Source organism: Chlorocebus sabaeus, chromosome 14 (genome assembly GCF_047675955.1).
Source record: "Chlorocebus sabaeus isolate Y175 chromosome 14, mChlSab1.0.hap1, whole genome shotgun sequence".
Classification (NCBI taxonomy): domain Eukaryota; kingdom Metazoa; phylum Chordata; class Mammalia; order Primates; family Cercopithecidae; genus Chlorocebus; species Chlorocebus sabaeus.
In genome coordinates this window covers 92,882,387-92,948,439 of record NC_132917.1, presented here as the reverse complement: position 1 = coordinate 92,948,439, position 66,053 = coordinate 92,882,387, and the positions used below count along the sequence as shown (strand labels likewise).

The window sequence follows — 66,053 nt, the reverse complement described above, 5'->3', positions numbered from 1 at the left end:
TCAGAACATGACTACATTGAGAATGTCAACATGAGAGGGTAATCAAGCATGGGCTATCACCAGAGCCTGAGCAGGGTGAGGATAATGGAGTCAGACAAAAATTGAAGTCACAAAAGGAAGATGGCAATCTGACCCAGAATGCAGGAACCCCACATAGGGAAGACAGGTGTCTTCACAGGATGACCACCTGACAGAGTGTGAGAGCCCAAGCGGAGTGAGGAGGCCATCTGCTGAGAAGAGTGGCCTAAAAAAGGGTGTCAGAGCCAAAAGAAGGTGAAGAGGACATCTGCACAGGTCAGCGTGGCCTGGGGTGTTGGAGGATGAGGGTGAAGTAGGATTAAAGGTGGAATCTATACCAAGTGGAGCCGGAGCACCAAGTGGAATGAGAGATGTTTGTGTGGGGAGTGGTGATGCTGGCAGCCCAGCACAGGGTGTCTGAGCCTGGGGAGGACACAGGGTGTCTGAGCCTGGGCAGGGTGAGGAGGGAATTTGTGCAAGATATAGGGCACTGAATTCTGAAAGGGATGGGGAGGAATCCGGACTGGTGATGGCAATCTGACATAAGGTGTTGGAGCCCAAGCAGAGTGAGGGTAGTGTCTTTATGTGAGGTGGAGAATGTGGTGGCAGGGACATGGCTCGGTATGCCTAAAGCCCAGAAGAGTATCAGAGTCTGATCCTTCACTCAGAGATGGGGTAGCAGTGGGTAGCTGCAGTGGCGATGGAGCTCGTAATCAATTAAATGAATATGTATATTAAAGCTATTGGGATCCAGAATTCTCACTGTTGAAGAAAGTTGTTAAAAATAAGGAAAGGTAGGGCCGGGTGCAGTAGCTCATGCCTGTAATCCCAGTACTTTGGGAGGCTGAGGCAAGATCACGAGGTCAGGAGATCGAGACCATCCTGGTTAACACAGTGAAACCCCATCTCTACTAAAAATACAAAAAATTAGCCGGGTGTGGTGGCAGGCACCTGTAGTCCTAGCTACTTTGGGAGGCTGAGGCAGAGAATGGCATGAACCCGGGAGGCGGAGCTTGCAGTGAGCCGAGATCGTGCCACTGCACTGCAGCCTGGGCAACAGAGTGAGACTCTGTCTTAAAAAAAAAAAAAAAAAAAAAGGAAAGGTAATAGGCTGGGCACGATGTCTCACGCCTGTAACCCCAGCACTTTGGGAGGCCAAGACAGGTGGATCACCTGAGCTCAGGAGTTCAAGACCAGCTTGGCCAAGATGGCGAAACCCCGTCTCTACTAAAAATAAAAAAATTAGCCGGGCATGGTGACACGTGCCTGTAATCCCAGCTACTTGGGACACTGAGGCAGAAGAATTGCTTGAACCCAGGAGGAAGAGGTTGCAGTGAGCTGAGAGCACGCCACTGCACGCCACTGCACTCCAGCCTGCATGACAGTGAGACTCTGTCTCAAAAAAAAAAAAAAAGTATGGAGAGGTAGAAAATTGGACTGGAATTCGAGATGCTGGTGTGAAATCATGGTTTCCAATATACGTTGAAATATAGATGTAAATGTGTGTACATTTATACACACAATACACATATTCCCTAGTTGTGTCTTAAGAAGGCACTAGATGCAGCGACATTCAGTAGTAATGAGCACATCTAGCGACCAGATACTGGTTTGCAAATACTATTCTCAACTAAAAGGAATCTGGGCTGCTTGGAGAAATGGCTGATCTGAGGGCTACGGTGGGAAGACACAAAATAAGCCTGGAGCACCTCTTCCAAACTCATTCAGGTTGCTGGTAGATTAAGTGGCTGATAAGATTGAAATCTCCACTTCTTGTCACCTGGGGGTTGCTCTCTGCCACTAGTGGCTGTCCACAAGTCCTAGATACATGGCAGTTTACTTCTTCAAGGCTAATAGCAAAATCTCTCTGATGTTTCCTATCTTTGACTTCAGAAAGGGCCCAGTCTCTTTAAAAGGCTCACCTGATTCATCGAGGTCTACCCATGATAATCTCCCCCACTTTTTTTCAGACTCCGAATCAACTGATTTGAGACCTTAATTGCATCAAATGTCAAATCTTCATATTTGCCATATAATAAAAATTAATCATGGGAGTGAAATCCATCATATTCATAATAATGCCCACATTCAGGGGAGGGATTATGTAGGTCATGTACACCAGAAAAGAGGAATCTTGGGAGCCATCTTAGAACTCTGCCTACAGAAAGGAGGAGGGGGCAGAGAACCACTCTTTTTTACTGAAAAAACCTTCATTATGCTTTTATAATTCATTAATCCATAATAAACTCCACAACAAACTTTATTGCACAGTAAACTTTTATTTAACTATGTATAACTTCAGTTAAAAATTATATTTAATAGAATCTAAATGTCACTGAATCAATAAGATTCACTATTTCTTATGTACCACCAAGAAAACAATAACCTGCTAATTAAAATGTGAGTCTATCAATTGTAAAATATATTCCAGTTTCAGAGATGTTAAATAATGTATAGTTCAGAATAACATATAGTAACTAAAAACAGGTCTTTGTTTTTTCATGCCTCTGAGACAAGTTTGAATTTCTTAGTTTATTTTTAAATAATGTAAATGAGTGTTACAAATTTCTCAGGAATCAACAGCACTTTTAAGATGAGTTGGGCATCTTGTCCCTCCCTACCCAAACATATACATTCTCCCCTTTCCTCTTAACCCCTCTAAATATATCTATTCTTTCTAGTTTCTACTCCTTGTTATGAAAATAGCCCTTCCCATCTTAATTTCTCTTCATTTCTTAGTCCATTTGGGCTATTGTAACAAAAATACCATAGACTAGGTGGCTTCAACAACACTTATTCCTCACAGTTCTGGAGACTGGGGGAGGTCAAGGTGCTGGTAGATTCAGTGTCTGGTGAGGGCCTGCGTCATGCTTTGTAGACAGCCATTTTCTTGCTGTGTCCTCACATGGTGGAAAAGGGAGACAGCTCCCCAGGGCCTCTTTTATAAGGGCACTAATCCCATTCATGAGGGGCTCCACCCTCAAAACCCAATCACCTCCCAAAGGCCCTACCTCCTAATAGTTAGTCCTAGGAGTTAGGATTTCACCACATGAATTTCGGGGGATGCATACATTCAGTGTGTAACACTTCCTTAAACCTGTTTCTTAATGTGTGCTCTTTGCAGGAGCTGAATACAATGAATGTAGTTTTTGGTGAACAGGTTGGTAAGGGGAAGAAACATGGACTTTGGGAAGAAGAATGTAGGTTTGCTTCTTGGTTCACATTTATTAGTTTCCCTTTGGATGCAGGTAGCATAGTAGACAACCCAAATCAAAATGGCTTGAACAATAATGAAAATACATTATTTCAGGTGGTATGACATGAAATCTGAAGGTGGGGTCTAAGACTGGTTAAGTCCATGGTTCAGCTGTTATCAAGGATCCAGCTTCTTCCCAACTTTCCTCTCTGTTATCGTCAGCTAGCACCCCTTGAAATCTTAAGACAGCTGCCTCCGTTCTGGTGTCATAATCGCTATTATAAGATTGTAATAGAGATGAAAAATAGACTTAAAATGCATAGACACAATCCTAGCATTCGGCAGGTGCTCAACCTGAGATATTCTGATCTCACCAAACTCCAAATGTGGTATCTGTGCTTCTAATTGGCAGGAAGAGCCCCATGCTCATTAGGCACATCACCAAATCACCTAGTATTTTGACTTCAGCAAGCACAACTCAGAAGAAATCCCCCCCTCCCTTTTTTTTTTTTTTTTTTTTAAAGAGACAAGGCTCTGTCGCCCAGGCTGGAGTGCAGTGGCACAATCAGAACTCACTGCAACCTTGAATTCATGGGCTCCAGTGATCCTCCTGCCTCAGACTCCTAAGTAGCTGAGACTCAAGATGTGCACCTCCATGCCTGGTTAATTTTAAAATTTTCTGTAAAGATGATGAGATCTTGCTATGTTGCCAAGGCTGGTCTCAAACTCCTGGACTCAAGTGATCCTCCTGCCTTGGCTTCCCAGAGTGCCGAGATTAAAGGTATGAGCCACTGCACCTAGCCTGAAGAAATCCTTGCATGTAACACCCCCAATGGTTATGCTTATAAGAAACTAGTCAGTGAACTGAGACAATTATGCTGAAAGTCAGGAAAACTATTAAAACAGGAGACAGTCATTTAACATCTCTGGGTCTGAATTCCTGAAGTTCTAAGATTGGATCAAGTCAAAACACCAAAAGGCTACATACCTGACCTATATTATCTCACCAACAGATAAACACTGAATTCTGCCTGGGCATGGTGGCTCATGCCTGTAATCCCAGCACTTTGGGAGGCCAAGGTGGGCAGCTCATAAAGTCAGGAGATCGAGACCATCCTGGCTAACATGGTGAAACCCCGTCCCTACTAAAAATACAAAAAATTAGCTGGGCGTGGTGGCACACGCCTGTAGTCCCAGCTACTTGGGAGGCTGAGGCAGGAGAATCGCTTGAACCCAGGAGGCGGAGGTTGCAGTGAGCTGAGAGATCGCACCACTGCACTCCAGCCTAGGCAACAAAGTGAGACTGTCAAAAAAAAAAAAAAAAAAAATTGAGTTCTACTATTATGTGGCTTTTAGTAACTGATCATAAAAAGACCCATATGAAACGTGTCACACAGAACTTTAGAAATCAGAATTCTGTCCATTCTATTCTGTGATTTCCATAATGAAGACCCACATAAGAATTGTTTTTACGAAATTAAGAGAGGTTTTGCCTCCTGCCTCTTTTCTGATATTGAGATGTAAGTAGTTGATCACTTTATCCTGTTTGCTTTGGCTTTAAAGACGGTCAGGGATAAATTTAATCGAGCCATGATAACCATGCTGGCCAAATAAATCTGCGCAGATTTTTCCCATATAATTTTCTTGCTTTATTTCTCCTGGTTTGAATTTTTTAGACTATGGTTTTATTACATATCTATATTATATATATATATACACACACACACACACATATATATTATATATGCTTGGAGCGGCATCAAGGGTCAGTGAGATTTACTTCACAGGAGGAAACCAAGGGGAGCAGAGGGAAGTAGGAAGCCCGACTTGGTATGGCTACAATGGCTAGGTGATAGAGTACTTTGGACGAATGGTTCTTGGGACGAATGGCTCTTGGTTCAGGGAACGACACAGTGAGGGCATGGCTGAAGCAGTATACTTGGAAATCTGCTCTGAGGAACCAGAGCAAACTGTACAGAGAAAAGGGGAGAATGGAGGCCAGTAATTGGCTGTGAGGTGCTGCCATAACCCAAGTAGGAGAGACCCACAGGCTAGCAGCTGCTTTGACAACACAGGACACATTCATGAGAATCTCTCTCTCCTAACTTGATTCAACACAAGTTAAGATATTTCACTGACACAGGTATGCTTGTTTCTTAAAACAATTATTTGAAAAATAAGAGGTTTTTAACTTACTCGATTTGACTTCTGAGTCCCTGAAATCTCTGCTGCGTCTTTTAAGTCTACAAGTGAGATGTGTGCTGCCTCAGAAATATAAGAATTGTTTATTTCCTTATATATAAACTTTATATATAAAATCTATACTTCATAAGTATCAAACTATACATGAGGTAATATTAGGAAATAAACTGCTAGACTGTAGTAGAAGATTAATTACAAGTATTGACAAGGCTCATGAAAATTAAAAAATTATTCCTATTTACTCCCTTTCTATGCAATGAATTGCATTATCCACCTTATAAGGTTGTTATGAGACTTAAATAAGAAGTGCCTTGCCCTCCTCCCGAGCCACAGCTGGGAAGTGAACCAATCAACCTGGGCAGACAGCAAAAGGGCATTGAGATATGACTTGCTCTTCATTCTTCAGTTTCCTGCTTCTAAGGGTCTAGGATTTACCCTTGTTTCCTGCTTTCTTTGGTCTTGTCTGATAAACCTTTGCTTGGAGTATATGCAATTCCCTTTCTTGCTTTAGCGGGATTAGATAACAACGAAAATAACTTTGATTCCCGTTTTCAAATAGGACTTGGCTAAGAAGTATCACTAGCTTTGGTGTACTCTGTATGTCCAGCAAGTTGGTAATAGTATTACTTTTCCCAGCAATAAAACAATATAATGACGAGTTTCCATTTCATGGTATTTGTCCAATAATAATATTACTATATAAAACTGCATATTTAGAATCTCATTATCATTTGTACTTGGAACATTTTGTATTCGAATCTTGTGTTAATGATACCATCACACTCCTAAAGTTTGTAATTTACACAAGTGTATAATCTGACTACAGTTTATAAACCAATGAGAAAGATAAATATTCTTATATTTTAACACCAGAAAAGTTAGGAACTCCAAATTTAGAAATGGTTTAGTAAGAGATGTTGTTTCACTTTATTTATAATAGTAAGAAACTGGAAATAAATGTCTAACAATAGGAAACTGGTTTAAAAAAATCATAGAACCGTAATTTAAGCCCTAAAACGAAATTGTGAGCAACCATTAAAAATATGTTGTGAAACTATTTAATGTCATAAAGAGAACCAACTCTGTTTTTATGGTCTGTCTACCAATGTCTTCCGAGCAGTTCTCTCTCCTCAAACCTCCTCTACCTCTTCACCCACCCTCACTCAGCCTAACCTTGCTTCCTATTTTATTAAGGAAATCCAATCAATCAGAAGAGTTTTCTACAATTTACTATCATATTTACCCATCAGCCAGCATCTCTGCCATATATGCTTCTCTCCTATTCCAATGGCTGGAATGTCTCAGTGAAGACCAAGCCCTTCACTTGTACATTAGATCCCAGCTCTCTGTCCCATCCATTATGGAAGCTGCACATCACCCCAGTCACACAAGAAGGCACTCTGAATGAGGAATCTTGTAAACTACTCCAAATCACCAGTCTTGAACAGTCTTGAACAGGCATGGGTGTTAAGTACTCTTCATCTGTACAATGCTACCTACAGAAGAAAACAGAGGACAAAAACACATCAGCTCATGAAAATTACCAGCTTAGCCGCCCTTACTCCCAGCTCTCACCTCCCAAAACAACAACAAAAAACATACAGCTGAAGAAAACAATTAAGCAAAAATCCAAACTGAATTAAATACCCCTCTTTGGGAAAATTAAAGAATATTCTGAATTGAAATTCAAAAACTAAGATTAGAACTGAAGCAAAAAATATATATATAAATAATGAGACAAGAATTGACTAACCTCAGAAATTACAAACAAGAAAAAAATAACATTACAAATTAAGACTATATTACAAGAAAGAATAAATTTGAATGGAAACATGATAAACATTATCAGACAAAAGCAGAAAGGGAACAAAAAATGAGATGAAAAAAGAAAAATTTAATAGAAAACAAAGAAAACACGTTATAGAGAAAGAAACAGTAACAATAAAATGACAGAAACTAAACCAAACATTTGGTCATTTTAATAAATGTGAATGATCTTAATCCACTTATCAAAAGAAAAAGATTTTTGGTTCAGTCTGCAGAGCAAAACCCAACTACATATGTTCCATACAAGAAACAAACCTAAAAATTATTCAGAAAAACTAAAAATAGACCGGGCGCGGTGGCTCACACCTGTAATCCCAGCACTCTGGGAGACCAAGGCGGGTGGACCACTTGAGGTCAGGAGTCTGAGACCAGCCTGGCCAACATGGTGAAACCCTGTCTCTACTAAAAATACAAAAAAATTAGCCAGACGTGGTGGCACATGCCTGTAATCCCAGCTATTCAGGAGGCTGAGACATGAGAATCGCTTGAACCCGGGAGGCAGAGGTTGCAGTGAGAGAAGATCGTGCCACTTCACTCAAGCCTGGGTGACAGAGCGAGACTCCATCTCAAACAAAAAAAAAAAAAAAAAGAAAAACTAAAAATAAAGTGATAGGTGAATGAATATTAAAAGCAAATGGAAACAAATTTTCAAGTTGCAGTATGAAATCTGAAACCACATCAATGAACTTTTTATACTGTTATATTAAAATCCATTGGTCTTCATAGGGTGGATGGGTGCTTTATGCACGTATAATTTTGTCATATTGTGCAGTGTTTATGTGGAAAATATCGGTTTACTAATCTATGCAGATCTTCTATGTTTCATTATATAGTACAGTGTTTTTTAAAAGTCACATTCATTAATATCACCAATGAACCTTGCCAAAACAGTCTTTAGGTACAGGAAAGCTTTCAAGCTCACAGGGACAGAGCAAATGTTCTAAAACTGTAATTTGTGCTTAAAAGCTTGAATTTTATCATTGAAGACAAATATTTTCATTTGTCCTCCTCAAAGTGACAGTCACTCTGTTCATTTCTGAAAAAGTTCCTGTCAAACACCTATATCTGAAAAAAAAATTTGCCCCTCAGTTTTGTTTGTTTGTGTTTGTGTTTGTGTGTCTGGTTTGTTGTGTGTTTTTTTTTGTTTTTGTTTTTGTAGAAATAGGGTCTTATTGTGTTACCCAGGCTGCACCTGAATTCAAACTCCTGCCTCCACCTCCGGAGCAGCTGGGATTACAGGCTCATACCAGCACACCCAGCTCTCAGTTGTTCTTTCATGTAAAAACAGCAGTCATGAAAAACAACTCATTCAGCTTGCAACTCAGATAGCACAGCACATGTACTTTTCTTAGGAATACAGTTGCAGAAGTACTTTGTATATCTTCCCATTCTGTTAGGCATAATATTGAAAAGACTGTATGTGAGGTTTAATAACAATAATTGTTACTGCTTCATCAAGGACATTCTTAAATGAACCTGACCCCAAAGGCAGATGGTTTTAGAAGGGAACTAAAGGTTTAGAAACCAGGCAATCTCAATGGAACATAGACTCTTCTAGTGGAAATGCCTCCACTGTTTGTCCTATTGAGTATGGTGCATTCCTATTAAGGTATAGCATATTTTATCATGTTAAAAAAGTATCCCCCCAATGATCTTCTATGTAGAAAACCTCAACACACAATAATCAGAACAATGAACAGTCTAAAAAGGAAATTAAAACAATTCCATTTACAATACCCAAAAAGAATAGGATACAGTTGACTCTTGAACAACACAAGTTTGAACTGTATGAATCCACTTATATGCAGATGTTTTTCAATAAATACTTTGGAAAAGTTTTTGGAGATTCACTACAATTTGGAAAAAAAATATATATATACAGATATGAGTCTACTTATGTGTTACTTATGTGTTAATCGACTGTTTATGTTCTTGGTAAGGCTTCCTGTCAACAGTATGCTATTATTAGTTATGATTTTGAGGAGTGAAAAGTTATATGCAGATTTTTGACTGCAGAAGAGTTCAGTAATCATAATTCCTTTGTTGTTCAAGGGCCAAATGTAATTAGGAATTAATTTAATCAAGGAGGTGAGACTTGTGTAATAAAAACTACAAAACACTGCTGACAGAAATCAAAGGCACATAAATAAATGGAAAGACATCCCATGTTAATGGCCTGTAAGACAATATTGTTAAGATGTTATTACTACCCAAAGCAATCTATGTATTCAATGCAATCTCTATCAGATTCAAATTGATGGTTTTTTCCAGATATAGAAAAATCTGTCTTAAAATTCACATGGGATCTGAAGGAACAAATAGCCAAAAAAACAAACAAACAAACAAACAAACAAACAAAATATATATATATATATAAAACAAATTTGGGGGACTTATACTTCCCGACTTCAATACAAAGTGATAGTAATCAAAACGGTGTGCTAACAGCATAAAAGACAGACATATAGAGTAATGGAACAGAGTAGAGAGGCTAGAAATAAACCCTCACATCTGTGGTAAATAATTGTTGACAAAAGTACCAAGGACTTTTGTCCTTAAGGAAGGACAGTCTTTCAACCAGTGGTGCTAGGAAAACTGGATCTCCTCATGCAAAATGATGAAGCTGGACCATTGTCTTAGACAACATACACAAATTAACATAAAATGGATCAAAGACATAAATGTTAAGAGCTAAACCTATAAAGCTCCTAGAGGAAAACATAAGGGAAAGTCTTCACAACACTACTTACAACATTATTTACCCAGAAGCCATTCAGGACCAGGTTAACTTCCATGTAACTGTATAGTTTTGTGCAATTTTCTTTCTTTCTTTATTATTTTTTTGAGACGGAGTCTCACTCTGTCGCCCAGGCTGAAGTGCAGTGGCGCAATCTCAGCTCATCTGCAAGCTCCGCCTCCTGGGTTCATGCCATTCTCCTGCCTTAGCCTCCTAAGTAGCTGGGACTACAGGTGCCCGCCACCATGCCTGGCTAATTTTTTTGTAGTTTTTAGTGGAAACGGGGTTTAACTGTGTTAGCCAGGATAGTCTCGATCTCCTGACCTGGTGATCCACCTGCCTCGGCCTCCCAAAGTGCTGGGATTACAGGCACGAGCCACCATGCCCGGCCTTGTGCGATTTTCTTAGCATTGATTTCTACTTTTGTTGCACAGTGGTCTGAGAGTATGAGTGAGGTGATTTTTTTTTAAATTTGCTGTGGATTATTTTATGCCTGGTTGTATGGTCAATTTTAGAGTATGTGTCATATGCAGTTGAGCACATACATGAGTATGTGTCATGTGCGCATGAGCACAGAATGAGCACCTTCTGATGTTTTTGGGTGCAGAGTTCTGTAGATGTCCTCTAGGTCCATTTTGGTCAAGTATAGAGTTCAGGTCCCAAACATCTTTGTTACTTTTCTACCTCAATGATCTAATACTGTGAGTGGAATGTTTAATGTCTCCCACTATTACTGTGTGGTTATTTAAGTCACTTCATAGGTCTTTAAAAATCTTTGTTGGTTTAAAGTCTGTTTTGCCTGAAATTAGAATAGCCAACTCCTGTCTTTTTATGTTTTCCATCTGCTTAGTAGATTTTTTCCATTCCTTTACTTTGAGTCTATGGGTGTCACTGCATGTGAGATGATCCTCCTGAAGACAGCATACCATTGGGTTTTGTTTCTATATTCAACTTTCCAGTCTGTGCCTTTTAACTGGAGTGTGTAGCCTATTTACATTCAAGGTTAGTATTGATACATGTAGATTTGATCCTGTCATAACACTGTCAGCTGGTTATCATGCAGATATGTTTGTATGGCTGCATTATAGTGTCACTGGCCTATGTACTTTTAAGCGTATTTTTGTAGTGGCCAGTAATGGTCTTTACTTCCCATATTTAGCATCCCTTCAGGACCTCTTATAAGGCAGGTCTGGTGGTAACAAATTCCCTTAGCCTTTGCTTATCTGAAAAGGATTTAATATTCCTTTGCTTATGAAGCTTAGTTTGGCTGGATATAAAATTCTTGGTTGAAAATTCTTTAAGAATGCTGAATATAGGCCTTTAATCTCTTCTGGCTTGTATGGTTGCTGCTGATAGGTCTGCTGTTAGCCTAAAGACCCCTTTGTAGGGCCAGGAGCGGTGGCTCACACCTGTGATCCCAGCACTTTGGGAAGCCAAGGCAGGTGGATCACCTGAAGTCGGGAGTTCAAAGACCAGCCTGACCAACATGGAGAAACCCTGTCTCCACTAAAAATACAAAAATTAGCCAGGCATGGTGACACATGCCTGTTATCCCAGCTACTCAGAAAGCTGAGGCAGGAGAATCACTTGAACCTGGGAGGTAGAGGCTGTGGTGAGCTGAGATCGTGCCATTGCACTCCAGCCTGAGCAAAAAGAGCAAAACTCTGTCTCAAAAAAAAAAAAAAAAAAAAAAAAAAATCCCTTTGTAGGTGACCTGCCCCTTCTCTCCAGCTGCCCTTCACTATTTTTTCTTTCATTTTGACCTTGGAGAATCTGATGACTACGTGTCATGAGGATGATCTTCTTGTGTAGAATTTTGCAGAGGTTCCCTGTATTTCCTGAACTTGAATGTTGGCCTCTCTAGCAAGGTTGGGAAAATTTTCTTGGATGATATCCTGAAATATGCTTTCCAAGTTGCTTGTTTTCTCTTCCTGTCTTTCAGAGACAGAAATTTGTCATAGATTTGGTCTCTTTACATAATTTCTTCTCAGAGGTTTTGTTCAGTCTTTGATATGGTTTGAATCTGTGTCCCTGCTCGAATCTCATGTTGAATTGTAATACCTAATGCTGAAGGTGGGGAGGTGACTAGATCATGGGGGCAGGTTTCTCATGAATGGTTTAGCACCATCCCCCTTGGTACTGTCCTAGCAATAGTGAGTGCTCGCAAGATATGGTTGTTTAAAAGTGTGTAGCTCCTCCCCACTCTCTCTCTCTTGCTGGTCATGCAACATGCTGGCTCGTCATTCACCTTCTGCCATGTCTGTAAGTTTCCTGAGGCCTCCTCAGAAGTAGAAGTCTCCGTGCTTCCTGTACAGCCTGCAGAACCATGAGCTAATTAAACTCCTTTTCTTTATAAATTACCCAGTCTAAGGTATTTCTTTATAGCAATGCATGAAGGAACAAAATGCAGTCTTCTTTATTGTTTTTACTTTATTTTTCTCTGATTGAGTTATTTTGGAGAGCCAGTCTTCCAGCTCTGAGCTCCTTCTTCAGCTTGGTTGATTCTGCTGATAAAACTTGAGATTGCACTCTGAAATTCTTCTCGTCTGTTTTCCAGCTCTATCAGGTCAACTGAGATCTGTCTTATAATGGTCATTTGGTCTATCACCTCCTGTATTGTTTTATTGTAATCCTTAGATTTCTTGGATTCGGTTGACTATCTCCTGTATGTCATTGATCTTTGTTCCTATCCATATTCTGAATTCTATTTGTGACATTTCAGCCATTTCAACATGGTTAATAACCGCTACTAGGGAACTGGTGCAGTCATTTGGAGGTAAGAAGGCACTCTGGCTTTTTGAGTTGCCAGAGTTCTTATGCTGGTTGTTTCTCATTTGTATGGGCTGATGTTCTTCAATCTTTGAAGCTGCTGTCCTTTGGATGGATTTTTTGCTTTTTTCTTCTTGATAACCTTAGGGGTTTGATTACAGTATAAGGTGGGTTTAGTTGACTGGCTTAGATTCTAGTCTGCTCCTGGGTCTTGGAGGAGCCCTCTCTGATTACCGTCTCTCTGTGCGCGTGTTTCTTTTGTTGAGTGTTCTTGTCCATGGGGCTCTCCCTCAGACAGGAACCTCAGTTGACAGACAAGTTGTATCCTTGCTAGGTCAGCCCTAATCTGTTGTCCGTGTACTTCCTGGGTAAACATGGGGTTTGCACCTGCCTGCAGAGTTCAAGTAGAAGTAGGATCACTGGGTTGGAAGCTCTAGCAGGTGTGGCCTGGCCTGTCTGGCTACAAGAGGTGGGGGTGGGTGCAGTTGCCTACCCTTCTGTCTGGGTGTTTCCAGGGCAACAGGAGGCTGTGCCCTAAAAAGAGAAGAAATTCTGACATGCTACAGTATGGATGAATCTTGAGGACATTATGCTAAATGAAGTAAGTCTGTCAAGAAGGACAAATACCATATGATTTCACTTATATGAGATACCTAAATTTGTCAAAATCACAAGGGACAGAAAATAGGATGGTGGTGACAGAAATGTCTGTCAAAAAGGATAAATGCTATATGATTTCACTTATATGAGATATCTAAAGTAGTCAAAATCACAAGAGACAGAAAACAGGATGGTAGTTATCAAGGCCTTGAAGACAAGAGGAAATGAGGAGTTTTTGTTTAATGGATACAGGGTTTTAGTTTTGAGATTAAAAACATGAGCTCTGGTGATATACGTGGTGGTAATGGTTTCAAAACTATATGAATGAACTGAACATTACTTAACTATACATTTACAAATGGTTAAGATGGTAAATATTATGTGTATTTTATCACAACAAAAAACTTTTAAAGTATCCATCTATTTCTATTTTCGTTAGTGTTTTTTTAAAATAAGAAATGAGTGTTGAATTTAGCAGAAAGCTTTTCCAGCATCTACAAAAATAATCATGATATGAAGGACTGCTGTTTTTACATGATAATTCTTGTATAACCTCTTGACTTTTTAAACTATCTGCATATATTACTTTTATAAGAATATTTTAAAAACTTTGGGGATATAAGTAAAAGAGTACATTAAGAGAAATTTATAGGTTTAGATGTGCTAAGAAAGAAGAAATGCTAACAATCAATCTTTGGGCAAAGTAAGCCCAAACAATGTAAAAGGACTGACATAATCTAGAAGATAAATTGATGAAATAGAAAATTAGTATAAAATAGAATTAAGGAAAGCAAAATTGGTTCTTTCTAGAGAATAATGTAACTATGAAACTCCAGGCTAATTAATCAAGAAAAACAGAAGGCACAAATAATCAACATAAGGAATAAAGGCCAGGCGTGGTGGCTTAGGCCTGTAATCCCAGCACTTTGGGAGGACAAGGCCGGTGGATCATTTGAGGTCAGGAGTTTGAGTCCAGGCTGGCCAACATGGTAAAACCCTGTCTATACTAAAAATACAAAAATTACGTGCCTGTAATCCCAGCTACTCGGGAGGCTGAGGCAGGAGAGTTGCTTGAGCCTGGGAGGCAGAGGTTGTGGTGAGATGAGATTACACCACTGCACTCCAGCTTGGGTGACAGTGAGACCCTGTCTCAAAGGGGGAAAAAAAAAAAAGGAATAAAAAGGTAACATAACTACATATTTTATAGCTATTAAGAAGATGCCATTAATATTATGCCAAATGTCTTCACATAATGATATTTGAAAACTTCGCATTTACATTTAAAAATTTAGTTTATATCAGGAATGTAAGGGTGGATTAGTTTTTTAAATACACAGATATAATCTGTCACTTTAGCAGGATAAAAAGAAAAACTCTGGTCACGTCAAAAAGCATTCCAAAAAAGTCAACATCTTTTCATGATTATAAAACAAAGAAACAAAAAGCCCAACAACTCTTATCAAACTACAATTTGAAGAGAATTTCAGTAACTTGATAGAGTTTCTACCAGAAAATTGCAGGACACATTGTATTCAGTGGGGAAAATATTAATAGCAGTCTCTTTAAAACCCAGGACAAAAATACACTATCATTGCTTTTATTTCAAATTACATTGCCTCAAAGACTTGAACACAAATGTTCACTGAAGCTTTATTTATAACACTCAAATGTCGATCAACAGATGAATAAACCAGTATATCCATACAAAAGAACACAATTCAGTAATAAAGAGAAGTGTGCTGCTAATATACACATAAAAACGGGAAGCATCAAAACACCATACTGGGCAAAAGACACAAGACTGTAGACTATAGAATTCTGCTTATATGAAATTCTACAACAGGCAAAACTAATAGATACTTACTGAAAGAATACCAGTGAATGCCTGAGGTCTGAGAGAAGGAGAATGAGTTGTAGTAAAGTGTCACAGGGAACATTCTGGGGTGATGGAATGTCCTATTTATTGATTGTGGGGGTAGATATATGGTTATACACTCATGTCAAAACTGGTGTCAAAACTCATTGAACTGCATACTCTCCATTCATTTAGATCTTCAGTTTCTCTCAGTTTTGTAATTTTCAGTGTACAAGTATACACCTTTTTAATTTATTCCTATTTTATTCTGTTTGATGCTACTGAATGAAATTGTTGTTTAAACCTCATGTTTGGATTGTTCATTGGTAGTATGTAGAAACAGAATTTATTTTTGTGTATTGATCTTGTTTCCTGAGACTTTGCTGAATTTGTTTATTAACTCTAGTAGGTTTTATTTTGCATGTGTGCATTTAAAATGGGTGCAATTTATTGACTGTTCTGTATACCTCAAAATAGTTAATTGTTAAAAAAAATGCAACCCACTGGGGAAAATAATAAAATGTTATCAAAAGACATTTTGAAAGACTACAGACAACAATTAGCCAGGTGTAGTAGCACACCTGCAGTCCCAGCTACTTGGGAGGCTTAGGTAGGAGGACTGCTTGAGCCCAGGAGTTCGAGGCTAAAGTGAGCTATGATCGTGCCACTGCACTCCAGCCTAGGCAACAGAGCAAGACCCTATGTCTAAAAAAAGACTACAGTCAACATATTCATAGATTAAAAGCCTCAATATCACAAAGCTGACCAGGCAAAGTGGCTCATGCCTGTAATCCCAACACTTTGGGAGGCTGAAGTGAGCAGATCACTTGAGGTCAGGAGTTCGAGGCCAGCCGGGCCAACATGGTGAAACTCGGTCTCTACTAAAAATACAAAAATTAGCTGGGCACGGGGGTAGGTGCTTGTAGTCCTAGCTACTCAGGAGGCTGAGGCAGGAGAATCACTTGAACCCAGGAGACAGAAGTTGCAGTGAGCCAAGATCATGCTACTGCACTCCAGCCTGGACAACAGGGTGAGCGTGGTGGCTCATGCCTGTAATCCCAACAATTCGAGAGGCCAAGGCAAGTGGATCACCTGAGGTCAGGAGTTCGAGACCAGCCTGGCCAACACGGTGAAACCCCATCTCTACTAAAAATACAAAAATTAGCCAGGTGTGGTGGCACACACCTGTAATCCCAGCTACTTGGGAAGCTAAGGCAGGAGAATCACTTGAACCCAGGAGGTAGAGGTTGCAGTAAATTGAGATTGTGCCACTGTACTCCAGCCTAGGCAACAGAGTGAGACTCCATCTCAAAAAAAAAAAAAAAAAGAAAAAAAAGAAAATATTTTTATAATACAGAATTCAAAAGGTTTATAAGATAATACTATAAACAAATTTACACCAACAAAGTAGACAACTTAGATGAAATAGCGAAATTAATAGAAAGATACAAATTACCAAAGCTGTTTTTTTCTAAAAAAGAAAAATCTGAATAAACTTATAACAAGGACAGAAATTGAATCTGTTATGTAAAATCTTCTAATTAAAAAAAAAAAAAAAGCAGCCAGGCGTGATGGCTCACGCCTGTAATCCCAGCACTTTGGGAGGCTGAGGCAGGCAGATCACGAGGTCAGGAGATCGAGACCATCCTGGCTACCACGGTGAAACCCTGTCTCTACTAAAAATATAAAAACATTAGCTGGGCATGGTGGTGGGCACCTGTAGTCCCAGCTACTCGGGAGGCTGAGGCAGGAGAATGGCGTGAACCCAGAAGGCGGAGTTTGCAGTGAGCTGAGATTGCACCACTAGACTTCAGCCTGCGCGACAGAGCAAGACTCCATCTCAAAAATAGATAAATAAATAAATAAAACAAAGAAGCTCAGGCCCAGTTATCTTACTGGTGAATTAAAGGAGAAATAATAACAATTTTTCATGAATTCTTACAGAAAATAGAGAAAGCTGGAACACCTTTCAACTCATTCTAGGAGGCCAGTATTACCTTGATATGAAAGCCAGAAAAAGACATCACACAAAAAGAAAGCTATGCATGAATACCCCTCATAAACATGAAAAAGATGCAAAAATCCTTAATAAAATATTAGCAAATGAAATCCAATAATAAATTATATACAACATGACCAAGTGGGGTTTATCTCAAGAATGTAAGATTTGTTTTACAACTAATATATCATGTGAATAAAGTAAGGGGAAAATTATATGGCCATCTCAACAGATGCAGAGAAATCATTTGATAAAACCCAAGATTCATCCATGATAAAAGTACTCAAAAAACTAGAAACAGGAGAGAACTTCCTTGAACTACAGTATCTATAAAAACCTACAGCTAAAATCATATGTAATGGTGAAAGACTGAATGCTTCTGCCAAGTATCAGGACAAAGGCAACATTATCTGCTCTCACTTCTATTTAACCTTGTATAGAAGGTTTCAGCCAGTAAAATCAGGCACAAAAAGAAATGAAAAGCATCTAGTTTAGAAAGGAAAAGGTAGCCGGGCATGGTGGCTCACACCTGTACTCCTAGCACTTTGGGAGGCCAAGGCGGGTGGATCGCCTGAGGTCAGGAGTTTGAGACCAGCCTGGCCAACATGATGAAACCCCATCTCCATTAAAAATATAAAAATTAGCCGGGCGTGGTGGCAGGTGCCTGTAATCCCAGCTACTCGGGAGACTGAGGTAGGAGAATCGCTTGAACCTGGGAGGCGGAGGTTGCAGTGAGCCAAGATCGCGCCATTTGCACTCCAGCCTGGGGGACAAGAGCAAGAATTCATCTCAAAAAAAAAAAAAAAAAAAAAAAAAAAAAAAAAAAAAAAAGGAAGAGGTAAAACTAAAAAAAAAAAAAAGGAAGAGGTAAAACTATCTTTATTCTCGGATAACATAATCCTACATGCAAATTCCTAAGGAATTCCTAAGGAATACATGCACATACAAAATAAAACCTACTAGAGCTAATAAATGAATACAAAGTCTTGGGAAACAAGATCAACAACAAAAATAAATTGTGTTTCTACATACTACCAGTGAACAATCTAAAAACAAAGTTTAAATGGCAATTCCATTCAATAGCATCAAACAGAATATGTAGGAATAAATTAACAAAAAAGTGTACACTGTACACTTGTACAATGAAAATTACAAAACTGAGAGAAACTGAAGATCTAAATAAATGGAGAGACATTCCACGCTCATAGATCAGAATTCTATGTGCAATTTTCCACAGATTCAATGCAATCCCTATCAAAATCTCGGCATGGGTTTTTTGCAGAAGTTTACAAGCTGATCTTAAAACTTACATGGAAAAGCCAAAGATCCAGAGTAGCCAAAACAATCTTTGAAAGGTAGAACAAAGCTAGACAGCTTACACTTCCTTATTTCAAAACTTAGGACAAAGTTACAGTAATCAAGACACTGTGATAGTGTATAAGGACACACATATAGAGGTCAATGGAACACAACTGAGTACAGAAATAAATCCATACATTTATAGTCAGCTGATTTTTGACAAAGGCATGAAGGCAAGTCAGAGGGAAGGGGCAGTCTTTTTTTAAAAATGGTGCTGGTGGCCAGGCACAGTGGCTCACCTTTGTAATCCCAGAACTCTGGACGTTCAAGGTGGGCAGATCACCTGAGGTCAGGAGTTCAAGACCAGCCTGGCCAACGTGGTGAAAGCCCATCTCTACTAAAAATACAAAAAGTAGCCAGACGTGGTGGTGCATGCCTATAATTTCAGCTACTCGGGAGGCTGAGGCATGAGAATCACTTGAACCTGGGAGGCAGAGGCTGCAGTGAGCCAAGACTGTGCCACTGCACTCCAGTCTGACAACAGAGTGAGACTCTGCCTCAAAAAAAAAAAAAAAAAAAAAAAGTTCTGGGACAACTGGATATCTACATGTAAAAAAATTTTGCCCTTAACTCACACAATTCCTAAAAATTAACTCAAAATGAATCATAGACATAAACACAAGAGCTAAAACTAGAATATTTTTAGAAGAAAACATAAGAGCAAATCTTGTGACTTTGCCTTAGGCAATGAATTCTGAGATACAACACGGAAAGCATGATCCATAAAAGAAAAAACTGATAAACTGTACAATATCAAAATGAAAACTTTCATGCTTCAAAAGACAACATTAATAAAATAAGACAAGCCACAGATTGGGATATTTGCAAATAAAGTATCTAATGAAGGATCTGTATGCAATATATGTAAAGAACCCTAAAACTCAGTACGAAAACAATCTAATTTTAAAATGGGCAGAGATCTAAACTGGCTAATGGCCAATAAGCACATGCAAAGATGTTTATAGTCATTAGAGAAATGAAAATTACAACTACAGTGAGATACAGCGTCACTCCTACTGCAAAAGCTATAATCAAAATGACTGATAGAAACAAGTGTTGCTACAGTAGTTAAGATAGTATATGCTGGAGAAAAAAAAGACAAATGGAGAACTGACATCCCAGAAACAGACCTTCAGATCTTCACTTGATGGAAACTTGACATATACCAAAAGGGGCATTACAGGTTAGTGGCGGAAAGCAGGCTTTTTAATTAAATAATACTTGGGAGATTGGTTATCCATATGGGAAAAAGGGAACAACAAAAAAAAGAAAGGTATGAGGCCTCTGATACCATTTTTAAAAAGTCAATTACTATTATTTTTTCTTTTCTCCCTAGAGTTATAGTTATACTCTTTTTTCATTCATTCTAACAGTTCCTCCCACATGTAAAGTACAAAAGGTGGAGTACAGTTTCCTTCTCCTTGACTTTGGGCTTGGCCACATGACTTACTTTAGCCAAGTTAATGTGCTGTAAACAGGGCTTTGCCCTCTTGAGTTTCTGCCAACACCATGAGAAGAACATGCCCTAGCTAGCCCACAGGTCCCAGGAAAATTAGATAAGAACTGTCCCAGCAGATCTGCCATATGAAACAGGGCCAACCCAACCAAGGCCAGATGAGATCAGCCAACTCCCAGCCAATCTATATATGCATAAAAAATAAGCACTTTGTGTTATTCACTACTGAGAACCTGGTAGTTGTTTTTGCTAAACACCATTACTGTACCAACTGTTAATACAATTCCCAATGGATTAAAATATAAATGTATAAGGCAAAGCTCCAAAAGTTAAAAAAAGAAAGTTAAATTACTTTACAGACTCACGATAGGGAATAATTTCTTAAACGAGACACAAAACATAAAACTAGCCATAAACAAAAAGATTCCCAAAATAAGTAATTCTACTCCCTGAGATGCCTAAAAAAAAAAAAAAAAAGAAAGAAAAGAAAAGACCGTCCACCAAATGGGAGAAGGCCTGCCACACATAACTCACAAAGAATTATATAAGGAATATATAAAAATCAATGTATAAAGGACAATCAGACCAATAAAAAACATGGGCAAAAGACCTTAACAGGCATTTCACCAAAGATGAAACTCAAAAGCCAGTAAGCATAAGAAAAGATGCAAATTAAGTTATGAGATTCTATTTTTACATCCACTAAATTGGTTAAAGTACTGACAATATAAAATATTGGCAAGTATAGAATGACAGGAGTTCTACACAGTTTGTAGGAGTATAAACTGGTATAACTACTTGAGAAAAAACTGATATTATATTAAATTTTATGATGATATGATTCTACTCCTTGGCACATACTGTGGATAACTTGTGCACATTCATACCAAGAGGTATGTATATGGATACTTACAAAAAGAGTTTGTATTTTCAAAAATTGAAAATAACCTAAACATTCATTAATAGAATGACTAAATAACATAGAATGAAATGTTATATAGGAGTAAAAATGAATGACAGCTGCATGCATCTACATGAATGAATAATGTTGAGTGAAAATAGCCATGTCATCAATTAATACAGAGAGTATGATACAGTCTGAATAAAATCCAAACATAAGCAGAACTAAATATATTGTTTTGTGAATTATATGTATTTGGTAAATCTACAAAGAAATACAAGAGAAGAATAAAAATATACCTGATAGACAAGCCCACACAAGGAAGCAGGCTGATGTCGATCCATATAGGTATGTAAATACATCAAATATTTTATAATTCTTTTTTACTGGGGGAGGAAGAAGAAAAATACTTCTATTTGAGAACCCTATTGAGGTTGACATGCCAACTTCTGGAGATGTTTAGACAAGAAAAAAAGAAATGTGGTAAATTCTAATTTTACCTTTTTATGTCTATTTTATTTACATGGCTTCTTTTCAGTATCCAAAACCTAATATGAAAAAAAAAAAAAAAATCACAGTCATTTTTATGCATTCATGTCTAATTCAGGTATACTGTCATACTCATAACTTTCAAATGATTCCAATCAAATTCATCCTAATAATCACCTAACATTATTTACTACTACTACAGGAACTGAAACACTTATTTTATATATATCACTTTTCCATATCTATTTCATATAAATAACGGAATATTTGGTACAACTTCTAATTCCACATTAACTATTCATATTTTACAACCTAAAAATATCTATAAACAAGCACTTTTGACTTTGTAATATTTGCATATGCTCAAGGGAACGTTTTGCCACAAGATCGTATGGTTGGCTTCAAAACAATCTTTTTAATTTTTATGTATACTTAGATTGAATTTTTAAGAGACTAGCTCCAACTAACATGAGAAATGAAAGAATACAAATGACTGTAACTTTTCCATGACCTTTTCTCACAGACTGCAAGAATATCTGAAGAAAACATTTTGAAATTACTCCTTAACTATTGTCTGATGTAATTCTAAAATGTTTATAAACCTGTAACTTGTAACTTTCCTTCCAAGAGTCTTTATAACAGGCGTACTATTTTTCTTATTTGATTTGCTTTGTTTAGCTTAGCTTAGCTATTAAAATGGCTTACACTGAAGATTTTACATCATTCAACTTAAATCAGCAATGAATATACATCTTCCTTTCAGCTACAAGGAAACATATACAAATGAAAAATATTTAAGCTGAATTCTTAAGTTATCAGTCCTAATATATCCCATATGCTAACCTAAGAGGCACTCTCCTTAATTATCTTCAAATTCTCATCCTTAGTTCAAACATATTCCTTAAAAAAGAAAAACCAAAAGATTATTAAAAAGTATACTTACTTTAGCCAACAATTCTTGTGTTTCAGGAGTCAGTGGAGCATGAGAAAACTTGCAATATTCTCCCTGATAACATTTTGTTCCCGTATGGTAAAACTTACAAGGATATTCATGTAACCCAAGTGTTAAGGAAAAGAATAATTTTAATCCAACTGAAATAATATTATTAACTTAATGACTTTATTTTTCCTAAATAAAGACCTTTGCGGCCACAGGCGGTGGCTCATGCCTGTAATCCCAGCACTTTAGGAGGCTGAGGTGTGCAGATCACTTGAGGCCAGGAATTCAAGACCAACCTAGCCAACATGGCGAAACCTTGCCTCTACTAAAAATACAAAAATTAGCTGGGCATGATGGCACAGGCATGTCTGTAATTCCAGTTACTCAGGAGGCTGAGGCACCAGAATCATTTGAACCTGGGAGGCAGAGGTTGCAGTGAACCAAGACTGTGCCACCACACTCCAGCCTAGGCAACAGAGCAAAGAAAAAAAAAAAAAAAGAAAAGAAAGAAAAGAAAAAGACCTTTCCTACTAGTAGAAACTGGATTTCTCTATTTAAAGTATGAGATAATAAATTAACTGGAATACATTAAAAAATCTAATTTTAGAAAGACTACATACATAAATCAAGTTTAATGGCTATCACAGGACATTTTCTTCCTTCATATCCATTCTTATAATAGAGTACAGGTATGTTTCATATATGAAAGGGGTATATATTTTAAATACCTTGATAAATGTGATCATTTTTAAAGCATTCCTTTGGGGGTGGAGGAATCAAAGTCAAAAACAACATATCTTACAAATCTGGATCCTTTGTACATTAGACTTGTTTACAACAGAATAAATCTATATAACTTCAATATTGTTTTCTAGGAAAACAATCCTCAAATTACATTTTGATACTCCTTATACTGAATGCCTGAAGAAAAAAAAATTTCGTGATGACTAAAGGTGCTGTTAACCTAAAATGTTTATATTCCATGTTTTTATAACTTGTCTGTGCCATTTGCACTGAAGAGCTAAGGCTATTCTACAAATTAAGGGACAATTAATTTCTACACAGTACAGAATACACAGAAAACAGGTACTCCCAAATTACGTAATCCCTGCCTTTTTATGAAGTAGCTTATTTGAATATAGATTCAATTAGTCAGTGCCACAGTAGAAATTGTGATATTCTTTCTGGGACTTGAAGAGGTCTCATGGACCCTCTATATCACCCATGTTGAACAGAAAGAATCATCATTTGAGAGATTTTCTAAGGAATTCCTCTTTTCTTGCTTATGAAAAAATCCATGTACAATTTAATCACTTTGATACTAAGTTGGACTTGAATACTATCATTTTGGTATAGCTAAAACACTGGTTTCATTAAAAATTTTGCACATTTAAAATGTTCATGTAAATATTTATAAAGAATAAAGTCACTATATCTTGTGATAAAGGATATTATGCAAATACAGACAGTTTTCACCTCTGGTACAATATCCTTGTACGTAAAACTTACACATTTCCTTTTTCTTCTCTATCTCTGCATCATGATCAAATTTACACTGGTCTCCCTAAGCCAAAAGAAGGAGCAAGGAAAAGCCATTATTTCCCATAGTCATTATGATTTAATTCCCACTAAACTTTAAATAAGAAAATGATTCCAGAAAGAACCAAAGTCTTAGAGGCAGCACATTCTAATGGTTAATAAATTATAACCACATCACATATATTTGATTAAAATTCTCTTAAGTCCCAAACATTTTTAAACACAAAGCATTTTTAAAAATTATCGGTGGCTCACGCCTATAATCCCAGCACTTTGGGAGGCCGAGGTGGGCGGATCACGAGGTCAGGAGATCGAGACCATCCTGGTTAACACGGTGAAACCCCATCTCTACTAAAAATACAAAAAAATCAGCTAGGAGTGGTGGCAAGCGTCTGTAGCCCCAGTTACTCGGGAGGCTGAGGCAGGAGAATGGCATGAACCCGGGAGGTGGAGCTTGAAGTGAGCCGACATTGCACCACTGCACTCCAGCCTGGGTGACAGAGCGAGACTCTGTCTCAAAACAACAAGAATAACAACAACAACAAACCCAAAAAATTATCTGACTTAGGTGATCCACCCGCATTGGCCTCCCAAAGTGCTGGGATTACTGGCCTGGCATAAAAGAATACTTCACTAAAAAAGAAAAATTATCTTTTTTCTTTTTGAGACAGAGTCTTGCTCTGTCGCCCAGGCTGGAGTGCAGTGGTGCAATCACAGCTTACTGCAGCCTTCACCTCCCAGGTTCAAACGATTCTCCTGCCTCAGCCTCCCAAGTAGCTGGGACTACAGGCATGCACTACCACATCTGGCTAATTTTTGTAGAGACAGGGTTTCACCATGTTGGCCAGGCTGGTCTTGAACTCCTGACTCAGGTGATCCACCCACCTTGGCCTCCCAAAGTGCTAGGATTACAGGCTTGGCTACTTTTTTAAACATGAAAGAATACTTCACTAAAATTTTCTAATTAAATTTTTTCCAGAATGAAACAGCTTTAAAAACCTAAAGGTATGAATTAGATAAGTATCAAACAGAAAGAGCAGTTTTACATTTTAGTAGATTTTTGCTTACACATTTTTATACCTTAATACATTTTCTTTCAAGAAAATATTTACAAATTTGTTTTCCCTTGCGTTCCACTGTATGTTGGTTGATGAATGCTTGACTCAAATGCTGCTGCTTCTCTTTAGGTTTACCATCCTTTAAAAACAAAAACAAAAAAACTAAATGTAAGAAACAGAAAATTAAATATTTTATTCTGTTACACAAAATTATTTAAACCAACTTCAAAGCCTTAAAGGGTGATTCTTCTAAATTGGCCTTCATATGTAAAATTTGGATTTCGGTACACCAGGTTAAAAATGAATGTTTTGTCAGTTTCAACAGCATTCCATCATTGAATATCAGTGTTTGTATTGATTTGTATATTTTATTATACATTACCCTTATTTTGTAAAACTGAATGAAAAAAAAATTTTAAATGGGCCAGACGCAGTGGCTCACACCTGTGATCCCAGCACTTTGAGAGGCTGAGGTGGGTGGACCACTTGAGATCAGGAGTTCAAGACCAGCCTGGCCAACATAGTGAAACCTCATCTCTACTAAAATATAAAAATTAGCCGCGCATGGTGGCAGATGCCAGTAATCTTAGCTACTCTGGAGGCTGAGGCAGGAGAATCTCTTGAACCCAGGAGGCGGAGGTTGCAGTGAACCGAGATTGCACCACTGCACTCCAGCCTGGGCAACAGAACAAGACTCCGTCTCAGGGAGAAAAAAAAAATTTTTTTTAAAAGAAAGTGATAATATTTATGATAAAAAAATGAAGTCTAAGAACAAAGATCTTTAGAGCGATAGAGACAAAGATGGAAATCAGAGTGAACCAAAAGCAGTAGAATCTATAGTTTCAATGAGATGCTCACTGGGTGTGAGGTGAGCACACTTATCAGCCCAAATTAACAAATACAAGTAGCAGTACACCATCAAAGATGGTGATAAAGGTATAAAAGGAGATTTTCATATTTAAAAAAGGAAGGAGATTTTATAATGCATTTAAGCTCTTCAGAAACATAAGGTAATTTTTACATGTTAACTTATGCTACAGCTTATAGCTTGTGTATACCAAATTTCTGAATACAGTCTTAGGAATACAGTATGTGCAAACAAGGGAGCTGACTGTACAGTCATTTACAATAATGTCAAATTTCCACTTAGCACCCTCAAATTTATGTCTTATAAATCTGCCAGTTTAAATCTTTTGTTTTATTTGGTAATGTTACTAAATTCTACTATGTATGTTTAGAATTTGTTCCTTGTGTAGGAGGGCTGTCAGCTTTGGCTGAATAATCATTTGAGCCATGTAAATCAAATCAAAGAGAATACTGACAGGGTGTTGGGAAACAAAATCCTAGTCCTGGCTCGGCCCTATGTGACTACGGGTAGTTATCTGAACCATAGGGCTTCAGATTCCTCATTCATAAAATATGGAGGCAGGGGATAGACTGTATATAAATGCTTTTCAATCTAGAATATTTGGCATTTCTAATATTTTACCACCCTTTACCCTTGTCCCCTATAACCAAGTGTAATAAAAAAGGTTGCCATCCAGTTAAAAGCCCTCAGAAAAGTGGAATCCAGAAAAGGTACTTATTATTCTACCCTGATTACATCTACAGACCAAGGAAAAGGAACTTCTAAAAAACAAAATCAAAATATAGGAAGGTGGGGAGATTTGGTAAGGCCAGTGCTCAGAAATATTCATTTTTAATTTCCAGAAGGAGCCAGGATGAGGGACTTTAGATAGTAAAAAATTTGTAAGACTCAGTGGCCTTTGAAATGCCTCATGACTATTTGATCTTCTCTGGCTTCCCATTTTTCCAGAGTCATTGATAGTATAATACTAAAAAAAAAAGAAAAAAAAAAAAAAATCAAGGAGCCTAGGCTGGCCACAGTGGCTCATGACTGTAATCCCAGCACTTAGGGAGGTGGCGGGTGGTGGGAGCCAAGTCAGGTGGATCACCTGAGGTCAGGAGTTCAAGACCAGCCTGGCCAACATGGCGAAACCCTGTCTCTACTAAAAATACAAAAATTAGCTGGGCATGATGGCACGCACCTGTAGTCCCATCTACTCAGGAGGCTAAGGCAGGAGAATCGCCTGAACCCGGGAGGTGGAGGTTGCAGTGAGCCAAGATTGTAACAGCCTGGGTGACAAGGCAAGATTCCATCTCAAAATAATAATAATAATAATAATAATAATAATAATAATAATAAATCAAGGTGCTTGTGTGCATATATTCAGGAACAATAGTGAGAACACTAAGGCTTTAAAGTAGTGTTGGCAGCTAATTAGTGGGAAAAAGAAAGCTGCAATAAGAAGGAAGAACACGGAGAACCCAGTGATAGTAAAAGGACATCTTCATCTGAAAACCCTGATTCTGTAGGATGCTTCCACCTCTCCATATCACACAGCACTTCTTGTCACTGAAGTGTAAGATAAAGTCCAAAAGCATGCAGGGGCCAGGAATTTCTAGAAGCATATGTTCTTATACCTCTTCCTGTGAGCCACTGTTCCTCAGCAAAGCATTTGATCCTTTGTTTCCAGTGCCAGGCCGTTTTCGCTTCATTTTCTTCTGTTTGCCGTTTTTGTGACCAGCTTTAAGATTTTTATTTTTTTGTTTAGCAGCTAAAAGTAAAAAATTAATTTAAAAAATGACATAAAGTTACAATAGCAGTTCACTTTTAAGAAGTACGGGGCCAGGTGCAGTGGCTCATGTCTGTAATCCCAGCTCTTTGGGAGGCTGAGGCAGAAGGACTGCTCAAGGCTAGGAGTTCAAGGCCAGCCTAAGTGTTCAAGGCCAGCCTAGGCAGCCTAGAGATCTTGTCTCTACAAAAACTTAGCTGGGTGTGGTGGGTGCACGCCTGTAGTCCAGCTACTCTGGGACTATAGGCTAAGGCAGGAGGATTGCTTGAGCCAAGGAGTTCAAGGTTACAGTGAGCTATGACTGCACCGCTGCACTCCAGCCTGGGCAACAGAGTAAGACCTGTCTCAAAACAAACGGAAAAAAGAAGTGTGATTTACAATAATTGAGGAAACTTCTCTAAGCCTCAATAAGTGAAAACTGGCATGATACTGACCAGTCTTTCTAGAAGCTCTGGGATTAAGGGACCAAAAAGAGAATTATGATAATACACCCTGGATTCTCCATTCATTGTTTTAAAAAATGTATAAGGTATTGTCAAGAAAAAAGTAAGATAATAAAATCAGTCTTACAAGCTCTAAGGCAGATCCTTTTGAAGTGTTCAGAGTATGATGGATCTAATTAGGAACTGTAACAGTAAAAGCTTTAAGTGTTTAAAATGACCTCATATATTACTGTCAGATTTTTCACTGAAAACATTTTAAATAGATTAAGTTTTTATTTATTTATCTATCCATCCCTGCATTTATCCATCCATCCTGCAATGGCATAATCACAGTTTACTGGAGCCTTGAACTCCTGGGCTCACAAAAAAATGACAGCATTAAAATTTTAATTTTTTTTTTTTTTGAGACAGAGTCTTGCTCTATTGTCCAGGTTGGACTGCACTGTGCGATCTCGGCTCACTGCAACCTCTGCCTCCTGGGCTCAAGTGATTCTTGTGCCTCAGCCTCCAGAGTAGCTAGGATTACAGGCGTGTGCCACCATACCCTGCTACTTTTTTTATTTTTAGTAGAGTTTCACCGTATTTAGTAGGGTTTCACCATGTTGGCCAGGCTAGTCTCGAACTCCTGACCTCAAGTGATCCACTCGCCTTGGCCTTCCAAAGTACTGGGATTACAGGTGTGAGCCACCATGCCTGGCCAAAAATTTCATTTATAATTGCCATTTACCCTCATATTTATGGCTAAATCTCATTTTAGTAATCCAGAAGAATATATTTGAGTTACAGTCTGACATATAACCATTCCAGTCAATTCCTCTTTAAATGACAACAATACAAACAGGCTATCCTATCCTTCATACATGCAGAGGCCAGGGCTTTAGCGTTCTCCCTTTAGAAACAGACATGGCCTTCGATAACCCGCCTCCATCCTCCATCCTCCTACAAACTGAGCATTTAAAGTACCAAGTGGCCAGGTCTCAGATGAGGTCTCTGGCCATGCAAGCTCATGTCTGGTATAAATATCCACGAAAACCACAGTCTTACCATGAGAGAAAGTGCAAGGAAAAATCCTCTGTCCATATATGGACAACTGTGACTGCTTCTCTAGATAAACTTTAAATGATAAAATAGTTTGACTCTTACCCTGTGGGGTATCTTTTACTCCTTCTTTCTTTGTAGATTCTTCAGGTTGTGCAGCATTTGCCATTTCTCTGGCTTGTATGTACTGTTGAAGCTCTTTGGCAAAATTATCTTCTGATTCCTGACCGCAGGTATCATTATCACTATATACATCATAGTCCTTACTTCTTGATTTTCTATGCAGCGAACTTTTTGGTGATACTGCAGAGTTTCCAAAGTGTCTAAACTAAGTAAAAATTAAAACTTCAATTTTAAAAACCTAGCATGATTCAAAACAATCTGGCCATACAGAAGAAACAAGATTGGCTATACAGAAGAAACAAGATTGGTCATTGTTGAAGTTGGGTAACAGGTACATGGGTTTCATATACTATTCTCTCCACTCATATATTTGAACATTTCCAGAATTAAAAACAAACTAACCACTATGACATATGTATCCTTAAAGATGATTTGAGGGAAGATTCTAAATTTGTACATCGTATGCATTTGACTGAATTAAACATCTAAACCCCCAAATCTTAATTATTTGCTGTGAGAGGATTACAGTATTACAGTTCACACATTACATTTCTGCCTTTGCATTGACAGTACTTTTAAATGTCTTCAATAATTTATCATTTTGTAAAACACCAAGTGAACTGTAATGGTCCACATGAAAACCCACTTACACTTAAGATACATCTAAGTTACCAAAGCCTAGTCTTTCCCCTATAACTCACAGGAGTGGTAGCAACGATGACAAGGAATAAAGAACTACCCTGTTCTCTGTAATCGAGTTAACTTCACTTTCAGAAAGTTTCCTAACTCTGTTGTTGCAAGTGCCCACGGAAGGGTGAAGAACCCAGGTATGGGAGCTAATCCTAGAGGAGCCCAAGCTGATCATAGCAGATGACTTAAAGCAATTTCTGCATAAAAATTTTCAGGTATTGGTTATACATGTGTCTACGTGACACAGGGATATTAAACTGTATAATTATAATTAGTATGTATGACACATTTTAATCAGAAAGTTTATTTTAAAAAAATGACCAAGGACCAAAGGGCTCTTATTCTGATGTCAGGAAGAAATGGCATGCCTGTCATTACAGTGGACAATGATTCTGTTTCAAAGCATACTTTGGGGTCTGGTCCCTTATTTGCTTTCACATGATAACTAAGAAGCAAACTCAAAACAAACAAACAAAAAACAAAACAGAAGACTCGCTATTACAAAATATATTAGGTGGTCCGATTTAACAGTTTACTTTTTTTTTTCTTTTTTGATGGAATCTCACTCTATTGCCCAGGCTAGAGTACACTGGCACGATCCTGGCTCACTGCAACCTCTGTCTCCCAGGCTCCAGCGATTCCCTTGCCTCAGCCTCCCGAGTAGCTGGGACTACAGGCGTGCACCACCATGCCCAGCTTATTTTTGTATTTTTGGTAGAGACGGGGTTTCACCATATTGGCCAGGGTGGTCTCGAACTGCTGACCTCAAGTGATCCACCTGCCTCGGCCTCCCAAAGTGCTGGGATTACAGTCATGAGCCACCGTGCCTGGCAATAGTTTACTTCTGATGTTTAACTTCAAAGTTAGGAGTTGTTCCACCAGAGGATTGATTATAAGCCTAGAAAATGAACTTGCTCCTTGCTTAAAGAATCCAAACAAGCTGAGGAAGTTTCTTGATCTGACAATGGCCTCAATTATACCTTATCTTCACTACACCAGACAAGACTACCAACCAATCTAATATCTTCGGGCCACCAAACTTCTTGTCTCCAAGTCTTCAAGAAAGAGTGCCTTTTTCCCACTAACACCATAGAATAAACTTGTAAATATAACTTCTGGACTGATAGATTAGGGGTTGGCAAACTTTCAGCTTCACTACCTGTTTCTGTAAATACAGTTTTACTGTAACACCAATTACATCCATTCATTTACATACTGTCTTAGTTGTGACAGAGACAACATGGCCTACAAAGGTGAAAAGATTCACTAACTGATCCTTTATGAAAAGGTTGGCCGACTCCTGTGATAGATTATGTTTACCTTGGTTTTGGCCTTTAATTTTATTTAGTAGGCATGGGGGAACCAAAAAGATTATTCAGTATGCAGCAGTTCCTATGAAGTTCAGCTTAATCAAATACATAGAGGTGAGATTTTCTTCGGTGCATACGAATCAAAATATTAAAACGATCCAAATGAGTGATTAAGTTCCCTCTGCCTGCACAAAACACATAGGCCTACAGTATTGAAGCAGACTCTTTTTACGACAAGTAATAATATGTCTGACTTATATTAAATGAAGACATGAAACAATCTGGCAACATTAATAAAGCCAGGACAATCATCAATTGTGCTGTTTTATTATAGAGTAGGGATGAATATTACTAATGATTCTTATCAGAGGGCACTGAAATATATAAAATACAAACAATTGAATACTTTTCTTCACTTAGCTAGCTATAAACTCATTGCTTCAGTTTGCTTTTTGTATAATTTAAAAAGTATATGAACATGATTACAACCCCTTTCTCCTTTTGTAATAGAGTCTAAATAACTCTTTATTCAAGATGGTTTACTGAACTAGTATGGCCTCCAGAAACCTCCAAAATTAAAGTACAGGTAACTGTGTGTGTGTGTGTGTGTGTGTGTGTGTGTGTGTGTGCGCGCGCGCGCGTGCACGAAGTGCATTCATCAGGAATTAAGAATCAAATTTCTGACAGACAAAAAGGAAGTTATGCTCTAAAGGTTGGGTTAAGTACAGTGTGAGAAATGGGGCTACAAATGAGAATGAATTAAAATTCTACATAAAACAGACAAAGCTGTTACAACCAATTCTCTCTGCCCTCTCCCTCTCCAGAACACAATCACCCAGGTACTTTCTCTAGGAAGAAAAGAGAAGGCTGTTATCCAAAGAAATGGAATAGAATGTCTGGTAAAAGCTAAGATGTGGGTACTACGACCACCCACATGGAGGTACTAAATCTTCCACATGCTGGCATTTGGGAGCAACCCCTACCAGAAAAATACTCCATCCTACTCACCATAAAGCAGGGGTTCTCACCCTGCTGTCCAGAGACCCCCCTCAAGGGCCTATGGATTGAATTCAGAAAATTCAGTGAACTTGAATGAGAAGAAAACCACATATTATTTTCATCAACCTCCAAACTGACATTTGGTATTTGAACAAAGGAAGTATGTTCAAATATGATCTTCTGTTTTGAACATAGGACACAAAATATAGCAGTATCAGTAGTGCCTATGACTGTCACTAATACAAATCACAAAAATTTTCATGTATCACATTATAGTTGTTTCAGATCTCAAAATATCTTTTATGTTCATGACCACTGCAAAATTAGAATAATCAGACTAACTGCTCTACTAGGTCTTAATATCCAGTGTATTACTAAAGAACATATTACTCTATAGCATTTGTTTTTAATATTTTGATAAACTGGATTTCAATCAAATCAATTTCCTTTGTAATCAAACATATTTTGTTTCATACACTTAAAAAACTCAAAAAGGGGTCCACAGGCTTCACCAGACTGCTAAAGGGGGTGCATGGCACACAGTGGGCTGAGAACTGTTACATTACTGGGAAACCTCCTATCCGGATAGCCCACTCACTCACCACCCCGTCAGGCTTCCTATTTAGAGAAAAGGCCTTTAGAGACACAGACTTACCAATACATCAGCAAAGGACATCTAGTAACTCTCTGGGCCTTTCTTAAATGAAAGGACAATAAAAGAATATAAAAGAATGTGACAAAAATCTAGAGCTGGAGTCAGTGAACTACAACCCAAGGGCAAAATCCACTCTGCCACCTGTGTTTGTAAACACCCATAAGCTAAGAATGAACTTTATTTTTTTCATGGTTGAAACAAAGGAAATCAAAAGAATATTTCATGACACTTGAAAACTATACAAAATTCAAATTTCAGAGTCCATAAATACAATTTTATTGGAACACAGGCACACTCATTCATTTATATATTATATGGACTGCTTCTTTGCTACAACAGCAGAGTTGAGTAGCTTCAAGAGACCTTCATGGCATTCTCATCACTTCACAGAGATGCTCAGTGCACTACAAATTGCCCTGACAGTTATAAATTGACAGCATTTTGAGTGCCTCATTGAGTACCTCATGCCATTTTATTTTTTTTATTTCCAGAGCATACTTACCACATCAAAACACAAAAAGCAGACTTCAAAGGTCAAGTATTTAAAGGCACAGTGAATTGTGGATCATTATACTGTCAAGTCAGATGGCAAATCACTGTGGTTATTATGTAACAATACTACAGTAGTGCTAAAAGAACACAATGTATGTTGACATTAGAGTATTAAGTATTCATCACAATATTCCCAACTCACAAGAGAGTAACAGAAAAATTATAAAATTTTACTCCCGCTCTCTTCTGATTAAAATTATTTTTTTTAAATTAGAAAATTTAAAATAAATGATCACATCCACAAATTTCTTTCTTTCCAAAAATAAAACAAAAACAAGGCTATAATCAAAGTAAGTTTTATTTGTAGCCAAAGAAAGCTGATAGTGAGTTAATTAAATCATGATTGATTATAGCAGTTAAAGAAATTGTCCAGAGAAAATAAAGTTCTTAAGTGGCCTTTTGGCAAGAACAGCTGCTCAAAGATATGAGGAAACTGGAGCTTCATCAGACAATTTAAAATCAGGTAAATACGTCCCAGTGGTTTTCCTTGGCTTTTAATGAGTTCACAGGTGTGACTGATACTGCTCAGTATCACTGTGCTGTTCAAAGTTAAAATAGGAACAAGATCTCCATACCCACATTAATTTGCAGCAGATACATTGTGCACACTCAAACAGTTCCGGAAGTGTTTTTTCAGACTTTAATGTAAGTGCTTCAAAATCCATTTAACTATGCAACTGAGGAACTTCCGCCTAACCTTCGATTGGCAGTGATTCATCTGCAATGTAGTAACATGCTAAAAGACAAATCTAAGAGAAGAATTGAATAAAGTTCCATAAACGCCTTCCAGGCAATGAATATGCTCAATTAAAATTATATTCTGGTGAACTGATATCAGTATTTGGCAGTATATATCTGTAGTGAAAAGATACTTTCACAGATGAAATAAAGTCTTATTATTCAGCTTAACAGATGAATCTTTGTAATCAATTTTGATGATAAAGAACATTAACTTTGAACCCCAATTAAGCAAATAATTACCTGACAAAGAAGAATCCCATTCTTCTCATTAGACTTGTATTTAAAAACGACTATTATTATGTACTGAATTCTATCAGTCAAAGGTTGTGGAAATTTGTTTTCTTTCCTTCATTATATAAGTACCTACATAATATCTTCAATTTTGCTTCTTGGCTTAAAAATCTAAAATATTTATTGTCTTGTCCTTTATAGAAAATGCTTACTAATCCCTGATCTACAGAACATAACAAAAAAGCAAGAAAATAACTGAAAAACAGATCCAGAAGAAGCAACCATCATTTGAGAAAAAGAACTCAAAAATTAAAAAATACACAAAGATATTCAAAATATATTCAAAAACAATGTTAGAAAGCCATCAAAACAAGAATAAGATCTTAGTTAAATTGTAAGTTATGAAATGATGATAAATAGAAACAGAGGAAATATCTTGGGATATAAAGAAAAAAGAGATAAAAAGTAAGAGATCTGTCTCATATAAAAGGATGTAAGTAAATAATCTCACCACAACAGCACTAAGCAGAAGAAAAAAAGATTCACAATCTCCTAGAATTAAGAATGCCAAGAATGAAGAGAAGAGCCTTAAAGCTTCCAGAGAAAATGGGATACTTACAAAGATATTAGAATGAAATTGGTAAAACTTCACCTTTGTAACACTGGATAGTAGAAGACAAAGGAGCAGTAACCTCAAACTTAATTCTATTTCAGCCAAACTATCTATCAACAATGAGGACAAATTCAAGATATTTTCAGAAATGTGAACAAGAACTCAAAAATCTGTCTTCCATGCTTCCCTACATATGTGTGTATGCCAACCACTGAGAAACCAACAGCCAGAAAATGATACTTTAAAAAAATTATTCACAATAGTTTCATTAAACACATAGCAATAAATATAACAAAAGGTATATAAGATGTGAGATATCTACAAAGAAAGTTATAGGAATATCTTATTTTAATGTCCTTCATTTTACTGTGTGTCACAAATAACACATTGAAGGTCTGTGGCAACCCTGCATTGAACAAGTCTATTGGCACCATTTTTCGAAAAGCATGTGCTCACTGTGTCTCTGTGCCACATTTTGATAATTCTCGCAATATTTCAAACTTTTTTGTTATTACTATATCTATTACAGTGATCTGTGATCAGTGGTCTTTGATGTTAATATTGTAATTTTTTAATTTTATTTATTATTATTATTATTATTATTATTTTTTTTTTTTTTTGAGACGGAGTCTCGCTGTGTGGCCCAGGCTGGAGTGCAGTGGCCCGATCTCGGCTCACTGCAAGCTCCACCTCCCGGGTTCACGCCATTCTCCCACCTCAGCCTTCGAGTAGCTGGGACTACAGGCGCCCGCCACCATGCCCGGCTAGTTTTTTGTATTTTTAGTAGAGACGGGGTTTCACCGTGTTAGCCAGGATGGTCTCGATCTCCTGACCTCGTGATCCACCCACCTCGGCCTCCCAAAGTGCTGGGATTACAGGCTTGAGCCACCGCGCCCGGCCCTATTTTTTATTATTATTATTATTTTTGAGATGGAGTCTCGCTCTGTTGCCCAGGCTCGAGTGCAGTGGCACAATCTCGGCTCACTGCAAGCTCTGCCTCCTGGGTTCATGCCATTCTCCTGTCTCAGCATCCCGAGTAGCTGGGACTACAGGCGCCCGCCACCACGCCCGGCTAATTTTTTTTTTTTTTTTTTTTTTTGTATTTTTAGTAGAGATGGGGTTTCACTGTGTTAGCCAGGATGGTCTCGATCTCCTGACCTTGTGATCCTCCCAGCCTCCCAAAGTGCTGGGATTATAGGCGTAAGCCACCTCGCCTGGTTACTACTGTAATTTTTGAGGGGGTGCCATGAACCATGCCCAAATAAGATGGAGAACTTAATCGATAAATGTTGCATGCGTTCTGACTGCTCCACCAACCATCCTATCTCCTGTTTCTCTCCCTCCCTCTCTCCTCAGGCTTCCCTATTCCCTGAGACACTAAGATATTGAAGTTAGACTAATTAATAACCCTACAATGACTTACAAGTGTTCAAGTGAAAGGAAAAGTCATATGTCTCTATTGAAATCAAAAGCTAGAAATGATTAAACTTAGCCAGGAAGGCATGTCAAAAGCCGAGACAAGCTGAAAGCTAGGCCTCATAAGTCGAATAGCCAGCTTGTGAATGCAAAGGGAAGGTTCTTGAAGGAAATTAAAAGTGCTACTCCAATGAACACACTAATGATATGAACACAAAACAGCCTTATTGCTGATACACAGAAAGCTGTATTGGTCTGGATAGAAGATTAGACCAGTCACAACATTCCCTTAAGCCAAAGCCTGATCCAGGGCAAGGCTCTAACTCTCTTCAAATCTGTGAAGGTGGAAAAAGGTGAGGAAGCTACAGAAGAAAAGTCTGAAGTTAGCAGAGGTTGGTTCTTGAGGTTTATGAATAGACAATGTCTCCATCACGTAAAAGTGCATGATAGGCCAGGCACAGTGGCTCACGCCTGTAATCCCAGCACTTTGGGAGGCCGAGGCGGGCAGATCACTTGAGGTCAGGGGTTCGAGACCAGCCTGGCCAACATGGTGAAACCCTGTCTCTACTAAAAATACAAAAATTAGCCAGGTACGATGGTGCACACCTGTAGTCCCAGCTACTCGGGAGGCTGAGGCAAGAGAATCGCTTGAACCCAGAAGGCAGAGGATGCAGTGAGTCAAGTCATGCCAATGCACTCCAGCCTGGGCAACAGAGCAAGACTCTGTGTCCAAAAAAAAAAAAAAAAAAAAAAAAAAAGTGCATGATGAAGCAACAAGTGCTGATGTAGAAGCTGTAAATTATCCAGAAGATCTAGCTAAGATCATTGATGAAGGTGGCTACACTAAACAACAGATTTTCAAAGTAAATGAAACAGCATTATATTGGAAGAAGATGTTACCTAGGACTAGAGAGAAGTCAATACCTCACTTCAAAGCTTCAAAGAATACCCTGACTTCACCACTACAATCTATGCATGTAATCCAAAATTGCACTTGCACCCTGTAAATTTATACAAAGAAAATACTTTAAAAGGCTTCAAAAAGACAGGTTAACTCTTGTTAGGAGCAAATGCAGCTGGTGACTTTAAGGTGAAACCAATGCTCATTTACCAGTCTGAAAATTCTAGGGCCCTTAAGTGTATACACTAAATATACTCTGCCTGTGCTCTATATATGGAGCAACAAAGCCTAGATGGCAGTATATCCATTTACAGCATGGTTTACTGAATATTTTAAGCCCACTGTTGAGACCTACTGCTCAGAAAAAAATACCCTTTTCAAAATATTACTGCTCATTGACAATGCACCCAATCACCCAAGAGCTCTGATGGAGATGCATGTTTTCATGTCCACAAACACAACATCCATTCTGCAGCTTATGGATCAAGGAATTGACTTTCGAGTCTTATTTAAGAATGAAATATACTTTTTAAGGTTATAGTTGCCATAGAAAGTGATTTCTCTGATGGATCTGGGCAGAGTAAATTGAAAACCTAGAAAGGATTCACCATTTTAGCTGCCATTAGGAACATTTGTGATTCATGGCAGAAGGTCAAATGACAACATTAACAGGAGTTTGAAAGTTGATTGCAACTCTCAGGGATGACTGAGGAGTTCAAGACTTCAGTAGAGGAAGTAATTTGAGGTGTGGTGGAAATAGCAAGAGAACTAGAATTAGAAGTGGAGATTGAAGACGTGACTGAATTGCTGCAACTTCATGATCAAACTTGAACAGATGAGGAGCTGCTTCTTATGAGTGAGCAAAGTGGTTTCCTGAGATGCAATCTGTATCTGGTGAAGCTGCTATGAACATTGTTGAAATGATAACAGATTTAGAATATTATATAAACCTAGTTGATAAAGCAGTGGCAGGGGTTGAGAGGATTGACTCCAATTTTGAAAGAAGTCCTACTGTGGGTAAAATGCTATCAAACAGCATCACATATTACAGAGAAATCTTTTGTAAAAGGAGAAGTCAACTGAGGTGACAAACTTTACTGCTGTCCTATTTTAAGAAATTGCCAGAGTAATCACCACCCTGAGCAGCCATCAACACTGAGGCAAGACCCTCTGCCATCAAAATGATGACTCGCTGATTGTTAACATTTTTTAGCAACATAGAATTTTTAATTAAGATATATACTGTTTTCTAAGATACAGTGGTATTGCACATCTAACAGACTACAGTATAGTATAAATATAACTTTTATATGCACTGGGAAACCAAAACATTCCTGTGCCGAGCTTTACTGCAATATTTGCTTTATTGTGGTGGTATGAAATCAAACCCTCAATATCTCTGAGGTAATGCTCTTTCTTAACTTGCAAAGTGTTTACCTGGGTGTTCTCTTTTAAATAGGCTGTGGTCGGGCATTGTGGCTCACACCTGTAATCCCAGCACTTTGGGAGGCCGAGGCAGGCAGATCTCGAGGTCAGGAGTTCGAGACCAGCCTGGCCAACATGGCAAAACCCTATCTCTACTAAAAATACAAAAATTAGCCAGGCAAGGTGGGTGGCAGTCACCTGTAATCCCAGCTACTTGGGAGGCTGAGACAGGAGAACTGCTTGAACCTGGGAGGTGGAGGTTGCAGTGAGACAAGATTTCGCCACTTTACCTGCAGCCTGTGCAACAGAGCAAGACTCTGTCTCAAAAATAAGTTAATTAATTAGCTGTGATATTTATTTGATAATGTATTGACCTTTTATGTACTTGTGAGTGAAGAGCCTGCGCGGAAGCAAGCCTGGTTGGGAATAACCTAGGAGTCCATCTTCTCACAATACTGTTTAGTGGAAACTACATAAGACAGTTGTAGAATGTTGTTTCTGCCTGTCTGCTGTGCAAGGTTATAACATATAATACAAAGACTGGAGGAGCTAAAAGTGGGCATAAAAGACTGAGGGCTATGTGACTCAAGTAGTAGAGAAAACTTGTGGGAAGTTGAAGTTGCAATTTCTTGCCGTCAACCTTGGCTCTCATCTTTGGAAGCCACACAGGCCCCAGAGGGCAAAAGAAGTTGCTTACTTGGGTAGCTCAGAGGCTTCTAAGAAGATGAAGATACTGTACCTGCTTTGTCTTCTGTCCTGTATTCTTTTATAAAGCTAAGGAGGCTGGGCATGGTGGCTCACACCTGTAATCCCAGCACTTTGGAAGGCCGAGGCTGGCGGATCACTTGAGCTTAGGATTTTGAGACCAGCCTGGACAACATGGTGAAACCCCATGTCTGCTAAAAATACAAAAATTAGCGAGGTGTGGTGGCACGTGCCTATAGTCCCAGCTACTCAGGAGGCTGAGGTAGGAAAATTGCTTGAACCTGGGAGGAGGAGGTTGCAGTGAACCAAGCACGCTACCGCATTCCAGCCTGGGCAACAGAGACTCCATCTCAAAAATAAATAAATAAATGAATAAATAAGCAAGCTAAGTAAAAGATATACTATTAAAAGTATATTTCTGTCTTATGAGTCTCAGTGACAATCTAACCCATTCTTCCATAGTGTGTTAAAACTCAATTTTTTTTTTTTTTTTTTTTCACGGAGTTTCGCTCTTGTTGCCCAGACTGGAGTGCAATAGCACGATATGAGCTCACCGTAACCTCTGCCTCCCGGGTTCAAGCAATTCTCCTGCCTCAGCCTCCTGAGTAATAGGCGCCTGCCACCATGCCTGGCTAATTTTGTATTTTTAGTAGAGATGGGGTTTCTCCATGTTCAAAAACAGAAAAGAAGGGCAAGACAGGAATAGACATTATCTTTGTTATGGATTGAACTGTGCCCTCCTAAAATTCTTATAATGAACTTCTAATCCCTAATACCTCAGAATGTGACCTTTTCTGGAAATAGGGCCATTGCAAGTGTAATTAATTAAGATTAGGTCATTAGGGTGGGCCCAGTTCAATGACTGAGTTCCTTATAAAAAAGGGAAATTCGTCCGGGCACAGTAGCTCAGGCCTATAATCCCAGCACTTTGGGAGGCCGAGGTGGTCAGATCACTTGACCCCAGGAGTTTGAGACCAGCCTGGGCAACAAAACCCATGTACGTTTTATCTCTACAAAAAATACAAAAATTAGCCGGGCGTGGTGGTGCACACCTGTAATCCCAGCTACTTGGGAGGCTGAGAATTGCTTGACTCCAGAAGGAGGTTGCAGTGAGCAGAGATCGTGCCACTGCACTCCAACCTGAGTGACAGAGCAAGACTCTGCCTCAAAAAATAGGAAATTCAGACAACTCAGACCCAGGCATGCAGGGACAACACCATGTGAATATGAAGGCAGAGATCAGGATGATACTCTTGCAAGCCAACACCAAAGACTGCCAGCACTCCATCAGGAGCTAGGGGAGAGGAATGAATAGATTCTTCCCCACAGCCCTCAGAAGGAACCGACCCTGCCAACACCTTGTGCTGGGACCTCCAGCCTCCAGATCCTTGAGACAATAAAGTTCTGGGGGTTTTTTTTTGTTTTTTTTTTTTTTTTTGAGATGGCGTCTCACTCTGTCGTCCAGGCTGGAGTGCAGTGGCGGGATTTTGGCTTAATGCAACCTCCGCCTCCCGGGTTCAAGCGATTCTTCTGCCTCAGCCTCTCTAGTAGCTGGGACTACAGGCGTACAGGTGCGTGCCATCATGCCCAGCTAATTTTTTTTTGTATTTTCAGTAGAGACGGGGTTTCACCATATTGGCCAGGCTGGTCTTGAACTGCTGACCTCATGATCCACCCACCTCAGCCTGCCAAAGTGCTGGCATTACAGGTATGAGCAACCGCGCCCAGCTTAAGCCACCTGGTCTGTGGTACTTTGTTATGGCAGCCCTAATGAACTAATATGGGCTTTAAGCTATAAATCACTAAGGTTGGTTAAGTTAACAAATCATAACCCTCAAAAATGTTAAACCAACTTGAAAGAAGCTTTTGAAACTGTTTACAATCCATTTTGGAAACAACAAAAACCAAAATAAAGGCAATTATTAAAAATAGGTCATGTTAAATGACAATAATGTTACTGAATAATAATTTCTTTAAAAAGTATAACCAGGTTTCTTTGATACAAGTAACCGGGTCCCGAATGCTGGTTAAAATGAGACAAGTAGGATCCTTCATTAATTTCTCATATCCATTTCTATCTGTTTTTTCTTTTTTTGTTGTTCCATGTGAAACTGAGAAAAAAAAAACCTGTTTTCAACTTAAACAGTTGTCAACTTAATCTTACTTTTTTGGGAATTTGCTCATGCTCCAGTTTAATTTTCTCCTCTTGTGTCTCTTCAACTTCTGCATCATCTATTTCATCATCGATTCTGCAAAAATATCAAATAACACAAAAGGGTTTTTTCAACCTGAAGAGTTTATACCACAGTGTTACAATTCGCTGCTTTGGCTTGTCTTCACCTTACCCTCAAAGAAATTACAAATTCAAATTCCACACCAAATACTCCAGGGAATGTACAAAATTATGTTGACCAACAAATGTCAATATATGTTTATGAATAACCTATCAAAGTAAAATTTTAGATTATACCACCTTAATGTTCAAGCATTAGCAGCTATATAAATCATTCATTCATCCATCATTCCATTAATTCAACTGGCTCCAGGCCTTAGGCCCTGGACTACAACAATGAAAAATACAGACCCTGTCACTGTCTTCTGAGAGCTTTCTATCTGCTTGGGAGAAAAAAATAAAGCTATTTCAATATGGTATATGTAAGTACAGGGGCATATATGCAGAACACAACCCAGACTTGGGGACCAGAGGCATTCAGAGCCTAAATGATACTTATGAGTTAGCCAACAAAGAGGAGAGAGGAATGTGAGGGAGAAGGGTATTTTAGGCAGAATGCAGAGTGCCTTTTGAGATTAGGAGCGAGACAAACACACTTAAGTGTAAAGACGAAAAAGAACTGTTTTTAGACTTACAGGACTGAGAAGTTGACCATGCGTATATATAACAGTCTGAGACAATTACTTGAGCATATTCCAGCGAAACTAAATATGAACCCAAGAGGGATGGGAAATATAAGAAACTGGTGAACAAAGAAGCCAATAAAATGTATAGGTGTATCTAAATAATGGTTGATACTGGAGATACAGGGAGCTGAAGAAAAGAGTGTCTTAGTAAGTGGTGACTACTGAACACAAGATTGGGAAAAGCTGTGAATTAAAATATGAGTTATACACCAGATAAAAGCAAGGAATTGGGCAATATGTCCCGTCTCAAGGAAACATGTTACAAAGGGAAAGCACTGACAGCACAAGGAGAATGTGAACAGTGGCTCTCTGGCTCTTCCTTCAAAGTTACAGGAGCTCAGGCTTCACGGCTTTGTCCAATTCAACAGTTTACACTGACTCAGAGCTCCTGAGTTACATCCATCAGATGAGGTACCAAGTTGTGACCCTTCTACTGAAGCCACCATTACAAGAACCAAAAATCCCAAATACTTGTGAACCTTTATTGCTATACTTTCCAGTAATGAATCACCTCATGGAGTAGCAGGCAACCTCCCCTTAGGCAGAGGAATAATGACGATAATGACTTCGATAGCAGTAACAGCATCATCCAACACTTGAATGATGCTTACTCTGTGCCAGATGCTGCTCCATACACGTAACACTTATCACAAACAACAGTGTTACGACATACATACTAAAAGCCCATTTTACGGATGAGAAAACAATCACAGAAAGGATATGTAACTTGTCACAGAGCTAATAATACATGGTGGAGCTGAGATCAGAGCCCCAGCAGGCAGGCAGGGCTCCCAAGTATGTACCCTACAATCACACTATTATTCAACACTGCCCGTTCTAAATAGATGTCTACTTTCACTATGAAGGTCTACAATACTCAGCACCCATATTAGACCTATGAGCAGGATAGGACAGAGTTGACCACCTCTTCTGTGTAAAACATGTTCTTTACTTAGCTTCAGAGATAGTGGGCTCTTCTAGTTTCTTCTTTCCTCACAGCTACAACTTCTCAGTCTCCTTTGTTGGTTCCTCATCTTCACAACTTTAAAAGTCAGTTCTCACCTCTTCTCTTCTTTGTCTATATTCTCATTCTAGGCTATCCCTTTCTATATCATCACTATGAATATCATCTGTATGTAGTTGATTTCAATATCCAAGTCTCCAACCCAAACCCCTCCTCTTAAAACCAAACAGAGCTAACTTCCTACTCAACATAACCACCTGAACATCTACTAGACATACGTAATCTTAAAACATCCAACACTGAACTCTTGCTCTTCTCTCTGAAGCCTAATCCTTCTTGCTATCTAAATCGGCAGCACCATCCCTCTCAAAATCCCCACCAAAACCTTAAAGTCAATCTTGATTCCTCTCTTACATCCCCATCCAATCTCGGAGGAAATCCAGTTTGTTCTATCTTCAACATACCCACATTTGACCACTTCTTGCCACTAATACAACAATCCGAGCTGCTCTGGCACCCCTACATTCTACTCTCAACACAACTAGAATGACCCTGCTAAAATATTTCAAATGTCACTCTGCTGAAAAACCCTCCAATGGTCTGTTGTCTCATTCAGAGTAAAAGTCAAAGTCCTTATTTTGGCACCTACCAGTTACTCCATGATTGGGCTCCCATAACCCTACCCCAATACCTCGCAGACTTCCAAGTCCCTCTTACTCCACCCCAGCTGTCCTTCTGGCCACTCTGCTCCCCTAACGCAATCACACCAAGCTCACTTCCCCTGAGGACCTTTACACAGACTCCTCTCCACTTCTCTAGACTATGAAATCCCCTCACCTCCTTCAGGTCCCTACACAGGTTTTTAAAACTTACCAACATTATCAGTGAGGCTTTCCTTATCTACCTTCTTAAAATATCTACACCCTCCCGGCCGGGCACGGTGGCTCACAACTGTAATCCCAGCACTTTGGGAGACCGAGGTGGGTGGATCACGAGGTCAGGAGATCGAGACCATCCTGGCTAACATGGTGAAACCCCGTCTCTACTAATACAAAAAAATCAGTCGGGTGTGGTGGCAGGCGCCTGTGGTCCCAGCTACTCTGGAGGCTGAGGCAGGAGAATGGTGCAAAAGCGAAAGGTGGAGCTTACAGCGAGCCAAGATTGCGCCATTGCACTCCAGCCTGGGTGTCAGAGCGAGACTCTGTCTCAAAATATAAATAAATAAATAAATAAAAATATAAATAAATAAATAAAAATATCTGCCCCCTCCCTACCATCCCACCAGTACTTATTTTCCCCTTAGCCTTCATTCATTTTCTCAGGGTATTTAAATACGATATATTTATGTATTGTTTGTCTCCCCCTCCCCCTAATAACGTGCTGAATACGATTTTTTGAATGAATGAGAAGTACTCCCATCACAAATTACTAGGAAAAAAACCAGAAACCATATGAGAAAAGACTGATTCATTTGACTGGATAAAACAAAACCACAACATCCCCATTCCTTTATACATTGAAAAATAATGCCATAGGCAAAGACAAATGACAACTGGGAGTAAAGTACTCTCAGATAAGAGATCCTAGAATTTGAAAAAGACCAAAAAGAAGAAAAATGGGCAAATAATATGGACAGCTCACCATACTTCCATACCATCCTTCACCCATCATTTTGGCAAAATTCCAAGTGTCTTTTATGTATTGCAGTCAAGTTTTTGGGAATGGAATTTTTGTCCAATACACTTTCAAACTGATAGCTGCAGTTGGGATTTTTACACGTTATCTTTTTTTTTTTTGGTGATGAATTCTTCTGTATTTTACATCGTATCAATTAGTTCCAGTTATTTTTCTTAGTAAATTATATCATCTGCAAGTAATTAGAGTCTTTGTCTCTTTCCAATATTTATAGGCCTTATTTTATTTTAGTCATTTTGCATGAGAAGCTTGGTGATAAAATCATGGGTCCTGGACATAGTTTTTCCACTTACACTGTGCAATCTCGGCAGGTTATTTAGCCTCTCCGTGCCTCATTTTCCCATTTGTAAAACAAAGACAGCATCATCTTCAAGTTTGTTTTGAGGATTAAATGATTTCATGTAAAGCACGAGGTAAAGCTCTGGATGATCAGTTAAAATTTGAGATAGAGTGAACAGCTGAGCAATATGGAGAGGTAAAATCAACCATAATTGGAAATATATCTCAGTTGAGGGAAATAAAAGACGTAGGTTTAAGAACAAAGATAGTTTTTAGCATTTCAAATTCAAAGAATAAAAAGTGAACATCTGAGTGTAAGCACTATGCACTGCTCCAAAAATGAAATCTACAAATTAGGGCCATTTGACCAAAAGTCTCCTTTGCTTTTCCAACCTAATGGAAATATGAAGTCCAAATGATGTCTGTTGCTTTATTGTGGTCTTTAGGGTCTTTCCATGCCAATCGGTGTACTAATGGCAGAGTATTCCCCATTCTTTACCTTTTAATAAACTTGCGGTTTCGTCCTTTCTACAGAAAAGAGCCTAGCATGTGTCAGTGAAAAAGGTCAAATCAGTAGTGTCCTTTCGGAGTTTACGGTCTCGTGGAAACAGGCAACAATAGTAAAGACAGACGCTACCGGACCACAGAAGCGGGCTCCTAACCCGCTGCTGTGCAGAGAAAGGGGCGCATCCCGGAGCCTTCTCGCTTCCACCCCGCTCCCCCGCCCAGGCTCTCGGCAGCCCCGGCCGTGGCGGCCTACGCCTGAGCCCCGTGTTCAGCTTCTGCTCCCACCCGGACCCCGCACGACCTCTATAGGTCAGACGGTGGCGTCCGGCCGGCCCACGTGCTCCCCACGGGCTCTCCCTACGCGGCCCGGACGTCGTTCCGGACGGCCTCCAATCCTGAAGAAACGAAGAGGCGGAGTCCCGCTGAGCCCCTACATTCAAAGGATGAAAAGATGGGGGATCACCTTTCGTCAGAGTCCGTGGCCGTTTTGCCGAGGGCCGGGTTGGGGGGTTTTGAGAAAAGATTCTCAAAATCCATGACCCAGACAGGTCCTCCCTTTCGCGAGCCGGGAAACTACAGAGTAACAACCCGAGAGAGTGACAACTGGGACGCGACAAGACGGACCCACAGCCGCACCAGGACCACAGGCTCCGCCCCGCGCAGCCCCACCCACCCCGCACATGCGCCGAGCCGCCCTCCGCGACTCTGGGCAAGCCCGCTCCCTCCCTGCCACCTTCGCCTCGGCTCTGCGCAGGCGCCGCCGTTGTTGCCCTTCCGTAGGCTTTTTCGTCTATTACCTCAGATAGTAGACTTTAATTTAATTAAATTACTTAATTTATTATTTATTTATTTATTTTGAGACAGAGTCTAGCTCTGTCGTCCGGGCTAGAGTGCAGGTGGCATGATCTCGGCTCACTGCAACCTCCGCCTCCCAGGTTCAAGCAAGTCTCCTGCCTCAGCCTCCTAAGTAGCTGGGATTGCAGGTGCGTGCTACCACGCCCGGCTAATTTTTGTATTTTTAGTAGAGACAGGGTTTCGCCATGTTGGTCCTATTTTTAGTAGAGACGGAGTTTCACCATGTTGGCCAGGATGGTCTCGATTTCTTGACCTCGTGATCCGCCCGCCCCGGCCTTCCAAAGTGCTGGGATTACAGGCGTAAGCCACCCGCCCGGCCCCAGCCCAGAATTTTTAAAAGGATTTGTTAGGATTCTGCTTTCACCTTGGTGAAAACTGTTCCATCAAAATCACAGTATTTCTAAGGGATGGTAGTAACAGCTAACATTTATCTGAGCACTCCACTACTATTCCTTAGAAATAACGTTTCATATGTTAGCTAACTTAATCCTCACAACAGCCCTGTAAAAGATGTTCTATTACCATCCACATTTTTGAAATGAATAAGCAGATATGTAGTCTGGTAATGTAACTTGTAGGGTCTCTACAATTGAATGGGATTAAAATGAATACACAAGTAACCTCAAGACTGAAAAGTCCATTAAAAAGTACCAGATACTAAGAGGATTCAGAAGAGGGAAAAAATTGCATCCAGTTGGGAAGGCTTCTTGAGAAGGGAGTATTTGGGCTGGGTCTTGAGATATTTCCATAGGAAAAGATGAAGTTAAGAGTAAACGGACATTCCAAGTAGAGAGAATTGTATTAAGGCAGGAAAATAGAGCATGCTGTTGCAGAACGGGGAATTGCTCAGTTTTGCTCAGTGTAATACCATTTAAGGCAATAGTAGAAAGGAAGGTGCAAACCCTAGGTTGGGCCAGTGATAGAGAACCTGACTTGCTTCTGTAAGTGAAGGGACTGTTTCTTGGCATGGATCAGGATCCCTCTACCAATTAGTGAAGGGAACTATTTAAAGCCAGACATCTTCCCTGGGGAAATTCTACTTTCCCGTGTTGTTTATGTTATAGGCAATCACCTATGGAACATGAATCATTACTAAAAATGGAGAGGAAAAAATGAATTAAGGAAATGAAAACTAGAATTACTCCCTCTTTAGCAGGAAGCACTCTTATAGAACTCAAATGGTTACCATACACATTTTTTTATATAAAATGTCCAGCATACAGCAAAAGATAACCAGACACAAATGAAAATTCGATTAGCAGGTAAAAAGCAGCTAAAACATCTGACCTGCAAAGGCATCAGACACTAGCATTTTCAGACAAAGACTATATAAAAGGCTACATATGTTTGTGTTAGATTGATGCCAAAAATGGCCCCAAATTCTCCAACTTTTCCTGTCTCCATGTCCTTTGCGGTGTGACTTTGCAGCTCCTCCCACAAAGAGGTAGGATCTATTTCACCTCCTCTTTAATCTCAGTTGACTTTGCCTGATAGAACAGCTTGTTTTAGCTAGTAGAATGCAGAAGTGGCCTGCCAATACGAAGCCAAGGCCCCAAGAGGCTTTGTATGGGTCTGCTCTCTCTTCTATGCCTGCTTTCTTCAGGACAGTAAGTTCAGGCTACCCTGCTGACGGTAAGGGAGAGACATGTGGAAGATAAGGCAAATGGAGGAGAGCGAAAACACCCAGTCAACAGCTAGCAAAACCCTAAAAGCAAAGCCTCCTAGGCAGCATACAGCTGAGCACACACATGATGAAGTCCTGCAGAGAACCGAAGACTCTCAGATGATCCCAGTCCAAATTACTAACCCACATTAATTGTGAGCTAAATAAATGGTTCCTGTTTTAAGTCACTAAGTTTTTAAGTAGTTTACTATATGGTAATATCTAATAAAAAAGAAACTATAAAAAATGTCATGGAGGAACTGGGGAGAAGTAACCAAGTAGAACTTCTAGAAATAAAAAATATAATCCTGAAATTTAAAAAAATCAGTGGATGGGGCCGGGCGCGGTGGCTCACACTTGTAATCCCAGCACTTTGGGAGGCCAACGTCGGTGGATCACGAGGTCAAGATACAGAGACCATCCTGCCAACATGGTGAAACCCCGTCTCTACTAAAAATACAAAAATTAGCTGGGCAGGATGGCGCGCACCTGTAGTCCCAGCTACTCAGGAGTCTGAGGCAGGATAATCGCTTAAACCTGGAAGGCGGAGGTTGCAGTGAGCCGAAATCGCGCCACTGCACTCCAGCCTGGCAACAGAGTGAGACTCCGTCTAAAAAAAACCCAAAAAACAAAAAACAAAAAAGAAAATCAGGGGATGGTGTGGTCATATTAAAATGTGTTCAAAAATTCCTTAACACTTCTCCCTGCAAAAGGTGGAGACTTAGTCCCCTCTTCTTTAATGTGGATAGGATTTACTGATTTATTTCTAACAAATACAATGTGGCAAAAGTGATAATGCATGATTTGTGAGGTCATAAGAAGACATTGTAGTTTCTGCCTTATTCTCTTGAATCATCTGCATGAAGGGAAGTCAGTCACCATGTCATGAATCACTCAGGCAGCCTGTGGAGAGCCAGCCGTGTGGGTGAGGTACCTTGGAAACAGATCTCCAGCACTAAGCAAGCCGGAAGACATCTTGACAGCAATCCCATGATAAACTGTGGGACAGAACCACCCAGCTAAGCAGCTCACAGATTCATGACCCACAGAGGATATAAGAAGATCAATGTTGGGCCAGTTGTGGCGTCTCATGCCTGTAATCCCAGCACTTTGGGAGGCTGAGGCAGGTGGATCACCTCGAGTCAGGAGTTTGAGACCAGCCTGGCCAACACGGTGAAACCCCATCTCTACCAGAAATACAAAATTAGCTGGGCGTGGTGGCGCATGCCTGTAGTCCCAGTTACTTGGGAGGCTGAGGCAGGAGAATCGCTTGAACCTGTGAGGCGGAGTTTGCAGTGAGCCTAGATCATGCCATTGCACTCCATGGGCAACAAGAGTGAAACTCCATATCAAAAATAATAATAATAATAATAAAGAAGATCAGTGTTTTTTTTTACCCATAAAGTTTTAGGCTAATTTGCTATCCTGTATAGCAATAGATAAGTGAAATTCCCTATTATTATAAAGCAGCTGGCCTAAACATAAAATTGTCATATGACCCAGCAATTCCACTCCTGGGTATATACCCAAAAGAATTGAAAACAGGGACTGAAACATATATTTGTACATTCATGTTAATTGCAGCATTATTCACAATAGCCAAAAGGTAGAAACAAACCAAGTGTGCATCCACTGATTAATGGATAAATAAAACGTGATACCCACATAGGATATTATTTATCCATAAAAAGGAATGATGCTCTGATACATGCTGTCAGAACTGAATTTTGTATCCTGGCTGAACTTTGAAAATGGTATGCTAAGTTAAATAAGTCAGGCACAAAAGGACAAATATTGTATGATTCCACTTATATGAAATATGTAGAATAGAGAATTGTATAGAGACAGACAGTAGATTAGAGGTTACCAGGGACTGAGAGGGGGTGAAATGGGGAATTGTTGCTTAAAAGTGACAGAATTTCTGTTTGAGGTAATAGGAAAGTTTGGAAATACATAATGGTGATGGTTGCACAACAACGTGAATGTAACTAATGTCACTGAATTATACACTTAAAAATGGCTACAGTTGCTCACTCCTGTAATCCCAGTACTTTGGGAGGCCAAGGTGGGTGGATCATCTGAGGTCAGGAGTTCAAGACCAGCCTGACCAACATGATGAAACCCTGTCTCTACTAACAATCCAAAAATTAGCCAGGCAAGGTGGCAGGCGCCTGTAATCCCAGCTACTCGGGAGGCTGAGGCAGGAAAATCGCTTAAACCTGAGAGGCAGAGGTGAGTAGGCGGTAGTGAGCTGAAATGGTGCCATTACACTCCAGCCTGGGCAACAGAGTGAGACAGAGTGAGACTCTGTCTCAAAAAAAAAAAAAAAAAAAAAGTTGAAATGGCAAATTTTATATTTCTTTTACCAAAATAAAATAAAGCAGCTGGCATGTTAAAATGGTGAAATGGCCTGTGATAACTCAGTTCCAGTATGAGCTAGGTATAATACCTCATGAGTTTGTGCTATAAATCAACAGTCACCAATACGTGGTGCTGTTTCTCCCATAGCCAGGAGACATGGGGTCTGGGAATCAAAGCTTGCAACTGGGAGTAGATCCTCTCTGTATTATTCCTAGTGATGCCCTAGAATAATGTTTGCTTCCTATCTCCACAACTTTGGGCTCTGCTGGTTTAGAGCTGACTTTTTCAACCTCAACATTATTCTCATTTCGGCCTGGATATCTGGGAACAGTCTTGCGCACTGTAGGAAGCTTGGCGGCATCCCTGGCCTCTACCGCTAGATGTCAGTAGCGGCTGTTCCCCAGTTGTGGCAACCCAAAATGTCTCCAGATATTACCAAGCGTCCTCTTGGGGGAGCAAAATCTTCCTCACTGGAGAACCACAGGTGTAGAGTTAATCCCGAAATTAGGAATGTTTGCCTCAAGGAGCATGACAATGAGTCCATTAAACTTGAGGTTGAGACTGCCGTTTGACCACCTCGGGTTCCTCATGCTAGGGAATTCACAGGTAAAGAAGGGGCTTATTGTATTGGCAGGGGTGATTAATCCTAACTAACAAGTTATCCTGACTACACAGTGAAGTTAAGGAAGAGTATGTCTAGAATGCAGGTGATTTCCCGGGCAGGGGACTCAGTAATCCTGCGTTCCATGATTGAAGTTAATAGAAAACACCACCACCACAGGCAGCGCTGAAAGTGCCCCAAACCCTTCAGGCAAACCACCTGTTATCGGAAGGAGGGTACTTGAGTGTAAGTTGTGGTGGTCCTTGGTATTTTCAACAAAGAATTAGACAAAACTCACAAAGTAATAAAGGAATGAAACACAGGAACGAAGCAGCAAAAGCAGGAATGCATTAAAGCGAGAAAGCACTCCACAGGGTGGGAATGGGCCAGAGCAAGCAGCTCAAGGGCCCAGTTGCAAAGTTTTCTGGGTTTTAAGTACTCCTTTTGAGGTGCCTATTGATGAAGGATTTGGTCTCAGGCTAATTAAAGGCTGAGGTGTATTGGCACCCTATGCAAATGAAGCGATAGTCCCTACTAGGCCCTCAGCCAATCCAGGGCACTTTCCTTTTCCATCTGAGATGTGGTAGAGGGGAGAGAGTTGTAGGGAGAGTAGCCTTTGATCCTTTGCTACTCTGGTGTGAGGAGATGTGGGGGCGGGGCAGGGTTCCTTTTGGTTCAGCTTTAGGATATTTACAGTAATTGGCCTTAGGGTCCCTTCCCCCAGACCCAGGTGTTTTCCCTTTGATCCAACTTTGGGAAGTCAGCGTGAATTGGCCTCAGATTCCCTGCCCCCAGACCTTGGTGTTTTTCCTTGATTCAGCACGAAGTGGCCTTTAGTTCCCTGCCTCCAGACCCTATTCTCCTGCCTCACACCCAGCAAGGAGTCAAGACCAGCTTGGGAGAGCAAAGAGAACATAGCAAAGGGTAGGAGCAAAAGGTGGTTGTACAAATATCAGCTGCAACTGATACAGGAGCTTAAAAGAAATTGTTTAGGCTGTTAATGAGGGTAAGAGAGTCCTCAGTAAGGTTTCCCTTTTAATAAAAAAGCAGCTCCAAAATCATTTCTTTTCTAACAAAGAGTAGCCTGAAAAATCAAGCAGCAGACATAGACAAGCAAGCTAGAACCTTGCAGAGGTAAATGCCGGCAGCTGTGCTAATAGAAAAGGGCTACCTAGGAGCCAGGCATATCCAACATGGAGGCTGCATCTTTCCTTTTCTTTGTCACCACATGTATAGTCAGGGAACAGGCAACATGGTGCCAGCCACGTAACAAACCCATCTGCATAATCAAAGATTAGGGTGAGGTTGCTAGCTTCTTCAAGCACCGTGTAAATGGCACACCTGGTCCGACCAATCCTTTGTACCCTGTGTAAATCAGATACCACCTCCTCAAGCTCATCTATAAAACCACCCACATCTCTCCCTGAACCTGGAAATTTTGGGGACCCCTTCCTCTGCACAAGGCAGCTTTTCTCTTTCTTGCACCTGTTAAACTTCTGCTCTTAAACTCAGTCCTTGTGTGTCTGCATCCTTGATTTCCTTGGCATGAGACAATGAACCTCAGGAATTACCCCAAAGGAATGATGCTGCTTCCCAACTACATGACCAGTAGCAAAAATGATTGCAATATTTATGAATATATCATTCTTAATTTGATATAAATTTGTGGAAATATGGGTGTAGAAATACACACACATAGACACACACACACACACGCACACACATATATTTAAAATTTTCCCTTCTACTATTCCCCTACCATCTGACACAAAATATGTTAATAGTAGTTAACTTTATATCTCATTTAAGTTATAGGATATAAAAGGAGGCATGTGACTGAGCTAAAAGAAGAATTCAAAGAAGAATGAACATCACCTGAAAGTGAAAAAGGTACATTTTATCCTTTCTTTGGAAAATGGGTAGCATGTTTTTGGTTGAATGGGGGATTGTTGCATCATGTTAGGCTGAGGCATGACTTTGCTATTGCTTTTATCTGAAAACTAAAGATGGGTTAAAGAGACATTTATAGACATATATATGTCTATAATATAGACACATATATATAATATAAATGTCTATAATATAGACATTTATATTAAAGAGACTAGTTAAAAAGTGTATACTTGGGCCAGGCACAGTGGCTCACGCCTGCAATCCCAGCACTTTGGGAGGCTGAAGTGGGTGGATCACGAGGTCAGGAGATCGAGACTATCCTGGCCAACATGGTGAAACCCCCTCTCTAGTGAAATACAAAAAATTAGCCAGGCATGGTGGCAGGCTCCTGTAGTCCTAGTTACTCAGGAAGCTGAGGCAGAAAAATTGCTTGAACCCAGGAGGCAGAGGTTGCAGTAAGCCAAGATCGCCCCACTGCACTCCAGCCTGGTGACAGCACAAGACTCTGTCTCAAAAAAAAAAAAAAAAAAAAAGTGTATACTTGGTGATTTTGTAACATGTCATCTTAGTGTATACTTGGTGATCTTGTAACATGTCATCTTAGCTAGGCTAAGATGATTCTTATCATGCATTTTTCTAGTTAGGGTGAACCACAAGATAGATTTTGCATAAAATTTGGGAGGTGGAAGTAAAATAGCAGCCATATTGCTTTTTACATCCGGGAGGTCAGTGAAGGGGCAGAAGATGCTATTGCAACTCATGCACATTGTTGTTTACTGGTTTACCTTGTTGATATGGGACAGCAACAAGACCTGATATAACTCACCCCAGATCCTCCTTCAGATTTTCTAAATTCTGGGCCAAGCATGTCTTTAGTTCCATGATAGAGGGCTCAAGATTCTCCTGCACAACACCTACATCATTAAAGTAGAGCAGACTAAGACACTAATACAGGTTCTGGTTTATGCTCAGGGATTCTAGTTTGTCCTCATTCTCCCCACTTTACATCCAACTTCCCTTCCTGAATATATGCCTTGCAGATTTTAAAAGTTTTTTAGACAAGGTCTTGCTCCATCAGTGGCAAAATTATAGCTCACTGCATTCCCTTGGGGTGTCACTGTGTTGCCCAGACTGGTTTCAAACTCCTGGTCTCAGCAATCCTCCTACCTCATCCTACCAAAGTACTGGGATTACAGGCATAAGCCACTGTGCCTGGCCCCACCTTGTAGCTCTGAAGCTCCAATATCAGACAAGATCTTTACAGACTGTTTTAAACAGCTCCCACAATTGCATAAGGTCAAATCCCTGTAAATCTAGCTAGCTATCATCTGTCATCTATCTATCTCTCTATCTATCTATCTATCTATCTATCTATCTATCTATCTATCTATCTATCTTCTAGTGATTCTGATTATCCGATTAGACTTTGAGTAATAAGATGGCATTAATAGAGTAGACAGGGTTTAAAAGAAAATTGTGAACTGGAAGATAAGTCAGAAGAAATTATCCAGAGTACATCATAGAGAGACTGCCACCCCAAAAAAGGGAAGTTACAGAAGAGATTATTATAAAAACAGACATAATAGATTTAAATGTCTAACATATAACTAATAATAATTATAAGAAGAGAAGAAAAAAAGAATGAGGAGGAGGACATATTTGAAAAGAAAAGACTGGCCGGGTGTGGTGGTTCACGCCTGTATTCCCAGCACTTTGGGAGACCAACACAGGTGGATCTCTTGAGGTCAAGAGTTCAAGACCAGCCTTGCCAACATGGTGAAACCCTGTCTCTACTAAAAATACAAAATAGCCAGGCATGGGGGCTCACACCTGTAATCCCAGCTACTCGGGAGGCTGAGGCAGGAGAATCACTTGAACCCAGGAGGTGGAGGTTGTAGTGAGCCAAGATTGTGCCACTGCACTGCAGTCTGGGTGACAGAGCAGGACTCTGTCTCAAAAAAGAAAGAAAGAAAGAAAAGAAAAGAAAAGGCTGAGACTTTTCCAAATTGTTGAAACTCACCAATTTACAGATCAATACATTAAACAAATACTAGGCAGGATAATTAAAAGAAATCCAGACTAAGACACACCATACTGAAACTACAGAAAAGCAGAGAAAGTATGTAAAATAGCCACAGAAAAGTTTTAAAAGTTTACCTTCAGAATAACGACAATTAGACTGCCAGCTGTCTTCACAGCAGCAACAAGGGAATCCAGAAGACAATAAAATTGTATCTTCAATAAATTGAAAGAAAATAAAACTTGCGAACTAGAATTCTATACCTTGAAACTATATTATTCAAAAATGGAGGTGATCTATAAGATATATTTAGGAAAACAAAAACAGAGAGGTCACTATGAGCAAATTAGGAAAATTCTCAATAAATTTAGAAATTAGAAAGAATGAATTTGATAGCAGCAAATCTCAGGTGAAAGGTTTGAGTTATAAGAAAAAAATGGAGAATGAAGAAACTGATCATTCTAAGTAAATATTTAGTGAATAGAACAATATTACTAAGGTATTTGGTGGTTAAAATTTATATATATTGGGATTTCTGGTTCTGGGTAACATAGTAAAGGCACACTATATCCCCTGAATATAGGTTTACCTAGATAGGATGCATGGAATTGTTTGAAGACTCTAGAAAATAATTAAAGGAGGCATATTGGTGATGAAGATGAGAATTCAAAGTACCACTGAAATAGTGTTAAGTTTTTAATTTTCTTTTTTCTGTGGTCCTCCTGCCACTAAGCCCAGACATAGGTACAATTGCAAACGTGTGCAGAAGTGGGGCTAACTGAAGCTCAAGCTTTCTGGTTGGACAACCAAAAACTAAAGCTCCAGGGACCTGAAAAATTTCTAGGAGACCATAATGAAGAAGGGGCCTAGAAAAGTGACATCATAAATTTCTGAACCCCTGGGCTTACCACTGAGTTGTGCATGCATGGATGTGATCATAGCTGGCATGCCAAAGACTTTTGAGAGTTGAATAGACATAATTCATCCATGTCCTGACTGGTCCCTGGTAGTACAGATCTAAGATTCAAATAGCATTGCAAAGGCATTCAGTTGAACAGGCACTGGAATCGCAGTGGGTAGAAATCGAGGCCTGAACCTAACCAGGTCTATTACCTATAAAAACAAAAACATAAACATTCTGTATAAGATTTAACTAAGATCCAGAGGCTTTATAGCATATTATTATTCCTAATCTCCAGGATACAATTCTAACTTATTTGGCATACGAAGAACCAGGAAAATCTCAAATTGCCTGGGAAAAGACAATCAACAAATGCCAAAGCTGTGATGACTTATATGTTGGAATTATCTGACAGACTTCGAAACAGCTCTTTATAAAAATGCTACACTAAATGCCCTTGAAACAAATGGAAAAAGTAGAGCATCTCAGTAAAAAAAAAGAAGACATAAAGAAGAACCAAATGGAATTTTGAGAACTGAAAAATATAAAAACTAAAATTAAAAACTCAATGAATATTCAAAGACACAATAAATAAATCAAATATGGAATATCCCAAAATGTTAAAGCAGAAAAGAAAAAAAATAGAAGAGCACCAAGAGAATGAATAGAAAAAATGTTAAAGATAGACTTAAAATCAAACATATTAATAGGTACATTGAATGCAAGTGGGATAAATTTACCAAATAAAACAAAGGGGTTGCCAGAATGGATAAATATGATCCAGCTATGTGTTCTCCACAAGAAATTCATTTTATTTTACTTTATTTTATTTTATTTATTTATTTTTTTGAGATGGAGTTTTACTCTTGTCACCCAGGCTGGAGTGCAGTGGCACAATTTCAGCTCACTGCAACCTCTACCTCTCAAGTTCAAGGGATTCTCCTGTTTCAGCCTCCTGAGTAGCTGGGATTTCAGGCGCACTCCGCCATGCCCGCCTAAGTTCTGTATTTTTAGTAGAGATGAGCTTTCACCATATTAACCAGGCTGCTCTCCAACTCCTGGGCTCAAGTGATCCTCCCACCTCAACCTCCCAAAGTGCTAGGATTACAGGTGTGAACCACCACCCCTGGCAAGAAACTCACTTTAAACATGATATGGGTAAGTTAAAAATAAAGGTTGGCAAAATACATACTAAGAAACACCAAACCAAAGAAAGCCAAAGTGACTGTATCAAAGTGGACCTTAGAGTAAAAAATTAGCAGAGATAAATATAGATGTTATGTAACTACAAAAAGGTAAATTCACCATAAAGTCATAATGGTCCTAAATAGGTATGCACAAATACCCAAAGCACATGGAAAATTCACCAAGATAAACCATAAACTGGGTTATAAAATAAACTTTAACAAATGTAATAGTATTGAAATAATACAGAGTATATTCGCTAACCATAATGGAATTGAATAAGAAATCAATAATAAATAACAACAACAACAACCACCTCCAAATACTTAGAAATTAAACAACATACCTCTAAAAATTCCATAGGTCAAAGGAGAATTCACGAAGTGAATTAGAAAATACCTTGAACTGAGGCCAGGTGTGGTGGCTCACACCTGTAATCCCAGCACTTTGGGAGGCTAAGGCAAGTGGATCACTTGAGGTCAGGAGTTTGAGACCAACCTGGCCAATGTGGTGAAACCCTGTCTTTACCAAAAATTAGCTGGGTGTGGTGGCACGTGCCTGTAATCCCAGGTACTCGGGAGGCTGAGGCAGGAGAATCGCTTGAACCAGGGAGGAGGAAGTTGCAATGAGCCGAGATTGCGCCACTGTACTCCAGACTGGGGGAAAGAGCAAGACCCCATCTCAAAAAAAAAAAAAAAAGGAAAGAAAGCAAGATAGCGAGAAAGAAAGAAAGAAAGAAAGAAAAAGAAAGAAAGAAAGAAAGAAAGAAAGAAAGAAAGAAAGAAAGAAAGAAAGAAAGAAAGAAAGAAAAAATATTTTGAGCTGAATGAATGTGAAAATGCAACATAGCAAAATTTGTGAGAGACTGCTAAAGCAGTGTTTATAGGAATTTTAGAGCTCTGAATACTTAAAGATCTCAAATAAATAAACTTCTACCTTCAGAAATTAGAAAAAACAAGCAGAAAGAATGATACATTAAAGGCAGAAATCAATGAAAGGTAAGAGCAGAAAAACGATAGTTAAACCAAAATCTAATGATTTGAACAGATAATTGATAAATCACTAGCAAAACTGAAAAGAAAAAGGAGAAAAGATACAAATTACCAATCAGACATGAAAGAGGATATTTCAGTACAGACTGTACTGATAAAAAAAACAAAAACAAAAACCGTAAGTCAATTTTATGAAACACTCTTAGATTAAAAGGCCAAATCCTCACAAACTACAAACCATGTAAACTCATCTAAGGTAAAGTATACAATCTAACAGAACAATAACTATTGAAGAAATTAAATTCATAGCTTAAAACCTTCTAAAATAAGAAATCTCAAGCCCCAGATGGTTTTTCTGGAGAATTCTACCAAACATTTAAGGAAGAAATACCAGTTTTATATGCTGTCATGCAGAAAACAGAAAAGAAAGGAACACTTCCCAAATTATTTTATTAGGCATACATCAACCAATTCCAAAAACAGTCAAAAACAAAGAAAGAAAACTGCAGACCAATATCCCTCTTGAACATAGATTTTTAAATCCTTAACTGTTTAAAATCAAATCCAACAATATAAAAAGAATAATATGCAACAACTAAGTGGAGTCAATATCAGAAATATAAGGTGGTTTGCTACTTGAAAATCCATCAGTGCAATCCAACATGTTAGGAGTCAAAACAAGAAAATCTATATGATCTCATCAACTGATGCAGAAAATTATTTGACAATATCCAACATCAATTCAGCAAATTAGGAATAGATAGATTTCCTTAACAGATAGATTTCCTTAATAGATAAACCTTAACAAATGTAATAGAATTGAAATTATATAAGTATGTTGTCTAACTATGGGGAATTAAAAAAGAAATCAATAATAAATAACCAAAAAACCCCTCCAAAACAAAAAAATAGATTTCCTCCATCTGATAAGGGCATGTCAAAAACTATGGCTAATAGCATACTTCATATGACTGAACGTTTTCCCTCTAAGATTTTGAAAAAGCAAGAGATACAAAAACTGAAAGAAAGGCAATTTTTAGCATAAAAAATAAATGAAGAAAGTCATTTTTCTGAGTGAAGAAAGCCTTACACAAAACAGCATTTATTCTATTTATAAATCATAACCATGTTTTAAATCAGGCAAAACTAATTTATAGTGAAAAAAGTCAGAGGAATGGTTGCCTCTGGATGCAGATGAGGATTGAATGGGCAGGGGCAGAGGGAAATTTCTAGGGTATAGTCATGTTTTATGTTTTCATAAAGATTTGGGTGACGCAGATGTATGTATTTCCTGCATTTTTCAGAACTCATCAAATTGTTTTCTCAAGATTCTGTTCCTCACTGTATGTAAAATTTACCTTAAAATGGTAGTGCAAAAAAATATTACATTCTAATTAATGATTTGTATGCTCTGAAGTGTTCAGAAGGTGCTATAAATGGAATGTTTATGTTCCCCCCAAATTTATGTTGAAAATTTGAAATTCCATACGTTGAAACATAATCCCCAATGTGATGGTATTTGAAGATGAGGCCTCTGGGTGGTGATTAGGTCATGAGGTTGGAGCCCTCTTGAATGAGATTAGTGCCCCTATAAAAGAGAACCCAGAGGGTTCCCTTGCCGATTCCACCATGTGAAGACACAGTGAGAAGACAGCCATCTGTGAATCAGGAAGCAAACTAAATCTTCTGGCACCTTGATCTTGTACTTTCTAGCCTCAAGAACTGTGAGAAATAAATTTCTGTTGTTTATAAACACCAGTCTATGAAAATTTGTTATGGTGGCCCAAACAGGCTAAAACCAGTGAAGTCTGCAACTTACTTTGAACTGTGTCTAAAGATACAATCGGCTGATGGATGGATAAAGGAAAGAATAGATAGCTAATAGTGTAATAAATATGATAAAATGTTAACAAAGTAACAAGTAACAGAGAAATTTGTGGAAAATGTCTGGAGATGCAATAGTGATGGTGGAGTTTATGGGACTAGGTGCTGTTTTAAACTGACGTCTATGGGTTGGTGTCTTAGTATGTTTTGTGCTGCTATAACAAAATACCTGAGACTAGTTGACTTAGAAACAACAATTCTGAACAACAGTTCTGGAGGCTGGGAAGTCCAAGATCAAGGCACTGCCATGTGGCCTGGTGAGGGCCTTCTTGTTGTGTCCCCACTGGTGGAAGACGGAAGGGCAAGAAAGGGAAGAGCACCATGTCCTCACATGGTGCAACTGCAGAAGAGAGAGAAACAACTCCTGCAAGCCCTTTTTTTTAGCAGCATGAATCCATTCATGAGGGCAAGCTCCTCATGACCTCTGCACCTCCCACTTGGCCCCCCTTTCAATACCGTTGCATTGAGGATTAAGTTCCCAACACATGAATTTTGGGGGTCACACTCAAACCATAACAGTTGGTGTCTTGGGCCTGGGGCAGGAAGCAGCTTGGGAAGGTTGTGAGAGGAGAAATTAGAAAAGAAACAGTTCCAATTGTATCCTTGTTTCCCTCACCACTGCCTTGGACAGACAGTGACCCACATTTTATATTGGTGTCCTCCAGACAAAAATCAGGGTAGTACAGAGCCTAGAGCTTGTGAAATGCTGGAAGAACAACGAAAAAAAAAAAAAAAAAAAGGCCCATTAGAAACTAAGAAAGATTTTATAGCTATATGAATATTAAAAAAAGATTTAAAAGACTTTAGGAAAAACAGCATCATTAGAAAAGGAGAAAGTTACTAAATAACTTACTAGGAAGGGAAAACAACTTTAGACACTTATGTACAATGTCTTTGTAATAAATGAAGACTGTGATATAACTGTAAAAGAAGTGGAGAAATACATCATTGTGAGGGATTTAAATTACTTTACTTGATTGTTTTATCAAACAGACGAAGAAAAATCTGCAAGGATGTAGAAAATAAGAACTTTACAATGAATAATCTTGACCTACTGGACATATATAGAGTTCTGCATTTAACAATGAGAGAATTTACATTTTTAAAGCCCAAATGGAACATTTACAAAAATGAATCTTATACACAAAACCTCAAAATTGTAAAGAATAGGTGTTATACAGACCAAAACTTATGACCTCATGGCAGTGAAGCTAGAAGTTAAAAACACTTCTAAGTAACTCATAGGTTAAAGAATAAATTATAATAAAAATTGTAAAATAACTGAACGCAAATAAAAATACCACATGTTACAACTTATAGGATTCAGCTAAAGGAGTTCTTCAAGAGAAATTTATAGCCATAAATACTTATAATAGAAAAGATGCATCAAAATTAATGAATGAAGAAGTTAAAATAACCAAAAAGAAAGCAGGAATAAAGATATAATATGATTGAAAAATTATGACCTACAGTAAAAGGTGAATTCTTAGGGGAAGAAAACCAAGGATTCACTTATATGAGAATTTGTTTCAACCAGACTTGGGAGTATCATAGGGGTGCAGAAAGCAGTGTATCTAAAGGACCTACTTTTCATATAGTAGAGTTGCCAATAGAGTTTCATATAATATGCGTGGATTTTGGTATATGCAGGGGTCTTGGTACCAATCCCCCATGTATGCTGAGGGACAACTGTATATAAAATCTCCAGATATCACCCTAAATGGGAAAACTTTATAGTCATCTGGGGAAACAAGACAAGGATATCCAATAAATCCATTTCTATTTAACACAGGATTGAATGTCCTAGTGCTGGAGATCCTAGCCAGGCAGAAAAAGAAACTGCAGTCTAAGGATTGGAAAGGAAGAAATAAAACACTAGGTGTGTGGTAACTTGTTATGCAGCGACAGAAAACAAATACAAATACAAAATACTTAAGAATAAATCTATAAAAGATGCAAGATATTTATATAAATGAAAGACACATAGGAAAAATTTCAACATTGTATTGAGATGAATCCTAAATAAATGGAGAGATATTACATATTCATAAAATGTAAGACATAACTAAGTAATTGTCAGTTCTTTCAAAATTGGTCTATCGATTCAAGGCAATGCTGATAAAAATCTCGTTTTCTTTACGGAACTTGGTAACTCTAAATGTTGTATCAAATTATAAATTCTAAATGACTACTTCTAAACTCTATATTAAAACTTAAGGCCATGTGTGGTGGCTCAATCCTGTATTGCTAGCACTTTGGAAGGCTGAGGCTGGAGGATTGCTTGAGGCTGGGAGTTCAAGACCAGCCTGGGCAACACAGTGAACCCGTCTCTACAAAACTAAAGACATAGGAAAAACTTACAAAATTGTATGAAGAGAAATGAGTCCTAAATAACACAGCGAGACCCTGTCTCTACAAAAATACAAATAAATTAGCCAGCCTGGGCACAGAGTAAGACCTCGTCTCTACAAAAAATAAGCCAGATGTGATAGAGTGTACCAGTGGTCCCAGCTACTTGGGGCGGTGGGGGTGTGTGGGGGGTGTGGACAGCGGGTGATGGTGGTGGCTGAGGTAGAAGGCTGCAGTTCTAGTTCTTGTATTATCTAGTGTGATATCAGCGATACATACACTCCTCCTTAACTGAGGCAATTAAAGACAAGGTGTCACAGACCACTAAACACTATAGTTGTGCCACTGCACTCCAGCACATCTGGATGTGCTGAGGTCATAACAAGGCTTGAGGAGGCACATCTCACACGTGCTTTTGAAAATCTAATCATCGTGCTTACGAGCTACAAAAGAATTGGAGGCAACATTTTAAAAATACTTTTTCAGGCCAGGTGCTGTGGTTCACACCTGTAATCCCAGCACTTTGGAAGGCCCAAGTGGGTGAATCATCTGAGGTCCGAAGTTGGAGACCAGCCTGGCCAACATGGTAAAACCCCATCTGTACAAAATACAAAAATTAGCCGGGTGTGGTGATGTACGCCTGTAGGCCCAGCTACTCAGGAGGCTGAGACAGGAGAATCACTTGAGCTCAGGAGGTGGAGGTTGCAGTGAGCCGAGATCATGCCACTGCACTCTGCCTGGGTGACAGTGAGACTGTATTTTAAAATAAAATAAAAGCATTTTTTCAAAGACATGGCTACTGCTCAGATGCTTGTATTTTTAGAGTACGTGTGTGTGTTAAAAAACTTTCCAGTGAATAATGCAAGTGTTCATTTGTAACCTCAATGTGTACCATACAGGGAATCTCTAAGCCCCTCTTTTGGTAGGTAGGCAGAAAATAGTTGTAACTGGGGCTCCCTCCCTCTGCCTAGGGCCACATATACATTTAGAGTTTGTATAAGCTACCAGGAAGGATGGGGAAAAGGCCCCCTAATCCTCCAGCTGGGATGATCACCTAGGAGATGTCTTTGTCCCAAGCCTGACCAGTCTCCGAATGTCTAGTGGTTCGCAGCTCCTGTGTCACTTTGTTGCACTATAATTTGTGCCAATATGGGGAGCCTCGGGATACCAGGGCTTATTCTTACCATCTGGGACAAAATGCGGGCAATAAAAGGAATTTTTCTTAACACTAAATGTAAAGGAATTCAAAGTAGATTAATTGGCTTTTTAAAGTATATCCTTGGCCAGGCACGGTGGCTCATGCCTGTAATCCCAGCACTTTGGGAGGCTGAGGCGGACGAATCACTCAAGGTCAGGAGATAGAAACCAGCTTGGCCAACATGGCAGAAACCACCATCTCTATTAAAAATACGAAAATTAGCGGGCATGATGGTGCGTGCCTGTAATCCTAGCTACTACTCAGAGGCTGAGGCATGAGAATTGCTTGAACCCAGAAGGCAGAGGTTGCAGTGAGCTGAGATGGTGCCACCACACTCCAGCCGGTGATGACGTGAAATTCTGTCTCAAAAAAAAAAACAAACAACAACAACAAAAACCAACGAAATAAAAATAATGATATCCTTTCTACTTTTTTGATGTTAAAATGTCTTTTATGAAATAACCATAAGATGTTTAATATGTTTAATTTATTTAGCAAAATAAAGTGTTGGTACCTTTATGTCCATTACAATTTTTGTGTGTGTAGGGGGTGGGGAAGGTTGTCAAAAATAAATAAAACTGGACATTAAAGTGGTGAAAAACAATTTTATTCAGTAATTACTAACAGTAGGGGAAAGAGCACCGTTCCATTTCAATGTAGAGGTAATTGAGCAGCTTACAGAGAGAATAAGGGAGGGTGAAAGAGCCGGAATGCATGCAAAAAGTTTCAAAGTCAGTCAGTATAAAAGTGATTAGACCAGCTGTGTCAGCTAGCCGGCGATTATCACTGAAGTCAGGATTCTACCCTCCCACCAAGAATGGGACACAGTAACCCTCCAGATGATTAAACTTCAAAGGAATGGCTTTCAGGTCCTTAGATACTCCTGAATTGTAGGAGAGAACATATACATGTCAAGGGGACAGAGGAAGGACTCACAATTGTAAGCTCTTTTTTTGTAAATGCTCCAAGAAAGGGGGTCAAGGGCCTATGGCCAGGTGGGCAGTGTTGAGTTTTCTCTGGGAGACATTTAACCGAGAGGCCTGGGGAGAGATCTGCAGTCATCCTAGGAACACGACCTTATGCTGCTACAAGCCTCACTACAGTCTGGTGGTCTCCTTTTGCCGAGGTTTTGACAAGGTCATTAAGTAACAAGAATTCTGTAGTTCTCATGACCCGTATGTCATTATTAGGTAAAATCCGTTAGGTTTAACATTAGTGTAATCTCTTTGATACCTACATTGCTCCCTAACTGAGGCAATTAAAGACAAGGTGTCACAGATGTCTAAGCACTTATAGATTCTACAAACCCACAGCCTCAAAGGAGCACTGCCCCTCAAAGCTCACCCACACACCCCTCCCCTTTGTCACCTAGAGAAAAAGACCAAGGCCTGATGACAAATTTTGTCATCAAACTTAAGTGGCACATGCCAACAATTAGAAAAGGAGGCTTTTCATCCAGAGAGAACTGCACTGTCCTACACCATCACAAACCAAACACCTTAGTGAAAGTTTGAAAGAAATTCTCAGACCTCCAGATACAGGGAACAGGGAAAACAGAAGTGCAAGAAAGAACAGCAACTGTTTACCACAAGGGCCTTTGGATAACTTCAAGAAATTGGCTACCCAAATGAGCTGCAGAAAGACCTAAATTAACTAAAACAGTTACAATAAAACCGAAGTCCTGAGATTTTAATGTAACTCCAAACGCTAATATAGTTTCTTCAGATCTATCTTTCGAAAGCTTCCTAGAAACATATTATGGCAAAATGTGGCTGTAAATACAGGTCCTGTCACTGGCTGTATTCAACTAAAAAAATAAAAAAGAAAAAAACAAAGCGCGACTTTTTTTTTTTTTTTTTTTTTAAGACGGAGTTTCGCTCTTGTTGCTGGAGCGCAATGACTGGACCTCGGCTCACTGCAACCTCCTCCTCCCGGGTTCAAGCGATTCTCTTGCCTCAACCTCCCGATTAGCTGGGATTACAGGCATGCACCACCAAGCCCAGCTAATTTTGTATTTTTAGTGGAGACGGGGGTTTCTCCATGTTGGTCAGGCGGGTCTCGAACTCCCAACCTCAGGTGATCCGTCCGCCTTGGTCTCCCAAAGTGCTGGGATTACAGGCGTGAGCCACCACGTCTGGCCTTTACTTTCAATGTATATGTTAATATCGAAAACTTTACATTTCTAATTTAATCCACTCATTGCAATTCTTTCTGAATGCATTCTATTTATGCATTAGTAAAATGCATTATTAAGGAAAGACAAATTAAGTCAGATATTTGGATTAATCATTAAGTCTACTGTAGTATAAAGCAAGAAACTTTCCTTCAGGACATTTAATATATTAAATGGGCCAAAACACTGAC

General features: G+C 39.1%; 1 protein-coding gene and 1 pseudogene across 2 annotated transcripts; both read right to left on the bottom strand.

Moving 5' to 3' along the window:
* Positions 1-6,210: 6,210 nt before the first annotated feature.
* ZC3H8 (zinc finger CCCH-type containing 8) lies at positions 6,211-46,426 on the bottom strand. 2 transcript variants are annotated; one of them, XM_008008389.3, is made up of 9 exons: positions 46,251-46,426; positions 41,588-41,672; positions 29,168-29,390; positions 27,430-27,563; positions 24,968-25,084; positions 23,801-23,912; positions 22,352-22,461; positions 21,420-21,467; positions 6,211-6,912 (listed from the first exon to the last, which is right to left on the bottom strand). In XM_008008389.3, exons 1-8 carry the CDS (start codon positions 46,322-46,324, stop codon positions 21,435-21,437), a joined length of 888 nt encoding a protein of 295 aa, XP_008006580.1. In that variant the 5' UTR covers positions 46,325-46,426; the 3' UTR covers positions 6,211-6,912; positions 21,420-21,434. The 2 variants fall into 2 exon arrangements, with proteins under 2 accessions (XP_008006580.1, XP_072879257.1); XM_073023156.1 differs by having other exon boundaries at positions 29,168-29,385; positions 46,251-46,361.
* Positions 46,427-62,849: 16,423 nt separating this feature from the next.
* On the bottom strand, positions 62,850-62,946 carry LOC119622413 (small nucleolar RNA U13; annotated as a pseudogene).
* Between the last annotated feature and the right edge of the window lie 3,107 nt (positions 62,947-66,053).

What these genes read in the sequence shown, in the direction of transcription:
- ZC3H8 (XM_008008389.3), bottom strand. Translation starts at nt 46,324, where the DNA reads ATGGATTTTGAGAATCTTTTCTCAAAACCCCCCAACCCGGCCCTCGGC. An exon ending in ATGAGCAAATTCCCAAAAAA is followed by an intron (nt 29,391 to 41,587) that starts GTAAGATTAAGT and finishes ATTTTTACTTAG; the next exon opens with TTTAGACACTTTGGAAACTC. An exon ending in ACAGTGGCTCACAGGAAGAG is followed by an intron (nt 25,085 to 27,429) that starts GTATAAGAACAT and finishes TTGTTTTTAAAG; the next exon opens with GATGGTAAACCTAAAGAGAA.